The sequence below is a fragment of the Crinia signifera genome, chromosome 2 (assembly GCF_055691185.1).
Source record: "Crinia signifera chromosome 2, ASM5569118v1, whole genome shotgun sequence".
In the NCBI taxonomy this organism is placed as follows: domain Eukaryota; kingdom Metazoa; phylum Chordata; class Amphibia; order Anura; family Myobatrachidae; genus Crinia; species Crinia signifera.
In genome coordinates, this window is record NC_139218.1 from 365,105,496 (window position 1) to 365,177,584 (window position 72,089).

At 45.0% G+C, this 72,089-nt stretch overlaps 1 protein-coding gene across 3 annotated transcripts; it reads right to left on the reverse strand.

The window, feature by feature from the left end:
* Positions 1-14,492: 14,492 nt before the first annotated feature.
* Positions 14,493-58,806, reverse strand: LATS2 (large tumor suppressor kinase 2). 3 transcript variants are annotated; one of them, XM_083169948.1, is made up of 8 exons: positions 58,428-58,806; positions 52,670-53,132; positions 28,643-28,775; positions 26,077-27,599; positions 23,313-23,895; positions 19,984-20,166; positions 19,047-19,153; positions 14,493-18,823 (listed from the first exon to the last, which is right to left on the reverse strand). In XM_083169948.1, exons 2-8 carry the CDS (start codon positions 53,003-53,005, stop codon positions 18,329-18,331), a joined length of 3,360 nt encoding a protein of 1,119 aa, XP_083026074.1. In that variant the 5' UTR covers positions 53,006-53,132; positions 58,428-58,806; the 3' UTR covers positions 14,493-18,328. The 3 variants fall into 3 exon arrangements, with proteins under 3 accessions (XP_083026074.1, XP_083026075.1, XP_083026076.1); XM_083169949.1 differs by lacking the exon at positions 58,428-58,806 and adding an exon at positions 56,444-56,598; XM_083169950.1 differs by lacking the exons at positions 52,670-53,132; positions 58,428-58,806 and adding an exon at positions 34,411-34,576.
* Positions 58,807-72,089: the final 13,283 nt, after the last annotated feature.

Below are 72,089 nucleotides of genomic sequence, written 5' to 3' on the forward strand. Positions count from 1 at the left end.
GTGGTAGGAGGTTTGCCATTAGACATAGGGTCACATGTACTACCAAATACATCGTTTATATGATCACTTGTCCGTGCTCATTGAGCTATATTGGGAAGACTGATCGTACGCTGCGCGAGCGCATGGCTGGACACAGACATGCAATCAAGCAGGCATACGAGAAAGGCAGTAGTGACCAGCCGGTCGCTAGGCACTTCCTTGAAGCACACCATTCCATACCCGCGCTCCGTTATATGATCATTGATCATGTGCCAGCAACGCTGAGGGGTGGTAATAGGTCTCTCAAGTTATTGCAATGTGAAGCCCGGTGGATCCAGCGTCTTAATACGCTGGCACCGCACGGTCTTAACGAATTTCGTGGGCTACATTGTTTCCTATAGGATATTTCTTGATCCATTTAGGATATTTTTTGATCCACATGGTACGCATTTACACCTATTTCCTTATATATTGGAGACTTTATGTAATTTTGACCGTGTACAGCACTGACCATAGTGCGAAATATGTGCCGATACTTACATGTTCATGCCGTCTTTTATTGGTGTTTGTTTATAGGTGTTTTTACTAATGGGTATTTTTTCGTATATTTTTTTGTATTTCTTTGCATGTTTTTCATTGTAGCTCTTCTAATGTAGCTTGGATGGATTCTCCCCCTTGTTTTATTTTTGCAAACTTTTGTGTTTGTATTTATTGTGTGTCTTATTATACTTTGGTGATGTGTTGTAGCGTTGTCATGACAACCAGTTTTCCACTCGGCGCCGGGAGTTGGACGTCCTTGTCAGCGTGATGACGCGCACTTTGTGCGCGACCCACGTGGGCGTCAGGACGCCAGCGGGAGGCGGCCGGGATGGACGCTGGAGGCGGGTGTCAATTATCTGTGGTATGTATAAATATGTGTATTGTGTCTATGATGTTTTATGTATCCTGAAGAAGAACTGTCTATTAAAAGTTCGAAACGTTGATCAGTATTACTGCCTGAAGATTCGTTTATTGGGAGGAGTGCCGCCGTATGGTCTGTTCTATAGGAAACCTTGCCCGGGTTCTTTGGAAGGCACCCCATCTTTCCTGCTGTTGTGGTTGTGCTGCTCCTATACGGATTGTGTTTATCCCTCCTCGGTTGGCAGACTGTTGGATGGGTTTGGAGCTGAAGCACCCCGCTTACCTGTGAGCATATTTGGGACTACAGGACTTTCTCACGTGTCTGTCATTTTGCCCACATTATGGCTGAAGGTGGAGGTGACGGTAATGATGCCATGGACAGTATCAATTTGGCACTACTTATGCAGGGTAAAGTTTTGTCATTTTCTGAATCCGAGGCTGAAACAATCCTGTCTAGGAAATTTGTGGATGATGATGCCATTGACGAGACCAGACCATTGGAATTCCTCTACAAAGACTGGCTTAGAATTAAGCAGAAAGAGGTCGACTACCTATATCATGGGATTACGCTTAGTGAGTATTATAAAACTAAACGTATCCCTAGGGGGTTCAGATTCAGAAATGCCCCAACAATTGGACGCTTTAATGTATCGTTTTGTAAAAGGTGGATAGCTGTCCTCAATAAATGCAGCCTCGATCTAATGTTATTAGTAATTGAGGAGTCAGGGCGTGAACTTGAACTGGCTAAAGAGCGCATTAAAATCTTTGAGGATAAGCATAAACCTTCATTCACTGCCGACACCACTGTCGACTGGCTCGAGAGACTAAACAAACAGGTTGCCAGCTATAAAAGGGACCTGGTCCAGTTTAAAAAACAAAAATTGGATAAAGTCAATTCTGACTACGAGCACAACCAGGTGTATTCTTGGGTTCAAGGTGGTCGCCAGCAGGTCCATCAGCGCCCATTCGGCAGATTCCCAAAGAAACAGGGACGCCAAGCCTATGATGGTTCTGATTCCTATGAGGTACCCACCACCAGTGATTCAGATGGAGCCTCAAAATCAAGACGCAGAGCCAAACAGCCGATTCCCCCTTTAGGGGTGCGCACCAGGCAACTCCTAAACGCCGAAGGTATCGGACGCGGCGAGGTGGCCAGTGCCAAAGGCAAAGGAAGGCGCGGCAGACCCCCCCTGAGAACATAGTCTTTAATCTGTCTACTCACGTGTTGACACCAGCTGAACACAGTGTTTTATGTAAAGGACTATCGTTTGTTCCCACTGCAAAGTTCGATGAGATGCAATGGGAAATTGAAAAATATAAACTCAACAGGACATTAAAATTGAAAGAATATTTCAACAAACATGATGCTAATAAACCTGTTGTTGTGTCGACCCCTGTTCTCGAAATTCCGCAACAGCTGTTAAAATTACAACCAAGATCAGCTTTTGAACCACTGTCTATGAATGCTAATATTAAAACGTTTATGAGTGCACTTGACCACAATGTATCCAGAGATGTTGTTTTGAATGCTAAACCGGCCAGTGGTGGATCAAACTTAACCAGGGATGAGTTAACTGCTCTTCATGATCTCAGCTCATATACTGATGTCATCATACGGCCCGCCGATAAAGGCGGTGCCGTAGTATTACAGGATCTGGATGACTACAAGAGGGAGATCATGAGACAGTTGTCTGATCCATCAGTGTATAGACCTCTGAGTAAAGATCCTACTAATGAATTTACTGTGGCATTGAATAATATTCTTGATAGGGCTGTTGACGATGGTACTATTACGCAAGAATTGTCAGCAGCGCTTAAGGTTCCTAACCCTGTTGTGCCATTATTGTACACATTGCCCAAAATTCACAAAAAGTTAATTGATCCGCCTGGCAGGCCTATTATAGCAGCGCGTGGTTCGCTCTTCCAAAATGTCTCGACATACATCGATGCCCTGTTGCAACCTTGTATTAGGGCAGCACCAGGGCATCTTCTTGACACTACTTCATTTCTTGTTAAGCTTAAAGCTCTTGATGCGATTCCCACTGACAGTTTGCTATGCAGTATTGATGTATCGAGCTTATACACGATTATTCCTAATGATGCCGGCCTTGGCTCCATCCGTAGACTTTTAGTCAATAATAGCAACTATCGAGGTCCTGATGTTGATTTTGTACTTGAGATTTTGGAATTGGTGCTCACGCACAATTACTTTTTATTTGACAAGACATTCTATCTACAATGCGTTGGCTGTGCGATGGGGAGTAATTTCGCCCCATCGTACGCCAACGCATACATGATGGATGTCGAACAGGACATTTTTTTCTCCTCTATCGATGTATCGCGTAATATTTTTTTTTATACGCGGTACATCGATGATTTATTCATGATTTGGACGGGTCCACATGAGGAATTTTTTGAACTCATTGACAAGCATAATAGGTCCCTGAGTCCTGTCAAGTTGACACATACTGTCGACATCAAGTCAGTTAGCTTTTTGGATGTAGTGTTGACGGTCAGTAACGGCATGGTGGAGACTTCGGTTTTCACCAAGCCGACTGACCGCAACACTATTCTTCATGCTAATAGTTGTCACCCTAGGGCAGTTAAATATAGTCTACCTTACTCCCAATTTCTGCGTGCCAGGCGCATCTGCAGTTCTGATGTCCTGGCAAATTTTTGAATAGAGGATACAGTCCAGCATTGTTGCAAGAGGCTAAAGTTAAAGCTATGTCTAAAAATCGTGAATCTTTATTGGTCTACCAAAATAAACCTAAGAAAAAATTGGATAGGATGCCATGGGTTAACCATTATAATACTGCTAGCATGGAAGTTAATAGGAATGTGAAGAAACTGTGGCCATTAGTCCAAATGGACAATGCACTACAATTGTCGGGCACCACGATCATGTCCTGTTACACTCGTGGCAGGAGTGTGCGGGACATGGTCATGAAAACTGACATTGCTAAATTGCAGCAAAGTAGCAGTGAACAATTTTTGGGAGCGCGAGTTGGTTGCTTTAAATGTCTCAACTGTACTACATGTAGAGCCATGACTAGTGGCACCTCCTTTTGCCACCCTTCTAGTGGTAGGAGGTTTGCCATTAGACATAGGGTCACATGTACTACCAAATACATCGTTTATATGATCACTTGTCCGTGCTCATTGAGCTATATTGGGAAGACTGATCGTACGCTGCGCGAGCGCATGGCTGGACACAGACATGCAATCAAGCAGGCATACGAGAAAGGCAGTAGTGACCAGCCGGTCGCTAGGCACTTCCTTGAAGCACACCATTCCATACCCGCGCTCCGTTATATGATCATTGATCATGTGCCAGCAACGCTGAGGGGTGGTAATAGGTCTCTCAAGTTATTGCAATGTGAAGCCCGGTGGATCCAGCGTCTTAATACGCTGGCACCGCACGGTCTTAACGAATTTCGTGGGCTACATTGTTTCCTATAGGATATTTCTTGATCCATTTAGGATATTTTTTGATCCACATGGTACGCATTTACACCTATTTCCTTATATATTGGAGACTTTATGTAATTTTGACCGTGTACAGCACTGACCATAGTGCGAAATATGTGCCGATACTTACATGTTCATGCCGTCTTTTATTGGTGTTTGTTTATAGGTGTTTTTACTAATGGGTATTTTTTCGTATATTTTTTTGTATTTCTTTGCATGTTTTTCATTGTAGCTCTTCTAATGTAGCTTGGATGGATTCTCCCCCTTGTTTTATTTTTGCAAACTTTTGTGTTTGTATTTATTGTGTGTCTTATTATACTTTGGTGATGTGTTGTAGCGTTGTCATGACAACCAGTTTTCCACTCGGCGCCGGGAGTTGGACGTCCTTGTCAGCGTGATGACGCGCACTTTGTGCGCGACCCACGTGGGCGTCAGGACGCCAGCGGGAGGCGGCCGGGATGGACGCTGGAGGCGGGTGTCAATTATCTGTGGTATGTATAAATATGTGTATTGTGTCTATGATGTTTTATGTATCCTGAAGAAGAACTGTCTATTAAAAGTTCGAAACGTTGATCAGTATTACTGCCTGAAGATTCGTTTATTGGGAGGAGTGCCGCCGTATGGTCTGTTATATATATATATATATATATATATATATCTCCTATATATTTGGCTACATCTGTCACTCAAAGTGGGTGTCTGTGTCTATAACGCTTAATGTGTGATTGCCTTCATCTGTGCTGAACACCTTTCTGAGAAATTAACCTGTTTAAAACAGGTGATGGCAATCATACATTAAGGGGAAGTCTAGAAACAGAGCATTGTGTTCCTCCTGGAGAGGGTCATGTTGGGAGGTATGTGACAGAGAACCAGCCCAGTGAGCCCACAGACAGTGCCAGACACCCACTGCCTTCCCATGTTGCCCAGCACTGCTACTCCACAGCCACCAGGTGAGCGCCCCCCTCCCGTGATTTGCGGCAAAACCTCCCCCCCCCACGCGCCCCCCCCTCCCGCGATTCGCGGCAAAAACACCCGCTCCCCCGCGACCCCCCCTACCGCGATTCGCAGCAAAAACACCACCGTGACCCCCCCTCCCGCGATTCGCTGCAAAAAGAACCCCCCCACGACCCCTCCCACAATTCGCGGCATAACCACCACCCCGCGACCGCCCCCCCTCCCTCGAATCGCGGCAAACCCTCCCCCGTGACCCCCCCCCCCGATTTGCGGAAACCCCCCCCCCCCGCGACCTCCCTCCCGTGATTCGCGGCAAAAAGAACCCCCCCGCGACCCCCCCTTGCACGATTGGCGGCAGCCCCCTTGCGACCCCCCTCCCGCGATTCGCACTGACATGGCTATGGTCGACAATGAAAAAGGTTGACATGAGTTTTTGAAGATTTATTTTTAATTTTTTTATTTTTTTCATATTCATTGTCATGTGTCGACATGGACACCAATGAAGTGGCACACTTATGTCAACATTTACATGTGTTGACCTTTCTGTGTTGATTTTTTCTTGTGGCGATTCGCATCACACCCCCCCCGCAACCCCCCCTCCCGCGATTCGCGGCACCCCCCGTGACCCCCCACCTCCCGCAATTCGCGGCAACCCCCCACCGGAACCCCGCCCTCCCGCGATTCGCGGCACCCACCCCCGCGACCCCCCCCTCCCGCAATTCGCGGCACCCCCCCCGTGATTCGCGGCAGCTCCAGAATTAAATTGCACATGGAAAACACTGACATGGCTATGGTCGACAATGAAAAAGGTTGACATGATTTTTTGAAGTTTTTTTGTCATTTTTTGAATATTTTCATATTCATTCTCATGTGTCGACATGGAAATTAATGAAGTGCCACACTTATGTCAACATTTACATGTGTTGACCTTTCTGTGTTGATTTTTTCTTGTGGCGATTCGCGTCACCCCCCCCCCACCCCCCCGCAACCCCCACTCCCGCGATTCACGGCACACACCCCACCCCGTGACCCCCCCCTCCCGTGATTCACGGCACACCCCCCGCGACCCCCCCTACCATGATTCACCGCAACCCCCGCCCCCGTAACCCCCCTCCCGCGATTTGCGGCAACCCACCCCGCGACCCCCCTCCCGCGATTCTCTGCAATCCCTCCCCTCCTGCAATTCGCGGCACCCCCCCGCGACCCCCCCTCCTGCAATTCGCGGCGACCCCCCCTCCCGCGATTCGCGGACACCTAAGTTGCAATACAGGGCATCTTTCATACAATTCTAACCATATTTCTCATATACAAACGTTCACAAATTAAGGGGGCGCAGCCCCTTACGACGGTGTGAAGAGCGCCCGTAGGGCGCGATGAATCACCTAGTATATATATATATATATATATATATACTTTCATTCTTTAAAAAAAAAAATGTTATCACTTGTATGTTGATGTTGGAAATTTTTATTGTATATATAAATTAATTAATCAATAAATATATTTTATTGTTATTTATCATCCAATACATGGGTGAACCTCTGTTCATATTTATCTATTTTAGTTCTAAACAGCGGCAGAGCTGCATTGGTTACAGCACCTTTCTCTGTGCACCTTTTTGCAAACTTATCTTGATTTCTATATTGCTCACAACTTAGCTTCACCAAGCTCCTTCAGGATGCTGTCCACAAAGAGAATGTTTTACCCCCAAATAATGTTCATCTATGCTTTGTGGGCAGTCCGTTTGCTTTAGATGTGCCACAGGTATTAGCCCTACTTCCAAAAGACCAAGAGCCTGATTCAGATTTCTAGACAATGCCAAAGGTCACGCAGCTGAGCATTTATCTGTAGACTGGACTGAACACTCACCAAGGTTCTCTAGCAATACAGACTGCAATTGGTAGCAAAGATCTAATGCTATGGATTGTTTGAAGAGGAGGGCCCCAAACTGGTATCATGCTTAGGGTCCCACGAGCTCTAAATCCACCTCCAATCATATGTAAACCATGCTAAATCAGGCCCTGACTATACAATGGAGTGGAGTCTGAAAAGCAGATCATTTGTGTCAGCCTAGATTCCTCACCCATCTGGGAATGGTCAATACAGTCCGGTAATCGCACAGACCACAGGTTCATTAACTCGGTCTACACAGGTAATTCTTTGCAATTCTCCACACAGAATCACAAGTGAAATAATGACTCCACCCGTGGACCTTTTAAAATGTGTCTGAGTAATGAATGCACCTGCTGGTTGCCCTAGAAAACGTTGACCGTTCAAAAAAAGTATCTTTGTATTTTCTGAGCCGTGGAGATGGGGTGGTGGGTCTGCCGGCAGACAGCGTCACTGTTCCTCCTCTTTATAGTGATGTTGTCTGCCGGCAGACCCACCTCCTCTCCATGGCTCAGAAAATATAAAGGAACTTTTTGAAGGGACATTTACATAGGGTGAGTTTAGCACCAGTTGTGTTCTCCCCCAAAACAGACTTACCAATTGGATTTATAAATAAACACTTTATCCAATACGGTAGGACATTTATATATATTATATGTTGTTCATCACATGTTGTATGTGCTATACCAGTATTAGCTACTAATTATATTGTACTTACAATAAATAAGATACATTTAAAAAAAGAGCCCAAATCCAATTATAATCAAAATATATAAAAATGTATTAACTAGATAACACTATCTGCTAGCATGCAGACTGTCAAACGGCGGTGGACACAGCTCCCGGCACTTGCCCTTCACCACCTACCAGCATTGCAGCCAACGTGTGGTCCGTCATACAGCGGCAGACACAACTCCCGACACCTGTGACCAGAGCCCTAATAGGCTCCCTCAGGACGGGAGGTGCAGTCACGAGCCAATCGTGCTGGGGACCGTTTGCCACAGTGGAATTTGCCTGGTCACAATTGAAGCAGGATCACTGATAGTAATTATCCTCACTGGGCTCCCCACTATATGCACTTATACATATCATCTTTATTATCTAGGGGAAAGAGTGAAATAAGGAACTTTCTTACCAGCTAGCAGAACATTTCCACCTAATAGGAGGTTGAGCATGGTGCTCCATAACTAATAATTAAGTGGATTGTGGTTATGATGCAATATATTGTATATGTTTTTATATGCATTTTGAATTTAATTATTATCTGGTTAATACATTTTTAGATATTTTGATTATAATTGGATTTGCGCTCTCTTTTTAAAGGTCTCTATCTAGTTTCATTAAGTAATTCTTCCAAGTTACTACCGGTAGCAGTACCTCCAATTAATTGGTGATCTAGTGTGTGTGTGTGTGTGTGTGTGTGTATTTAAAATTGCACATACAGAATATACAGAAATTGCGCCCATTTTTTCTTTTGCAATAACATAGTTTGAATTATAAAGATTGTTTATATGTCTTTGTCTTTTCCCTTGTCTTTTGTGTCAATCCCCCCTTTTATTACACGGTTGTGCCTTTTCTGTGAAATTCTCGATTGATTATTTACCACTATTATATGGCTACTCTTATGTAAATTCAATTGCACTCATTCTCTGTATGATCTATGGTTTGTACCGTGTTCATATTTGCATGTTGCTACCGCAGTATCACATTGAAAAATACTTAATAAAAGGTGGTTATTGGTTTATATGGTACTTGTGTATTTTCACAGCGCCACTGCCCGAGGATCGGATCGCATGCAAATCGCATGGAGAGGGGATGCGGTACGCACCTTCCCGACCTGTTCATACCCCCACTATCCATGTCAGTAAGCGTACGCGGAAAATGAGATCAAAGCGGGGCGAGCACCGAGAGGGGACACGGATTGATTGACGTGTATTCCACGTCCCCACACGTGGCACGCTGCGCTCGCCATGCTTCGGGCTTGTTTTCCGTGGGGGCTCGGTGGCTCGCCACACTTTATAAAATCTACTCCACGCCGACATGGATAGTGGGGGTATGAACAGGTCGGGACGCTGACGTGGATAGTGGGGGTGTGCTAAATCGCATGTGATTTTTATACGATGCGATCCGTGGGCAATGGCGCCGTGAAAATACACAAGTACGGATTATATTTATATTAGCAAATTACACTTAAGCCCTGTAAACATGGGATGACCCGGCTTTTTCTGCTGAGTGACGTTCTGCAGCACGATCGCTCAGCACATAGCGATCGTGATGCTTGGAGCAGAGAAGGGAAAGGGGGGACATGATAGAAATCTTCCAATATATCAAGGGTTTTAACATAGTACAGGAGGCAAATTTTCTTCAAAGGAAAAGAAGTAATAGAACACGGATCCGATACGTAATCCCGGCGGTCGGAATCCCGACCGCCGAAATCCCGACATGGGGGGGACGTGGATCGCCCCCCCTTGCGGGCTCGCTGCGCTCGCCACGCAGCGGGCCCGGTGCCTCGCTACGCTCGGCACACTATTTTATTCTCCCTCTATGGGTATCATGGACACCCACGGAGGGAGAAAGTTTCGGGATTTCGGCGGTCAGGATTCCAGTGTCGGGATTCTGAACGCCGGGATCCCGACCGCCGGCAAATTGACCGCATCCCTAGAACACAAGGACATGCACTGAAACTGGAGGTAGGTTCAGGGGAAATGTTAGAAAGAATTACTTCACAGAAAGGGTAGTGCATAAGTGCAATAGCCTCCCACCAGAGGTGGTAGAGGCTAAGACAGTAGAACAATTTAAACATGCTTGAGATAGGCATATGAATATCCTTACAAAGAAATAAGGATTAAAAAGGGTGGTACTTGTGTAGTATCACGGCGCCCATCGCATCGCAGACCATAAGGCATGCGATGGTATGCGATATCGCGTGATGTTCCCCAATGTCATACAATTTTAAAATTGTATGGCATACAATGCGATGGAATGCGATTATAACTTGTATAAGCACCCTAAATGCACCCCCACGCCATCCCCCAGTATAAACGTGAACCAGAAGCGTGGCGAGCGCAGCGGTAAGCGTCCTCCGACCTTTTTATACCCCCTCTATCCACGTCGGCGTGGAGTTGATTTTATAAAGTGTGGTGAGCGCAGCGAGCCACAGAGCCCCGCGAGGGGACGGGCATAACGTCACAGGTATACGCGCTCGCCACGCTTCGGGCTCGGTGGCTCGCCACACTTTATAAAATCAACTCCACGCCGACGTGGATAGTGGGGGTATGAAAAGGTCGGAGGACACTCGCCACGCTTCTGGTTCACGATTATACTGGGGGGTGGCGTGGGGGTGCATTTAATATTGTAAGCACCCATTAGGGTGCTTATACAATTTATCATCGCATAGGGGGCTAAAATGATAATACACAAGTAACAAAAGGGTTAAGATTACCTGAAGGATAAATAAGGGGCAGACTAGATGGGCCAAATGGTTCTTATCTATGTTTCTATGTCAACTTCTATGTTTCTATGCTGAGCGTTCGTGCTGACCAGGGCTTTGCCTATTTTCATAATGGGCAACGCCCTGCGCTCTGGGGAAAGCCAGTGCAAGCACTGGCTTACCCAGCCGGCGATACTGACGCACTTGATCATGCATCGGCATCACTGCAGGGCCTTATTCTAGTTCACTCCTAGAGGCAAATTCCTTCTCAGATGGACAAAACCATGTGTACTGCAGGGGGGCAGATGTAGCAGGTGCAGATAGAATTAGATTTGGGTGAGTTATTTTGTTTCGGTGCAGGGAAAATACTGACTGCTTTATTTCTACACTGCAATATAGATCTCACTTTGAAGAAAAACCCCACCCAAATCTAATTCTCTCTGCACAAGTAACATCTGCCCCACCTGCAGTGCACATGGTTTTGTCCATTTGAGAAGGAATTTGCCTCTAAGAGTGAACTAGAATAAGGCCCACAGAGCGTTCCCTGCTCCTTTTCTAATCAGATCGCTTAGAAAAGGGGCTGAAATCGCCCCTTGTGTATGTCCCTTCAGTGTTTTTGGATGTGCAGAGATATCAAATCTTTTCCCTGGCTACTATTTCTGGGTGACCATATTCTACAGCCCACCAAGAACCTTTTCCAACTGGTGGACCGTTATGCTATAGATTGTAAGCCTGCAAGCAGGGCCCTCCTATCTACCGTTTTGATGGTCTGTAACGACTAAATTTGTTTTATCACTGTTTTCAATTGTAAATTGCAACATAATTTAATTTAACCTACTATTAAATAATTTCGCCAACAGCAAATACTGTGATATCTTCCATATCTGCTCCATTATTGGCGGACATCCCCCCCAAAACATCACACAATTATTATTTGATAATTAGACTTCAGAATGAGGTGATCTCAGATTCAGGATTTTCTTTAATTAACGTCTATGCATTCCATTACACAACATGTGAGGAGCGGCTGTTTTTTTAGTGTTGCCAGGTGACAGTATAATATAAAAATGCAAAAGGTGCTTCCACAAAAACCCAACAACCCTTACCTGCATTTATACACAGTATGGTGCGTGTTTATATGTACTACTACTCTTAAGCCAGGCACACACACTGAACAATGTGTACCTGGCAACCTCATGGGTGATGAAACCTGTCAGGGTACAGGCATTGGCAAGTGGGTACACACTTGCCAATGCAGGCCGCGACAAGCGACCATGTGGTGGGGGGCACTATACTGTATTCTGCAGCATGGCTCTCGCTAGCGATATCCCTCTTCGTTTGCATGCACAAATGACAGAGAATCTCATAGTCAGCGACAATGTGCATACACAGTGGACGATATTTCGATTTTGTCGGTCCAACCCATAAGACTCGTCAAAATTGTTTAACTGTCGGCCTGCGTGTACCCAGCTTTAGCAGATGATGTTACATACCTCCCAACAGTCCCTATTACCGTGGGAATGTCCTGGTTTTCTGGGACATTCCCACATCCCGCGGCGAGGGGGGGGTCTGTTGGGAGTCCCCATCGGCTGCTGAGCAGCGGGGAATAAACGCGTCAAATCGGGGGGAGTGGCCTCACGGGAGAGCTGCGAGTATAGGCCACACCCCTTTAATTAGGCCACATCCCCCCCCAAAAAATTTCGGTGGGCATCCATTTATCTGTCCCTCCTCTGTCCCTTTGTAAGTTGGGAGGTATGATGTTATATATATGATAACATAGCTTAGCGCTACATATAACAGAGGCAGTCATGTGACTAGCAAGCCAACAAGGCTGAATTCCACACTGGCACTTACTGTAGAAACCGCCTTCAGAACATGGCTGGTTAACTCTTTTTGGGATGGTCACATTGAAACATCATTAAAACTTAAGGAGAACTGGGTACTTGTTTCCTAGCACAGCGCCCATCTCATCGCATACCATAATCCATACAATATTATGCGATGCAATGGGCACCCGATGGTATACAATTTAAAATTGTATACCACTGTATATGGCATACAATGCGATGCAATGCGATTTTAAATTGTATAAGCACCCTAATGGGTGCTTACAATGTTAAATGGCCCCCCTGTAAGATTATTAATTGTATTATGCGTCCTCCAACCTTTTCATACCCCCACCATCCACGTCGGCGTGGAGTTGATTTTAGATAGTGTGGCGAGCGCAGCGAGCCACCGAGCCCGAAGCGTGGCGAGCCCAGTGAGCTCCGCAAGGGGATGCGGAATACATGTAAAGTAATACGCGTGCACTCGCCACACTATATAAAATCAACTCCACGCCGACGTGGATAGCGGGGGTATGAAAAAGGTCGGAGGACGCGTACCGCCGCCCCTCGTGGGCTCGCCACGCTTCGAATTGACGTTCGAATGCCACGCGACCGAATATCGTGGGCACCGTGCTAGGAAACAAGTATCAGAAACTGCACATGCATGTACCAGAGTAGTGTATCTTCAATTGCCTGAACAAAATATACACCTTATGGAGTTCTTACCTTGATGTTTGGGGTACAAGTATCTAAGGCACTGTGTGAATCAGTGTGGGAACATAAATTAGGCACAAGCACTGGAGAATATTGTGTTTAACCGTCTATACCACAGGGGAAAAGAACTTAAGTGGAGATACAAATGCTCAGATTGGGTGCACACAGAAATGGAATGGCAGCGGACACATGGTGGGTGGAACACTAAGTTCTAAGAATGGATGCTCTGTGGCCAATGCAGAACAAATGAATCACGCAGTTTTATTTACATTTTTTATTTAATAAACTGTGCCAGTAAAAGCTTTTTAAAGGCGATGATATAACAATAAATAACAGTTAAATCGAGTTCCTGAGAAAGAAACTACCACAATACAGGTTGTCAGATAGGGTGTAAATGACAAAACAAAAGTTGGCATTATTATAAAAAGCAATAATACTGAATTGTAAGAAGAAGATCACAGCAAAAGCTCAACATACGCCAAAGCACAACTCTCATACCACTGTAAACAGATACACAAAATATAGGTGTCGTTGTTTAAATATCTAAGTGGCTGTTATATATCCAAGTACTAGAGCACTGTATATGAACTACAGAAGAAAAGAAAAAACACACTAAAAAAAAAAGAATAAAAGCCCTTTATACACGTTCATTACTTGATGGCATGGCTTTCACCAACCGGCAAACACGGTGCCTTACAGATTCAGGAACGGGACCAGATGTATAGAAAGGAAATATAATGGATATATAGCAATGTAGTATTCCCCTACAGACATGTATTAGTTTCTATATGCACATTTTCTCACTTTAATTTGGCGGCTATCAGAACTATTCCAATGGCGATCATACGCCCATTACTAGTGAAAACCCCTGACAAAGTGGCTAAATCAGTCTAAAGAGCTTGACTAGGGATCCAAAGCCGCCCAATTGCCAGGGGTGCCAAGAAGGGGTGGACTGGTGTCAAAGGGGGATGGAACCAGGTTTGCAGGGAGGTATACTCATACCTCCCACTGTGGCACTGCTGCCACACTTCCTGGCAACGCATTCTTTAAGAAGGAAGCTACCGACAGATCATAGCCACACCCACTTGGCCGTCTCCACCATCATTGGGGCCCACTGGAACGCAAAGGCTCTGTTGTAAATACTGGTACCCAATGACAGTGTGCCAAAGAAAGCATGGCTAAGGGTCTCCACTCTATGCCCCTTAAAGCACAATCTAATCATTTAAATTACAACTGGATGAATGCATGTGTGAGGATAATCCTTAAACCGTAGGCTTCAAAGAATGCACACTTCGCAAACACGACTCCTGGGACATCCTGGGGGGGGGTTATCAGTTAAAAAGACAGCAATTCCTATAATATACAAAGATAGTTATATTTTATTAAAAATTGGTCAGGGCCCCTTTACCACTTATTCAATGGCAAAGGGCAAGCTATGATGGTGAGCAGTGCCAATATAGCTCGCTGTCATTGCTCGCAGGCAGTATCCAACTAACACCCCGCTCGCCGTTTTCACCTTGCTGGTTCATTTCAGCAAGGTGGAAAGGGCGAGGCCACTATATGCAGTGGGCTTGCCGCATTTGGGCAAACCTCGCTGTACCGGGGAATCCTCGCCGTTCTCTGATGGCGAGGTTTTCCCTGGAACATAGAATACAGTGAGCAGGTTAGACGTCGAGGATGGCTTGTTTTTTTCTTTAATTAAAGTTTAAAAAAAAAGTATTTTAAATAAAATATTTTATTTTGAAAAAATGTATAAGGCGCGTTTTTGACCCCCCCCCCCCCCACCAAGGACACCCACTATTATTTTATTTACTTCCCATCACCCCCAATCGCAATAGACTCCCCAGGGGTCTTAAATTCTAATAGTACCCCCTACCTTCACACACTTATCCCCCAGAGCATGTGTCAGGGGATGATGACGACAACTGTTGATCAGTCCCAGAGATCAGCTAAATTGCACTGGGTGAGGAATCAAGTTTCCCTCCCTGCACTGTGCATCCCCAGAGCATGAGATTCCAGAAGTGATATTAGCAGAGACCACCCTGTCACTTAAATATCTGGGCCCACAGAGGGAGCAGCGGATACTGGGGGCTGTAGATAGCGGTGGGCAGAAGTTTGGATGGGAAGTGACCTAGCCTAGTAACGGACTCCTGGCTTCGATCACATCACATGCATCCAAGCCAGCCAAGTGGCTAAAAGGTAATTTCCAATTAAAAAAATCTAATCCCTTTATTTCTCTAGAAATTTGGTGAGGCTCCTCCTCCCAGATCACCTTACTTCCCCATTGGCTGGATTTAGCAGGGTCTAAGCACTGTAACTCAGACTGTGAAAGTAGCTTTTCTGACACATTGCCTACTGAGAAAATTTTTGCAAATGTTTTGTTGAATCTCATCTATATGTAAATACCCGCACACTGCTAAATTGGGTGGTATCCAGTTGATGGATTTCCAACACCTACTGTTATCTGGAAGGAAGGGAATTTACTTATCTAAAAATGATAAAGTGGAAAACTCTTTGGGGCAATTCAATTGAAAGTGATAGGGGCAAAGTGGCGAATCAAGTACCAACATGCACCCACCTTGTTGTTACTAACATTGCATGTGACCAAATGGGCTACAAAGTACTTAGTGTGTTACAGATATGGTACACATAATGTATAAAAGGTTAGAGTCATTGCGTATATCTGGTAAATAGACTGGACATGTGATAAGGTAGGGTCAGATATGTAATACAGGGATAGTAATGCTGCAAAAGCCACTACATGTAGATCAAATCTGCATTTTCACTTGCACCTAGTGACATCACTCACTAGAGGCACTCCGTGATGTCACTGATTCCTAGTAAAATTTAAATGCAACATTCCTTGGGTCCAGTCCCCAAATGTCTGCACGCTGATTATGTTACAGTAAGAAGCCACACTATAAGAAGCCACGTGAATATATACAAAACATTACAGAAAATATTATATATATCAACATTCTCTCCCGAAGCTCCACAGAGCGGCCACCTCCCTCTCGAAAAGCAGCCTACTTACGACCAGACACGCCACGCCACTATTACACACACAACTGCATTTCATGTTTGCTACTCCCACTTCCACACACAAACACAGACTCAGAGGACCGGCCTGTGAGTCTGGGGACGCCTTAACTACAGATCAAGAAAGCAGGTACTTTCTCACACGTTCTACTCAAACCTACCCAGGCACATAACGAGCAGCTTAGGAGTCCAGAAGGATTCATCACAACCCAAAATGCCGAAAAACAGTCTAAATAAATGGCACAAACAACCTTAGAAATAGTTTTTTTTTCTTTTTTAAACATTTAAACATTAGTTTTAAAAATAGCAAATAATTATTGTAAGAATATTGCACAAGAGTCATATCACATATGTTGGGGTTAAAGGCCTTTCCTACGTTATACAGCATTTTTTAATTTTTTTTTTTATTATTTACTTATTTTGGTGCAAACAAGATGTATTGTGTGTTTGTGTGTCTATTAACACATGTATATCTCTCGCTGTATGTGTGTGTGTTTATATATAATATATATTAATATAGACACACACACATATACATGTATTTTTTTTTATTATAAACTTTATATATAAAATTTAATATATTATTTTACACTTTACAGTTTTATTGTTTTACTATACACCTTTTTTTTTTTTACGTGAAATCTTGTGAAGGTTGGTGTTTTCAATATGTCCTTTTTGACTATCCCTAAAAAATACTCCTTCACAAGGAACCTTTGGCTTACTTAAATGGTGCTACGTGCGTGAAGGTGCAGTACGTAACTCAAAGCGAACTGGTGTTTTCTTACAAAAAAATCTATATTCTACTAGAAGAAGTGTATCTTCTTAATCTTTATCACTTGTGACCTATCTCTTGACAATAGACCATGTTATTACAAAAGCACCTTTGTGATAACCGCAGAAACGGATTGTGGAATACTGCAGCTTTATCCTCCAGATTCTGACTTACCTGCAGCAAACCTTTTGTTAGACCCCTACTACCCTAGGGTCCTCTAGCACTGAATTGGTCTCAGGCCAATTGCTCAGGGCAACCGCACCATTATCACTCAACCGTTGTCATCAACATCTATGTGAAAACATTAGCTGAAGCAACACCTCAAGAACACAGGCCTTTTGGTTTGCGAACAAAAGTTTGTTGTTAGGTCACGTTAAAAGACTACACAAAATGCATTAGAAAATATAAGTGCTCTTTCTATAAAATATATAGGTTATTGTCGAGGTGGTCATAACAGTTAGAAAAGATTTACAAGTATGATAAATCATAAAAGGTATGTTTTATATGGTAATCCCCCTCTGATATAAATAAAAGTCTGAATAAGCTCCTTCAGTGTCCGTAAATATATTTTCCAAACAAATGTAGCAGCGGATTTCATATTTACCGCACTTTAATCCTCCCCCGGGGTGGCTACGGCTGCCTGCCACGGTACGTCGGTGAAGCTCAGCGCAGCAATATTAAGAATATGTATGATACACTTCTTGAAAACACTGGACCCCTTACCGAAAGTTTCACAAACAAGCATGTTGCCATCGCTGGAGTAAATTAAAGGACAATCAATAAAACTGATAACATTAAGATATTCTCCAGGGCTGAAAGCTCTGAATGTGTGCTTGAAGGCCACATAGTAACATAGATTATTGGTGGTAAGGTTAAGGATGATTTGTGCAGCACCCAAATTCTACAATCAAGTGTGACCGACTCAAATCCCCCGAAAATGAGATCCTGTTACTTGGCAACAGTGATTGGAGCCAACAAGATTGTCATCTGGTTCAAGTTCGATCCTCTTTGGTTATTTTCAGACGAGTAACTACACAAGTTAAAAAAAAATGTTCCTGTGAGTATATATATTGTGTATTAAAAAAGGTAGAACGGTGAGATTCCAAAAATGAGGCAAAAATATCCAAAGCTCAACATCAGTCTGTAAAAATAAAGTCTACTCCGTACTGTAGCTCCGGGGGTTAGGCCATGATGGCGAAAATAACCTGCAGCAATCCAATTTCATAAGGACACTTTATAGCTCCCGTTTCAAACATTCTCCTACAAAGGCGAAGTTGAAAACTGGATAGTAGGCATCAACGGAGGCATACATTTGACCTATCTGAGGATTATTCGGGTATAAAATGTGCCATCTCACACGTATACAGGTTGGCAGCCTTCCGTCTCGCTTGATTGTGACCCTTGATTTTCTTCTTGAGACTCCTCACAAGGAGAAGCATCCAAACGAGATGGCTTTGGGTAGCGAAACGGGTAGCCATTATCATCGAAGAACCTTCGGAAAGTGAATTCATAGAAAGCATGCTCGGTGTGTTTGCTGCCAGAGTTCATGAGTGTGTCCCACGTCATGGTGCTGTCCCCGCTGTCATTCCAAGGGTTTTCCTCATCTACTGGGTCAAAATTGGAGGTATCCATTGGGTGGCTAATTTTTGGGACATAAGGAGCTGGCTGGTGTCGAATGTCTGTAGAGAAGTCAATGGAGCTGAAGAATGGGTGAGCCTTAATTTCATCTGCTCCAGCTCTCCCGAGCCTGTTCTCAGCCGCACAACATAGATTGGTGATCAGATCAGTTGCCTCAGGGCTTAGTTTGATTTGGGAGGGAATGTGAAGGGTGTTCTCCCAATTAATTACCTTCAAGACAAAAAAAAAAGTGATATATTAAAAAACAAAGGTTTTAGAGTATCCTATATGTAGCAAGAGCCATGTGATGGCCACTGGCTATCTAAAGGGGGGGAGGGGGGTTGGTTTGGGAGAAGCTGTGTTTGCAAAAATAAAGAGACAAGAAATTCTTTAAATTAAAAAAAATTATAAGCCAGTGCAAATTGGGGATGAAGCGCTAAATCCTAATGCCTACCTTTAGTTGCGTTTCTGTTGGGTTGGATGCAAGAAACGGAGGTTGGCCAACCAACATCTCAAAGAGAATGACACCCACGCTCCACCAATCACAGAGCTGTGTGTACCCTGTGCGACAACAGTAGTAAAATTAGCACAACATAAATTGCACTGCTAATATAAACAAACAATACTACTACTTCTACTAATCCATAACAGGGAACTTGTGAGAAGCTATGTGTACATTTGTTTTACTATATTGTAGTGCTTTTGCTGTAGCCCACAAATTCAGAACAGCATTATTTTTACACTCCATATTTATTTATTTATTTATTTATTTATAGTTTCTTATATAGCCATACCTCTCTTAAATTGTAACCAGTATGCACACTTATAATCCCCCCCCCATGTAATATGCAGCATGGTTAGTGTTCACGCTAGGCTGTTTTAGCGGGTCGCTGCGCCCTGCCCCTTTAGCAGCGCCCTGCTAGAACAGCCTGCTGCCTGTCTCCGCCAGTGCACACAGGGAAGCCCAGTACGCCGTAGATGCCCACTGCTTCCCTGGCAGTGACTTCGGCAAAGCCGGGGCCATGCCCACCCCTTTGGCGACGTCAGCAGGCCCAACTCGCCTCCTTTGGCGACGTCGGTGGCCTGGCCCACCCTCTTTGGTGATGGCGGTGGCCGGATCCGCCCCCTTTGGTAATGTCACCGGCATGGGCCCATCCACAACAGTGACATCGGCATCCAGGTCCGCCCCCTTTATGCTGCCCCTGTGCAGCACCGCCCTGCCCAGTTCCTAGAAGGAACACTAATGGTTATTCCAAGCTGCACAGATACTTGATCCTTTTTGCTTTACGCTCAACTCTCTTACACTGCCAAGTGTCCTTGTACTAATTATTTATTAATACCTTCCTTTATAGTGATTTTTATTGCATTAAAATAGACCTAGTCCAGCTCACCTTTACGCAGCAGAACCTCTGGGGCTATGTAGTTAGGGGTCCCCACTAGGGAATGCGCCAAGCATCGATGATGCTGTCTCTTAGCTCTCTGTTCCAATGTCTTCAATCTGTCTCCACATCTGCAGTTGGATACATCATCCCAATGCTCACTGGGCTCCATACTGTCCTGTCGAATGTGACTCCCTTAATTGGGGGGAAAAACAAAGTGGTGAGAGTTTATACTTTGTATAATTTGTTAACAGAAAAAAAAGTGCCATTGCTAATATGTTACACAAATTCATATTGATTTTAAAGGAAAGAAACTGGAGCTACAAATAGGCCTAAAGTACATTAACCCCTTCATGACAGAGCCAGTTTTTGCCTTCCTGACAGAGCCCTTTTTTTCAAATCTGGCATGTATCACTTAAGTGGGGATAACTTTTTTTTGCTTTTACTTATCCCAGTGATTTTGAGATTGTTTTCTCGTGACACATTGTACTTCAAGTTAGTGGTAAATTTTCGTCGATACAGTCTGTGTTTTTTTGTGAAAAATACCAAAATGTCGTAAAAAAATGGAAAATTTTGCGATTTGCAAAATGTTAAATTTTCTGCTTGTGAGACAAATAATCTTACCACTCAAAATAGTGAATAACTAACATAGACCATATGTCTACTTTATGTTGCCATCATTATTTCAACCTCATTTTCATTTTTTTGGACACTAGGAGGCTTCAAATATGAATAGCAAATTCTCAAATTTTCAAGAAAATTTCAAACTCTGATTTTTTTAGGGACCAGGTCAGTTATGATGTGACTTTGAGTGACTTGTATGTGAGACACCCCCATAAATGATGCCATTTCAAAAACTGCACCCCTCACAGTATTCAAAACAGCATTTTGGAAGTTTGTTAACCCTTTAGGTGTTTCACAGGAATTAAAAGAAAGTGTAGGTGAAATTTCCAAATTTCATTTTTTTTGCAGATTTGCAATTTTAATACATTTTTCTAAGGAACACAGTAGATTTTACTAGAGAAATGTGACTAAAAATTGATTCCCCCAATTCTTTGGTTTTCATAAATATCCTATATGTGGCCCTAGTGTGCACGGTGACCAAACCACAGGCTTCATAATAGAAGGAGCACCTACTTGATTTTGGAGCCTCCTTTTTATGAGATTATTTTTTAGGCACCATGTAGGTTTCTAGGCACCATAAGATGCTAAAAGTTAGGTACCCCCCCACAAGTGACCCCATTTTGCAAACTACACCCTTCAGGGAATTCATCTAGGGGTATAGTGTACATTTCAAACCCCCAGGGGTTTCACCAATTGTGGTACAACTGGGCAGTGAAAATGAAAAAAAAATAATTTTTCATTTTCACAGCTCAGTTGTATCAAAATTGGTGAAACCCCGGGGGGTTTGAAATGTACACTATACCCCTTGATGAATTCCCTGAAGGGTGTAGTTTGCAAAATGGGGTCACTTGTGGGGGGGTTCCACTGTATGGGTGCTTCGGGGGTCATTCAACCAGAATCTGTGCTGCAAAATCCAAAAATCACTCCTTCCCTTCTGAGTCCTGCCATGCACCCAACTGGTATTTTTTGGTCACACGTGAGGCATTGCCGTACTCGGGAGAAATTGGGGCACAGATTTTGGGGTGCTTTGTCTCCTTCATTCCTTGTGAAAATGAAAAATTTTGAGCCAGATCTGCATTTTTGTGTAAAGAAATGTAATTTTTTACAGAAAAATGCAGTTCTGGCTCAAAATTTTTTATTTTCACAAGGAATGAAGGAGACAAAGCACCCCAAAATCTGTGCCCCAATTTCTCCCGAGTACGGCAATGCCTCACGTGTGACCAAAAAATACCAGTTGGGTGCATGGCAGGACTCAGAAGGGAAGGAGTGATTTTTGGTGGTGGAATGAATGGTGGGTGCTATGTCGCATTAGCAAGACCCCCGAAGCACCAATACAGTGGAACCCCCCCACAAGTGACCCCATTTTAGTCACCAGCTTTGGGAGGGGGGCTGGCGCTGCGGCTGGCGGGGGGGTGGGAGGGGTGCTGGCGCTGCGGCAGCCGGGTGGGTGGGAGGGAGGGGGGCTGCCGGGTGGGAGGGGGGGGGGGGCTGGCGATCGGTGGTAATCGGTGCGGTATATATACACACACACACACATATATATATATATATATATATATGTGTGTATATATATATATATATATATATATATATATATATATATTTTTCAGTGCATATGTTTATTTTTTTACTTTTTCTGCAGCTTGATGCTGCTGCTGCTGCTGCTGCGGGGGGGAGGGGGGAGGAGGGCAGCGCTGCGTGCGCTCCAGACGCTCCGGGGGAGCCGCTGCTGCTGCCGGGTGAGTGCCCGGCGGGTTCGAGGGGGGGCTGCACATCGGTGGTGATCGGTGCTGTACTTGACAGCACCGATCACCAGTGAATCCCTGTGTTACCGAGCGGCTTAGCCGCCGGTAACACAGGAAACGCTGTGAATGGCTGTTCAGATTTGAACAGCCAATCACAGCGATCGCCGACCGGGGGGGCACCCCTGCCCCCCCTGGGCGGCGAGGGGGATGTCTGCTGTCAGGGACAGCAGACATCACCTAACTGTCACTGCGTCTCTAGACGCAGTGACAGTTAGAAGTCATGACGTACATGTACGTCAAATGTCGGGAAGTCCTTCCCGACCATGACGTACATGTACGTCAAATGTCGGGAAGGGGTTAATATACATTCAGTAGGCGCTTGGGGCGATCTGACCTCTCACTCCCCAATGTCCGTCCTGCGCCACCCGCAGGGACATGGAAGCCAGCAGTCACCAGAAAATCTCTGTCCCAACAGAGATGCCTGGCCTATTCTTTCCCCATGGCGGTGACATGCCTACCTTTTCACAAACGGAGGCCGTCCCCACTCCTGACTCGGTATCAGATTGTCAATGACCGACATTATGATGTTTGGTTGCTTGCTACTTCGCGCACATCTATAACGGGTTCTGTGCATGTGCAAATTACCGTTCATGAAAAAGGCATTTGAATAACCTGGTGGTGGAGCCAGGCATACGCAACTATGGGTGACAACAGCAGATTGTGACATCGCCACATCAAGTGCAACTGGGTGTCTGCACATGAGCTAAGAGTAGCCAGAGTGCGTAGGGGCAACTGTTGGTCTATTTCATAGATGGGGTGGCAAGAGTGGGCATTGAAATTGATGGAAGGGGTATTCGAGTGGGCAACCATCCAATTCTAGAACCATGCAATTTAATTTGTTACAGTTACCATGTTTCCAGAAAAAAGGAGGGTCATTTTAGGAAATAAAGGCTTCAAAAATAAATAATTTACCTTTCTGGTAGTATTTCGAGTTGTGTGTCCACCTAAAACCAGTACAAAGACCAAAGTCCGTCAACTTTATGTGGCCATCAAGGTCTATGAGAATGTTATCAGGTTTGATATCCCGGTGGATAAATCCCATCTTGTGGACACTCTCGATGGCCAGAGTCAGCTCTGCGATATAGAACCTGGCCAGGTGCTCGGGAAATACCTCCATACGTATAAGAAGGCTCATCATGTCTCCCCCAGGAATATAATCCATCACAAAGTACAAGTAGTCTTTGTCTTGAAAGGAGTAGTAGAGTTTCACCACCCACTCGTTATCCGCCTCGGCCAAGATGTCTCTCTCTGCTTTCACGTGGGCCACCTGGTTCCTGTTCAGGACATCTTTCTTCCTCAGGGTCTTCATGGCGTACAAAGCTTTTGTGTCCACTTTACTGGCGAGGCATACTTCCCCAAACGCTCCGATGCCCAATGTTTTGATCTTCACAAACAAAGACTTGTCCATTTTGGCTCTTTTAAGCCTGTTGTAGTTGGACTCCTTTTGGTAAAGGATTTTCCTCATTTGCTCCTGAACAACTTCACAGAGTCCAGCCTGCAAAAAAAATAAAATAAAAATACATGATCTAGATGTAAACCTGCGAGGGTCAGGTAACTTGCCGGATATAACCCATCAAACTAATAGAAAAAGTCAGTGATAGAAAACCTTGACACTCCAGCTGTTGTTGAACTACACATCCCAGCATCAGTTTTTGCATGGCCAAATAGTAAAACTGTAGCAGGGCATGCTGGGATGTGTAGTTCAACAACAGCTGGAGTGTCAAGGTTAGCCATCACTGGTATAGGTTGTGCATGTGTGAAAGAAAGAAAGAAATAAAGAAAGAAAAAGAAAGAAAGAAAAAGAAAGAAAGAAAAAGAAAGAAAGAAAAAGAAAGAAAGAAAAAGAAAGAAAGAAAAAGAAAGAAAAAGAAAGAAAGAAAGAAAAATGTATTTTTGCTCGCTGCCAACAGATGGCAGTGTTTCGGAGGCACACAACCAGACCTCTTAAAACTGCAGTCATCTTTATATGTTCTTCAATGTTTTATTCAACAATACAAACCAATTATGTTCTGTGCTCTAAGCCGCAGTAAAATTTAAAAACCAGTATAAAAAAGAAGTTTTTGCAAATGCAGTTTATCTATTTTTAAGATTTGCTAGCTTTTATCAACCTTGTGTAGATCTACTAAGGTTCAGGTTAACAAAAATGAAGCAGTTTCCTACGGTAGCTATGTTTTTTTTTTTTTTTATAATGCCAGATTGATCAATAACAGAGAGAAGCTGATTGGCTTATTTTTGGAAATGCTTCCACCTTTGTTAACCCACACTTCAATAACAACACTTACCCCCTCAGGCTGCATACAATGGTTGCCAAAACCTGGATTGGATTGTTGGGGGTGCCTCAATACAAGGTTTTAAGGATATCTGTGATTGTGCATAGATGGTATAATCAAAATGACGGAGTCACCTGTGCCAAAGCATGGATATCCTTGAAACGTTGTGTTGCTTTGAGGAACAACTTTGGGAACCACTATGCTACTAAATCGAATGGATAGACCTAAAACTGAGATATGTAAATATAAAAAGTTGAATTGAACAAAGGGACTCGTTCTTATACTTGTCAGGTTTCCTTCCCAAAATGTAACAGCTGTTTTCCTGCTATAATTATGATGGAGACAAACAATATTTGATGCCCTATTCTTAGGGTCGGCGCTCTGAATAGACCATTGGAAGACACTATGCATGCCATTCCTTAAGGTGCTATATTTACAAGGTATTGAGCAGAGTATTTAAGGAATGCCATGTCCACAAAGAAGGAAAGGACAGATTATTCTCTCTCCGCAGCTGCCCCAGATATAGTCACAATTACACAATCTGCACATATGTGAGGCTGGAAAATGCCCCTATATATAGCAAACAAAATGATGACTTCATCTAATTAAGACTATATTTCTGAGTTGTGCCTGTGACCAGTCTACTTGTCTGCCAGGGGGAATGTGGCTAATCTACGCCTATTACTAGAACTTCTTGGCTCATTATTGGCTCATTGCACAATAACGCAGCTTTAGGTTCATTTAGGGAAATAAAAAGATGTTAGTATTATTAGTATGACTACCTTTGCACAAATGCTCTAGAACAGTCCTGGTCAATCTGTGGCACTCTGGCTGTTGTACCTTTGCACAAATGCTCTAGAACAGTCCTGGTCAATCTGTGGCACTCTGGCTGTTGTGAAACTACAAGTCCCAGCAAGCCCGGCCAGTGTTTTGATTTTTAGAACTGCTTAAACCTAGCAAACCATGCTGGGGTGTGTAGTGTCCCAACAGCTGTAGAGCCACAGGTTAGCCATGGCTCCTCTAAAAGGACAGAAGTGCATGCATGATCTATCCTGCTTAGATCGCAGTGTTTTGCCTAGAATAGTCACCCTGTATGTACAGGTTTTTAAAATATATATCTTTTTTAAACTCTTGTTTTTGTTCATTTTATTACTATTTCAAATAAGATATTTTTGTTTTAATTTTGGTTTCAGTTGTGTGTGTGTGCGCGCACACGCACTTTTAAATACTTAAGAGCCAAGCTTGTAACATTCACGAGACTAAATATAGATTACTGCAACAATTTCTAATCACCACTTGCCAAGAACTCAAAATGGCCCTTTTACAGTTTATAAATATAAAGTGCCGAAGCTATAGACCCCGCGATTTCTAGGTCTTAAGAGCAGGTATGGTCAGTGGACTCTTACCTCGGCCATCTCTTGTTCCAGCTGTAACCTTCTATTGACTTTCTGCTGGTAGGTCTTGAGAACATTCTCCACATGCTGTTCCATGTAAAATTTAAAGGCAAATGGCGAGTAGCTTTTAATTCTGGATTCCCTCTTCTCCTCGTCTCTGCTGTTTTTCCGCACTGGCACAGGCGATGTTTGAATCTGCTTCTTGTCTTTCCCGGACTTGACAGCTTTGGAACTCTTGCTCGCTTTCTCGCGTTTTACATCTCCGTTGGCTTCCTCCGCGTGACTTCCTGTCACGTTGTCAACGACCCGCAGGTTCTGCTCTACTCCCTTGCATAAAGCGTTCAATTCATGCTGCTCTGAACTGTTCTGAAGCAAGAGATGCTTTGGGTAGGGTGGTGGAGGAAATCGCATGTCCTGGTTGCCATAATCCACGTCGATCCCATAAGGACCCGGGCCGCTGACCGATAACGGATGGGGCTCGATCATCTGAGGGCCTTCTGCCACTTGAGATTGTGACGCTAACCAACCAGGGTGGAATGGGCCTACGGCAGTCTGGGGCTCTGGTCTTAATACTCTCATACTATTTACTGGCTGGAGTATGTGGGCAGATGTCACAGCTGTAATGGTGTTTGGTGAGGGCATGGAAGGATCGGTTTTGCTTTGGGGAGCCTGCCTCAACTGTACCTGTTTTGGCTGCTGGTGGTTATTAAAGGAGTTGTTTCGACTGGGCACCTGGGACTCTGCTCGGAATGCGACGTGCTGCCGCGGAGAAGCATCCATTCCAGATCCCTGAAGGGAATCACGGCGTGACTGTGCGTTCTGCCACTGACACACACTGCCCATATCGTACATATCCATGTTTAAGCTAGTCTGCGTTGGGGTCAAGAGGTTCTGTGGCGTGTCGGGATACTCATTAGAAAATGGGGACCCTCTTGGCATGACAAGCATTTGGTGAGAACTAGGACTTGACTGTTTTTGGTGAGGGTGTGGCATATAGAGACCTGCCGGGCCTTGCGAATATGCATGGCCCGGGCTGGAATGAGGTACAGGGCCTTTGTTCTGCATAGTTACATACCCTCCATCTTGTTGTATTTTGTTTTGAAAAGACGGGGTTCTTTGAATTCCGTACCCCATAGGGTCCCCTTGGACTAGGAGATGCTGGCGCCCATAGTGTGGACTGTTGGCTGCATGAGAGGGCTGCATGGGTAGACCTTGTGCGGTGTGGTTTCCAATAGCGTAGTTCATTGCAGGGGGCTCTACGCTGGTGGCATAGGCCTTTTGTTGGTGCTGGTGCCCTCCAGGTGTGTTATGCCCCGTAGGTCTCTGTGCTGGTCCATTAATTGCCCCAGGCTGGGGTGCAGACAGCAAGTAATCCATATATTGACGTGGAACATCACTAAGAACATTGGATCCTTCAACTGGAAAGCTCGGCCCCTCATAGGCTGCATTGCTCATTGGATGATAAGGTGAAAAAGTCTCACTCGGCCCTTCAAAACTTGACCGATGGAGAACATTATTTGGAGCAGCGCCTTTTCCTTTAACAGAAGACAAAAAAAAAAAAAGAAAAAAAATTCATTCATTTGTTTAAAGAGTCCGTAGCACAACAAATAATTCAACATCAAGATGTCTAATTATGTCATACTGAATGTTTACTGGCTACATGACATCACATGACCGCATCGGATTGACAGAGCTGACGAGAACCATCCTATACCTGTTAAAAACAATAGTACTTCAATAGTGGATTAACGTCAAGAATACAGAATTTCAGACATTTAGCAATGGCTATTATGTATGGTGAGGATCCCCATATACTCACCCCTCTGCTTACAGGCATTATCTCATTGCTTTATAATACTCTTATTAATAGCATATTATATTGTGGAGTCAGACATGAGCAGGAGTGGGAGAGGTATATCAGCAGTGGCAGTTTTTACCTATGGGCTGCAGCCCCTCCCAGGTAAAATCTGCCCCTTTGCTCAATAAAGTGAAACCAGATGCAGTCTGTGAGGTGTTCCCTCCCTCCGGGATGCCTCTATGGGCTGCAGCCCATAGAATCTGGAGTATTCGCATGCGCTGGTCCCACGACTGCAGCGGGGACAAGCAGGGGTGGCGGCAGTGGGGACACAGCATCGCGGCTGAATATAAGCCCACCGGAGGAGGAGGAAGACTAATGGCAGGAGGTCAGATCTGGAGTTAAATTTAGCTCAATATCAATCCCGATTACTTTGCCCAGGTATGCGATCGTGCTGGCCATGCCCCCAAAATGTGCCATATTGTAGCTCCACCCACATCCCGCCCCTTTCTTATCCCTTCAGCGGCCACACCCTCCCTGCCTGAAGGAACTGGCTGCCCTCTTCCAGAGAGGGCAGCCATAAAGTAGGCAACCCTGGTATATATTTGAATTTGTTTTTTTGTTTGTTTCCCAATAAAATAAATGTAAATATATTTAATTAAATGTGTTTGATAAACTTTTAAAGACAAAAAATAAATCTAAAAATGCACCAGTTAAAAAGCATATAAAAGCAATCCCTACAATATAAAACAAATAGTACTGTAAATATACATTAATAGTTACCTGGTGATGTCTGCTTGATCACTTGGACGATTTGCTCATTCCTGGGGTCCAGGTACCCCATCTTACTGATGAATTCCAGTGCCGCCTCAATGCTTCTGCTTCCTGTCTGCTTCAAAGCTCTTATTGCCATTTCCTAATTGCAAGAATTAATAATATTAATATGTAGGTAGATGTAGAACAAATAGTCACATTAGTAAATAGGATTAGAAAAGCTGAGCAGCTGGGAAGGCCAATGTTACAATAGTCAAGATGCCAGTTTTGAGGAAAGGATGAATTACTGACCACTTTGCCAGCAGGGCAATGCTAGACAGTGCCATGTGGTAAATGTGGGAAGAAAAATTCTGCACATTTAGTTCACCCAGACCATGATACCCATCTGCTCATCTTTGTACACTTCATAGTATCCTTTAACCATAAACCCACATCAAATTATTATTTTTTGGCTGCGTAGTTTTTGAGATATAGGCGGTCAAACCTTATCACTTTGAAATAGTGTCCCTTTGTCATTCAAAGTATGGAGATTCCAGAAAGAAAAAAAAAAAAGTTTTGGCAACCTTGCCCGACTCTGGAAGTCATTATACATGACTTTACTTCATACTTAGGGCAGTATTCAATGAAAAAGTTCTCCGTGCATGGAGAGCGTTTTATTTCGCTCTCCATGCACTCTCCGTGTTCCGGAGGGCTCTCTGCCACTCCTGCTCCCTCTATTCAATGTGGCTGATGCTCTCCGCCACTCGCGGAGAGTCTTAACCCCTGCAGGGAGCAGGGAGCTTTCAGGGAGCCGGAAGCAGCCAGAGAGATTAAAGTCTCCCTGGCTGCTCCAGAGGACTGTGGAGGGGAGGGGGGCTCTCCAGGACCCAGGCTGCACCCCCCCTATAGCCAGCAGGGGACCCAGTATTCACTGCACCCGTTTGTGCATAGTTACATTCGGGTGCAGTGAATATATGAATATCTAATGAGCGGCTCGAGCGCTCTGGCCCCCTGCTGGCTGCACTGTGTAAAAAAAAAAAAAAAAAAAAAAAATTAAAAAAAAAAAATTAAAAAAAATTATTTTTTTTAAAATTAAATATATATTCATGTGCTATAAGCACATGAATAAAAATAACATGCCCCTTCACAGAAAAAAAAAACCTGATTTTTTTACACCAAAATTTCTTAAAAAAACCTTTTAGTTTAAAAGTTCACATTCAAGCTCTCCATCAAAAGATGGAGAATTGCTACACGGATAGACACGGAGAAAGTCACTTAGAAAGACGGAGAACATTTCACATTGAATAGGGTTGCTCGCTTTTGGAGAGCAAAATGCTCCGTCCAAGGCGAACAAAGCACAAGTTCTCCACAAAACACGGAGAACTTTTCTCATTGAATACTGCCCTTAATGGGCCATTTATCAATGAGTGATAAAACTCTATGTGGAGGATAAATGATGCTCAAGCCGATCAGCTCTCAACTGCCATTTTAAAACACATGACAGGAGCTGAATGGCTGGAACCCCCATGTATCATCCACAATGCGTTTTATTACTGTTAATAGACGAACCCCTTGATTATGCAACAAAAAGTGTGTTCAACACGCATGATCAAGGCAGAGGAGTTCTGTCCCTTTTTATGTCTCTATCGAACCTTAAAGTATACTCTGAAAGAAAAATAGTGGGATTTTGACTGCCTGCGTGAGTAGTTTAATGTTGAAGTCAAATTCTCTTTTTAAAAAATAAAATGAACACAAAGCAAACATGGTAGTTATGTAACACCCAAATACCAATAATAACAGGTACATATATATCTGCCAACTGTCCTGATCCAGCAGCACCTCAACTCACTCAGAGCACGGTGCTATGAAGCTCCGCCCCCTTAGCTCAGAACCCGCCCCCTCCCTGCTCCCTTAAATGTATGTGCCTATTATTATTTATTAGGTGATTGGGGCAGGCCTTATTTCATTGCCCAAATAGTATGATGGCACGGCAATGTAGGATACAATTCAAAAAAGCAATAGTGCATCAATCTGAGCACATAGCCACAAACAGATCATCAACAGTCAACATCAGTCAAGCTAGAACAAAACAGATGATCTAAACCTGCTGTACGGTTCTTAAGAAGGAGCCAGCGAGCTGGAAGATGACCAGTTACGCTAAATACATGTATGTAATGAGATCAGACTTCCGCGCAAGTCAGAGGGCATTTGAATTATTTTGGTAGTACCACAAAAGATTGGGTGCTAAAATAAGAGCCATTATTACTAGCTGGTGTACCTGCCGGATGTCATTACAGGATGAGTTTTACCTAAACCCTTAATTATATCCCATCCAAACACATTTCTGCTTCCACCTGTGGTTTTCCTGTCATCTGCATTTATTTTTGTCCAGATCTATTAAAAAAATAAATAAATGACCTAACGGGAGTTTTAAAAGGGATTTTTTTTTTATATTATTCTGAACGGTCTACTTAGACTAACTGCCCGTGTATAGACGAAAAGCTTGCTCCTTAAAACCCTCATAAAACCCATATATCAAATATAATGTTCTTTTAAATCAACCTTGTAATTAGGGCCCATACAGCCAAGTCAAAGGTGTCTCATCTCTATAGGGAACAACTGGTAAAGAAGGGCACATCTTGGAGAAAGTAAAAAGGTCTTGTTACCACTGAGAAGCTTGAAACGGAAACAAAAACAAGTGACCCTGCGATGTTTAGGACAGTGTTCTAGGTGCAGAACAACATTCTAAAAGGAGGGCAGAAATTCCCCGGACCTAAGTATGTATCTTATTAGAAAGTAAAACTACAAATAACAAACATAATAGTGAAGGAAAGGGAACTTTGTAGACAGAGTATAAAGGAGAAAGTTGACAGACTGTTATACCCTAAACCAGGGGTGGGCAATTAATTTCTATCGGGGGCCGCATGAAAAATTTGAAGTGTGTCGGAGGGCCGAACCAATGACCATGAACCGTGGTTTATCAACTGGAACGCACAGAGTTAAACAGACTTTGGTGCATAAACAATGTAAACTGTAATAACTGTATTGGCATTGTAATACAGGCATGTACAACATACACATATAGCAGGTATTGAGCAGGTGTATAGGTGCAGTTTGTTTTAATTATCTGCTACTGCAGAGATGACTTATGGGGGTCTCCACTTGGGTGATAAAGGTGCAGCGTTTTCTGTTGGGGGGGACGCTCCCAATGGGGAGTCATACACACACACACACACACCAGCTCTTTCTTATAAACAGTGGGGGCACTTCTATAGCAGCGGCTTCCTCCTGCTCTCCTCTCTGAGCTGGTGTGATTTGGGGGTGACAGGGGAGAGACAGTGGGTGACAGTGAAAAGACTGAGAGGAGGGGGAAAGGTAGAGGTTGAAGTGGACAGGGCAAAGGGTGTCAAGGGAGGAAGAGCGTGACAGGTAGATGAAAATAAAGTGGCAGTGAGAGGCAGATGGTAACGTTGAGTGAATAGGAAGAGGCAGTGGGTGTTTAATGTGTGTTCCCCCTCCACAGACAAGTCCCATACTGACCACTGTCTGTGGTTAGTGCTCCCCATACTCAGGGGCGGATTGGGAATTAATACCAGCCCGGGAAATATCTTGAAGCAGCCCCAACAGGGGGGGGGGGGGGTTGTTGTTGCGCGCCGGAGGCGCGCCCAATTTTTTAGGGGGTGTGGCTTATCAATATGGGGGTGTGGCCTATTTCAACGAGGTCACGCCCAATTTTTGCCACTGTAAGGGCAAGGCTAGTGGCTCTCTGAGCTGCTGGCTATGTCCCCAGCCCCTCAGGCTGCAAAATAGGCGCATGCGTACAGCGTTTATTCTGCAGCCTGTGGGGCTGGGGAGATAGAGACAGTGGGGGGGGTGGGGGGGTCTCCCAACACAGTAGAGTGGCAGGGTGGAAGAGGATGCAGGGAAGGAGGGGGGGACGTAGAATGCTAGGAGGGGAGATGCAGAGTGGCTGAGAACGAAGGGAGTGAGGACTTACACAGGGTGGCACAGGACGCAGAGTGTGAGGGGGGCATGGTGGCACAGGATGCAGGGTAGGAGGGGGAATGCAGAGTGGCAGAGGTTGCAGGGAGGGGAGTCACAAAGTGGTGGAGGATGCAGGGAGGGGAGACAGTGATGCCTATTATACATATGCCACACACCATGATGCCCATTATACATATGCCACACACCATGATGCCCATTATACATATGCCACACACCGTGATGCCCATTATACATATGCCATACACCGTGATGCCCATTATACATATGCCACACACCGTGATGCCATTATACATATACCGCACACTGCGATGCCCAATATACATATGCCAAACACCGTGATGCTCATTATACATATGCCAAACACCGTGATGCTCATTATACATATGCCACACACCGTGATGCTGCATTATACATATGCCACACACCGTGATGCTGCATTATACATATGCCAAACACTGTGATGCTCATTATACACATACCACACACACCGTGATGCCCATTATACATATGCCGCACACCGTAATGCCATTATACACATGCTGCACACCGTGATGCCCATTATACACATGACGCACACCATGATGCCCATTATACATATGCCACACACCGTGATGTCCATTATACATATGCCACACACCGTGATGCCCATTATACATATGCCACACACCGTGATGCTGCATTATACATATGCCACACACCGTGATGCTGCATTATACATATGCCACACACTGTGATGCTGCATTATACATATGCCAAACACTGTGATGCTCATTATACATATGCCACACACACCGTGATGCCCATTATACATATGCCACACACCGTGATGCTCATTATACACATACCACACACACCGTGATGCCCATTATACATATGCCGCACACCGTAATGCCATTATACACATGCCGCACACCGTGATGCCCATTATACACATGCCGCACACCGTGATGCCCATTATACACATGCCGCACACCGTGATGCCCATTATACATATGCCACACACCGTGATGACCATTATACATATGACGCACACCGTGATGACCATTATACATATGCCACACACCGTGATGCTCCATTATACATATGCCACACACCGTGATGCCCATTATACATATGCCACACACTGTGATGCCCATTATACATATGCCACACACCGTCAAGCCCATTATACATATGCCACACACCGTGATGTCCATTATACATATGCCACACACTGTGATGCTCCATTATACATATGCCACAGACCGTCATGCCCATTATACATACGTCGCACACCGTGATGCCCATTATACATGTGATGCCATTATACATATGCTATCCACTGTGATGCTCCATTATACATATGCCGCACACCATAATGCTCATTATACATATGCCGCACACCATGATTCCATCCGGCAAGTCTTTTGAAAATCTGCTTACCGCCGGGCAAATACTAGCGTAGCTCACTATAGTACAAGAAATAAAGCCGCCACGGTGCTGCCCGTCCCCGGACCGTGCTGCCTGGAGTACAAGCCACGTTGCCGGACCCCGCTGCCCGTCCCCGGACCCCCGCTGACAGCGCCCCCCACATGCAGCGCCTGGTGCACATGCCCCCCCAGCACCCCCTAGTTACGGCCCTGTCCAACATATATAAAAAAATTTAGTTTTTGTGGTGTTTTTGGTGGTGGGAGGGGGGGGAGGGCAGTATGAAATTACTGATGTGCCCCTCTCCCTAATGTCCATGCTGTATGTCCCACTCCCCACACAGATATACAGTATCACAGTGTGGTCCGTCCATTCACACACATTACCTGTCTCCTGGACGAGGACCACAGGAGCCATATACTACAGTTCAGGGCCAGGTAAAGTTGGGGGCGTGGCCTAATCGCGGGACCCCCGTGGCCACGCCCCCTTTCCGAAGATGCCCTGCTGCTGCCGGAGCCCATAGCAGGTACCGATCAGCTCCCCCCTAGGCCGGCTCTGCTGCTGGGGATCAGGGTTCACACACACCAAAGCACCGCGGGAGGAGCTGCTTGCAGCCGAGCATGTGCAACAGCCCTCCCGCGGCCATCTTTGATATGGGCAAAACGCTGTGATCGCAGTTGTGCGGTCCGCGGCCCGGAAAAAGGGGTGAGCGGCCGGTTCTGGGGACATATGGAGCGGCCGACCGGGAAATGGCCCGGTTTCCCGGCAGGCCAATCCGCCCCTGCCCATACTGCTGCTTCATCTCCAACTTTAAACACCCCACAGCATGGGTCCCACACAGCATGGCTAGCTGGTGAAAGGAGTACAGAGGCCCCCATCATGTCCCCTCACCTGCAGCAATGGATCAGGGCCGGCACAGACAGAAAGCTTAGCATCTGCAGCAGGACACTATCCGGCAGCCTGAGCTACAACAAGTTCAGTGTCACAGGGTGGCGCTACCCAGACCTGAGATCCCGAGTTCTTCCTGCAGCTAAGGACAAGGCAATCACTTGAGAACCACTGCGGACTAGTCTAACTGCGGGCGGGAGGAAGCTGTGATGGGCAGTGAGGAAGGCGTGCTGCTGCGCTTTAGGCTGAGCGCGCTGTCAGTCTGCCGATGGCGTGTGCAGTCCAGGGGCTGCTGCCGGGGGCTGGCTGTTGCTAGGAGATGGATGCCGAGCACTCCGCTCCTAACACAGCGCACAGTAAGGAGAGGGGTGGAGGGCAGTGGGCCGGTCTGGATGGCGTCGCGGGCCGCATCCGGCCCGCGGGCCGGCATTTGCCCACCCCTGCCCTAAACTATAGTCCTTTTAAGATAATGAGACAATAAAGATGTATACAGTACACACAGATCCCTTTAGAACCCATAATCACATATTCATGCCAAGAAGAATGCTAACTGAACACAACATTCTAGAAAAGGTTACAACAATGCTTGGGGCTATATAGAAGTTACACTTGCACATTTATCAGTATCCATAATGCATTTGTCATATTATATAAGTATATATTATACACACATGCGGTGACCATATGGATTCAATAATCAGCATTTTTGTGAAAATTGCTCAATGATAGGTTATATCATCACCAAAATTGCCAACTGCAGTGTGACCAGGAGATGGTAGACCTCAACGAAGTGCTTTGGAGCAATACTGCACATTTGCCTGCAAAGTTTCCTTTGCCCAATATGAATGTAATACCACCGAGATTTACAAAAATTACATTTATTTTCCTTATGTGTCTTCTAGTTGATCTGTCTGATCGGTTTCTCCCTCTACTCTTCTGTTTATATGAGCACGTCTGTAAAGCCCAGAGCACTCCTCCTATGACCAACAGGAGAATTTTTAGAGCTGCGGTGACATGTAGTGGTTTGAATACCATGGTAACCACAGACACATTACTGTAGTACATGATGTAGTGAACAGAGAGGCTTTGGAATGCTCCTCTGAGCTTTGTCCACTGTAAAATCCACTCTCTCCTCGCCACTCGGTCTTCACTTTACATGCATATAGCTGCAAGAATGTGTATGACATACAGACATGCTTTGCTCCATACAGGGAGACTAAAAAGCAGCTTATACGCATGTTAATATAGTAACTTCTCATTTAAAGCTACAAAAAAAAAAACAATAGCATATGCAGGACTGATACTTTACATTTTGTAAATGTTTCAGGTCTGATTGCTGTTAATACTGCGTGCAATGTGCTTTGTTGGACCTGCCCAGCGATAAAGGTCTGTGGAAAGTATTTGTTAAATATGTATAATATCCTAAACATAAACTGCTCCAAATTCCGTTGTGCACTAATTATCGTAGAAATAAAAGGTTTGAAGAAACAAAAGGTAATACTAAAATTTTAATCTGGTTGCATAATATAAATCTCATCAATGGGGCTCTAATTAGTAATATAGGAGAGGTGTTCCAGTAAGTAAAATGACATTGCTAACATCATAGAATTTTCCATTCGATGGATATAGTGAAGGGGCCCACATGACATACCAACAGAGTTTTGCATACTTCTAGAAATTAATGGGGCCGGAGGATCCACCTATCTAACAGGGTATCTCATGCAACAGATTACTGCAAAAAATGCCTGGAAGAGAAGCGCAGCTAATGTGATTTCCAGGAATTTGGAAAAAGTATTTTAGGTTAAAGGCTTAGATTATAGGCAATCCCCCAGCTGTGAAGGAGCATCACGAGAGAAGTTCACCTACAGCTGGAATGTAGAAAGATGCCTATCATGGCTATAACAATTACATTATATACCGTATTTGCCAGCGTATAAGACGACTTTTTCCCCTTGAAAAACAGGCCTCCAAGTGGGGGGGTCGTCTTATACGCGGAGTGTACTTCGTTGGGATACACATAGCTGCCCCAGGGGTACACTTTTATACATTTTGCACTCTCTCCTTGGCACCCCCCCCCCCCCCACCTTCTTATGCATACCTTGATACTCCAAATCTCTTATCAGGTCATATAAGAGACCTGGCAGTGCTGCTGTTGTCCCCCCTGCCTAAGCCGCCTGTCACATTCAGCAGTGACGTCGGCGGCAGGCTCGGGTATGGTCAGCGCGGCTCGGGTGGACTCGGGAACGCTCAGGCACCCGGGTCCTCCCATGCCGCCGCAAACATCCCCCAGCCTGCCGCCGACATCACTGCTGAATGTGACAGGCGACTTAGGCGGGGGGGGGGGCAGCGGCAGCACTGCCAGGTCTCTTATATTACCTGATAAGAGATTTGGAGTATCAAGCTATGCATAAGAAGGGGTCCCCCCAGTCGGCTTAGGCAGGGGGGACAGCGGCAGCACTGCAGGGAAGCTCCGGCGTACTAACGCCGGGGCGGAGGTGAGGGGAGCTTACAACTTTATGTGGTGGGTTTTGTTGGGGCAGGACAAACCTGCCCGGATAGGTTTGTCCTGCCCCAGCAAAACCCACCACTCAAGGGGTTAATACTGGTACTATCCATAATATGGATTCAAGGGCGGACCAGACTGCTGCTAGTGACATGGAGACAGGGAGGGCAGACAGGGAGCAGGGACCAATCCAATCAGGCTTTGTATACAGCCAACAGCCAACCACAGTACTGCACCATTGTACAGTACAGTAAAGCATAGAAAATGTCCAGCAGTCAAAACCCTACGTTTTATTTGGTGTGTGGAAGGTGTGTGGAAGAGGGGGGTAGTCTTATACGGCCAGCATATAAGTGTACAAGGCAAAAAACTGGTAACATTAGATCCAGGGCTAATTTGCATCCCGCAGGAAGGCAGGGAAGAAAGATGCAGATTAGAAGCATATGTAACAGGCTTAGGGATGTAATTCATGTGTATGGAACGTGCTCTCAGGAACTCACCATTCCTGCCATATTTTAGTGACATTGTAAACATTTCATACCTGCTTATTAAAAGCAGATTTCTGAGAAATGCTGCCGGTGAAATTGTTCAACTGCTTTACTGCCTAGGGATAGAAAACCCATCCTTTGGGGGATATCCAATGAACAGCGGTAATTTACTACTGCTAATGGATTGGTCAGGGGGCTATTCTATAAGCCCCGATGCCAGTGCTTATCCCCCAATTTGATTGCGTCTGCCTTCGGAACGTTTAACCTAAGCCTTGATGTGCCCTTTTTTTATGTGAAAAGTCCAGCAAAAATACGTAGGTCCGCAGAAATTCCCAGATCTCGGGATTTTTGGTCAGCATGGACAGTGTAATGGTTAGTATTACTGCCTCACAGCACTGAGGTCATGGGTTTGATTCCCACCATGGCCCTAACTGTGCAGAGTTTGAATATTAGGTACTTGTGTATTTGCAGGGCGCCCAATTAACATATGTACGCAGACGTAGTGAAATCGCATGGCATGGCACTTTTTCCGTGCTGTGCGATGTGATCTCACTAGTTAATATGGTACTTGTATATTAGCACGGCGCCCCTTAAGCAGTAAGCGTAGCGTCGCTGTCAGAACCAGCGTAGTCAGTCAGAGTAGCGTAGTGTTCCCGCTCCCTGTCATTCAGTCAGAGGTGAAGGAGAAGTGACTGCGTAATGGCTGCAGAACCTGTCACAATGTTCACCTTGCCGCAGTGGTTTTCTTCCAGCAGCACCATTTGCTGCCAGTGATGCAAACTTGTGTTAATGGCAACCCTATGTGCTTAAGTATTAAGGAGTGCAAGTGGCGCCGCTATATTAAAACGTGTTGGAAGAAGGAGAGCCTCCGTGCGGCACATAGGTTCCCGGGTTGCCGTTTACCGTTCCTAACACTGATACGGTTTATTTATTCATGGGCGGAGGAGCTCACAAGTGTCAGTTTCTGTGAGCAAGAACTCAATTTGTCAAATAAAACAACGGTGCTATACAACAACCTGATGCGGGAGGCCTGCTCCGTGGACCTAATGGCATAGCCCCAACACCGTATTGGCGGTCCAGGGAAAATCCTCTTTGTACAGAGAAAAAGTCACGTGGGACGGATGCTGCCTCAACAGTGGCTATTCTGAGGCATTTCCAGAGACACCAGTGAGTGCTTTGTGACACCTGTACAAAGACGTGACGCCAGTACCCTGATGGCCGCCATCAATCAATTCATTGAACCGGGGACGACTATCTACTCCGATTGCCTATAACACCGAGCAGCTGGAGCAGGCAGGGTACCACCATGCTCGGGTGAACCACAGGTTTAACTTCGTTGATCCAGAGACACACAGAACATTGATCGTCTTTGGGGATCCTGTAAATGGCGCAACAAGCATCAAAGAGGCACCGCACACCAGAATCTGGACTTCTACTTACAGGAATTTATCTGGCGAACGACTGTGGGCGCCGAAAATGCTTTTGAACGTATTATTTCTGCACTTTCGCTTCGTCCAAAGGCCGATGCAGAATCAGAAGAATGACTTATTATTTTCTTTGTTCTTGATAATTTGTTATTATTGTAATTTGTTAATTTGATATTTTCTTCTTAATTATTAAGTAAAATCCAGTTACCAGTTAACACATGTCTTCATTACTGTCTCAGATGTATGTTATGACAGGTGTGAATGTGTTCCTAAAACACCCCCACTATCCACGCCAGCCCGAAGCGTGGTGAGCACAGCGAGCCCCGTGAGGGGACACCTTACGAGTCCTCCCGGCCTTTTCATACCCCCACTATCCACATCGGTGTGGAGTTGATTTTATAAAGTGTGGCGAGTGCAGCGAGCCCCGGGAGGGGACGTGGATTACTTTACATATATTACGTGTCCGCTCGCCACGCTTCGGACTCGGTGACTCCATGCCGACGTGGATAGTGGGGTATGAAAAGGTTGGGAGGACGCGTTCTGCGTCTGCTTGCCACGCTTCGGGGTGAAGTGGATAGTGGGGGTGTGCTAAATCCCATTGCATCACATAGACATGTACACTGGGGGTGTTGTGCTAAATCGCATTGCATGCAAAATCACTTGCGATTTTACATGCGATGCGATCGGCGGTCAGGGTGCAGTGAGTAAATTAACTAGTGAGATCGCATCACATCGCACGGCACGAAAATGTGCCATGCAATGCGATTTCACTATGCAGAATAGCCCACTAAGCAAATAGCTTAGTGGGCACCCTGCAAATACACAAGTACCGAATATTCTCCCCATGCTGGCGTGGGTTTCCTCCGGGTACTCCGGTTTCCCTCTACAATCCAAAAATATACTGGTATGTTAATTGGCTCCCAACAAAATTTACCCTAGAATGAGTGTGTGTGCGTGTACATGTGGTAGGAAATATAGATCGTAAGCTCCACTGGGGCAGGAATTATCTGTAAAGCGCTCCACAGCGCATGCTATATAAATATATATGCATTATATCTGCATGCTATATAAATAGATAATAATAAGAAATCGTATGTATTTTCAAAAGATAAGTGAAAAATAATTCAGCCGCAAAAGAAAAAAAAAAAAATTCCTGGAAAATTGGATTTTGCCCATTTCATTTTCAATGAAGGGTTCAGAAAAAAACAACAACATACCCAGCAATGAACATTTATATGGGGGATAATGTGGAATGTCTAAACAGGATTATTCTAAGACGAAAACAAATTGTAGAACGGTCAATATAATTTACAAATATAAACTACACACAAGCAAGGTTCCCAAAAATAAGTCCCAACCACTGTATACACCTGTGGCCGGACGCCTGGCCCACTGAGGGGGTTAATAGCTTGTACTGCAGCACCAGATTCACAAGAACGATCAGGGGGAGAAACATTTCCGCTTGCAGCCTTGTGTTACAACTGGTGGAGCTGGCAGTAACGTATTCAGTTCGGGACTCTTCTGTATACCTAAACAATATGTAGAACATCCTGAATGGGGCTCTATAGAATTATCTTCCATGGGTTCTGGTCCATACGTGTCTGTGGCATTTCATGTTATTTTGCGGTCGTGTTCTCTCCAGAAATCCACCTGTTTCTTATGTTGTTCCTATAAAAGTCCACCAATTATGTCAGGAATCTCTTCTCTGTAGTCTGGCTTCACAAATTTGCCTGCTTCGGCTTTCCAGCTATGCAGAGTATGTGTCAAACCAGCAATGTTTATAACTAATTCTGCAAAAGCATCCAGGCTCCAAAAATAATGCGTCTGCCCTGCTTGACTTACGGGCATCCCAAGATGGACATTCAGCTTAGACGTGCCAACCCGAGCTCCAGAAATAAGGGAACACACTACAGATGACATGTGGGGAAATGTGTCCAGTACAAACAATATTCAGAAATCTTACTGCATCACAAGGTTGTATGATGAGCAATTGCTGTATGCCCTCATTAGGTTTACAGGATCCTTTTACAGTGCACCATGCATATCCATTCACGTGTCTAGGTAAGTAACGCTTTGAGTTACCATTTAATATGTCATACTGAAGAAAGTGTACAACAAATTGTGCGGTACTTGTGTAGTTTCACGGCGCCACTAGATCGCATGCGATTTGACATCCGATATTGCATACGATATCACATGCGATTTACTATCCATTTCATTACCCCACTTTCCAAGTGGGCATAGAGTTGATATAATATAGCGTGGCAAGCGCACGCGGAATGTATTTGATGGAATTGCATGCAAATGGCATGCGATATTGTCAGTTGCTTTGAAACAACATCCGTGTCCGCTCGCCACGCTTCGGGCTCGGTGGCTCACTGCGCTCGCCACGCTATATAAAATCAACTCTATGCCCACTTGGATAGTGGGGTAATGAAATGGATAGTAAATCGCATGCGATATCGGATGTCAAATCGCATGCGCTCTAGTGGCGCCGTGAAACGACACCAGTACCAATTATTCTTAGGGTCGCTGACATGCAAGACCCCACAGTGAAGAGTGAGAACTGCTGGTTATGAGAAGCACCTGTGTGAGTAGTATAGATGGGTCTACGGTAGGTGTGTGGGTGGTATGCGTTTAGCATGCTGGCGATCGGGATGCCTGCAGTTGAAATCCCAACTGGCGGCCACAACACTGGCGTTGAAATCCCAACATCACTGGGAGGCCGATGACAGCATCCCAATCAGAAGTATGCCTGTGTCTCTTAGCATTAGGCAGCATATGGGGGGGGGGGGGGGGGGGTTGGCCCAAAAAGGAGGGGGGAGTATACTTCCCCGGACCCTGTCGGGGTTGTGATCATCAGGATATCGCTGTGATTCCATGGCAGTTTTAGCATGAGTAACACATTTGGGAAAAGGGTAACTGTGTATTAGTGTGCGTAGTGTAGGCTCTATATTAATTAATATTTTTTAGGGGAAGCAGACATGACAATGAGGAAATGTGTAGAGCAGGCATGGCCAAACTATGGCCCTCCAACTGTTGTGAAACTACAAGTCCCATCATGCCATGCCACAGTTTTGCTACTAGGGAATGCTAAAACTGTGGCAAGGCATTTGTTTATTTACAGTTTCTTATATAGCGCAGCAGATTCCGTTGCGCTTTACAATAGTAGACAGTGATAAAACAAACTGGGTAACAACAGACAGACTTGGGGGTTAGAGGGCCCTGCTGCAAGCATGCTGGGATGTGTAGTTTCACAACAGCTAGAGAGTGGACTAGAGGGCTGCCCGACACTGGATCTGCAGTAGCCACATGTTTCACTAGGGGCTAGATAATGCAGCAATGTATCAGGAGGTGAGGATCCGCAACAGCCCAAATTCCCAACTTGCCATCAATACCCAGGATCTGCTGGAGGAAACAAGAAAGTCCACCTAGTGTGCTGTGCTTCATTTTCTGTAGCCATCAGCTTAACCTCATTCAAGGTTCATTGCGTAATAGTTTCTTGCACCAGTGTTGTCACAGCGTCACTAACAGACCTGAAACATTTACTCAAAGAAACATTTTTATACATGTTACACAGTTTAGGAATGTAACATTAAAGAGAAAAAAAAAATATTCATGTCTGGTCAGAGCCACAATCTGATTTACCTGCAGACAGGAATGCATACTGTTACTGTTACATATATAACTGCTCATACTTGTACAGGAAGTATACCGTAACGCATGTAATGCTCCTATGAAGGGTTTCCGAAATCGCATTTTTTCATATCGCATTTTTTTGCCAAAATAAGACTATTTAATGAGATGCAAATTTGCGGCAAGAAAATGCCATAGGGTGCGATTTTTAGTATTGAAAATGTGCAATTTTGCGGATATGTGCGATTTGGAAGACGTGGTAAGGTGCAAACTTGTGTAAAAAATAATAAAATCACGGGACAAAACAAATAGGGTCCCCCAGACAAAGTTTTCACCCCCTGACTGGTCAGCGGGGGGGGGGGAGGGGGGGGGATCCTGGGGAAGTGGGGACCTCCCCAATGAAGGGGTCCCCTCCCTTCATAATTTACCTGAACTGAACCTGGAACCACTGCAATAAACTCAACATCTTCTATAGGATACGGTATACAGTTTTACCCATTGTGCATGTAGTCTGCTTGGAGTCACATGACTACTGAGGCATAGAGCTATGATTTGTGTTCCCATTTTATCATTGTAATAAAGACTTCCATTTGTTGTAATAGGGCTATTGTCACCTGCCCAGCTTAGAGAAACACTGTACTATGCAAAACGTCTTTGTTCCTCATTCCTGAAACAAAGCCCAATGCAGACAAGAAAAAAAAAAAAAAGCCACATAAAATGTAGACACACAACACAGGAATCCACATACAATTCCCAAGATGTTTTATCATTTAGGCCACGCCTACTTGCTAAGCCAATTAGCATTCAGATTCTGTTTGACAATTGGTTGTAACTTTTATAAAAAGGCATTAGAAATCCTTAAATATATAGCAACACTGAGTGCAATTGTAATAACATTAAAAATACATATATAGCCCATGTTTAATGTTCACATACACTAGAAATCATATAAGTGAACAAAGCAGAAAACCCCAGATTATTTTAGGTGTGGGGATTCCATGACTAGTCCCAATGTATCTGGAGAGACTCAGTCACCCTGCCTTGATCTTCATTAACAGGATGTACTGTAATTGCCTGAAATATCTACATAAGTATAATTGAACGATGTTTGTGTGTGTGAGTAGGTGTGTGTGTGTGTTTATGGATGTTCCACGATAACTCTCGAACGATTTAATTAATCGTCTTTAAACTTTGCACACTACCTTATCATCTTAAGGGACGATCCAAGTCCGAAGATTGGTTTAATTGGACGAGCCCTTAAGGGTCCATGCTATTTCTGTTGCTTTCCTGCATTGTGATATGTTGTAGGAAAGCTTATAACTTTCTGAATACAACACAGAAAACAGACTATCTTTAGTGGACCATAAAGGCCTATAATGGTCCATTAAATGAAAAACATTTTCACTTTACAAAACCTTTGACAGACACTGTAGATATTGTTGTGAAATCCACGTGAGATTGATCCCCAATCAGTTATTTTTTCTCTTGATTGTTTGCTTATTCAATGAGGGTTTTTGGGATCTTCGGTATCTGCTGTGGTTGGAAAAGAAAAGTGGATAATTGGAGATTTGCTCTGGCTGCTGCAGCAGCAGCTTCCGCCCTGCTGTGGTTGGGAAGGGAAGGTGAATAGGTGGAGACCTGCTGTGCCTACTGCAGCAGCTTCTGGTGGATAGTAGTAGTAGTACGTTTATTTATAAGGCGCCGCAAAGTCTCCGCAGCGCCGTACATAGCAAACAAAAAACAAATTACAAGGTAACGTACAGGGTGTGTTGGAAAATACAGTATGAATAGGGGTATAGCTGGTAGAACTAAAATCAGCATCAGTTCAGAAGTAGGTGTCAAAATTGTCGAGGAGACTGAAGATGAAGTAGAGGAAGGGAAGAACAGGACAGGAGCACAGGTGAGGTAAAGAGGTAGGGTGAGTACGTGAGGCAGGAGGACCCTACTCAGAGTTAACATACTAAAAATAGGTGGGTGGACAAACTAGTTGATAGTTGGAAAACTACACTGGCTGCTGCTGCTGAAGCAGCAGCAGCTTTTACCCTGCTGTGGTTGGGAAGGGAAGGTGGACAGTTGGAGACTTGCTGTGCCTACTGCAGCAGCTTATGCTATGGTTGTGTAGGGTAGGTGGATAGTTGGAGAACTGCACTGGCTGCTGCAGCAGCTTTTGCCCTGCTGTGGTTGGGAATGGTAGGTGGAAAGCTGGAGAGTTACTGTGCCTACTGCAGCAGCTTATGCTATGGTTGTGTAGGGTAGGTGGATAGTTGGAGAACTGCACTGGCTGCTGCAGCAGCTTTTGCCCTGCTGTGGTTGGGAATGGTAGGTGAAAAGCTGGAGAGTTACTGTGCTTGCTGCAGCAGCTTCTGCTCTACAAAATAGAACAATAATTTTTGCGTTGTCGACGTCTCGGCTGATTTCATGGGGGATTTTTGGCACAGCATTAGCGACGCTATAATCGTAACAAGAATAGCATAAGCATAAACTTTCGCCCATCCATCGGACCTTAAGACTAGTGATATATAATTTGTGCATTAGGTGAAAAGTGAGCGAGTCATGTCATGAGTGGATAAGGAGCAGGAAAGGAAGGCACACTCCCTCCTGCCCAGTGGTTTAAAACCACCGACCCCGGGAAAGATAAAGGAAAAAGGTGCTTCACACACTATAAAATGCCATACTCCTGCATTTCCTATGAACAGGAAGCAGATAACATCTTATAAGCAAGGCAGTTCATTAATATCATTCAGACAGAACAGCCCCTAAATCCCGGCTTGTACTCGGCATTTGAGTGCTGGGTTGTTTCTGCAAGTCCCAGTCTGACCCTCCTTTCACACAGAAAAGTAAATGACCAGATTAAACATTTCTACACAGTAATTTGCTGATTAACTCTGTTATTTCTTCTGTGTGGAAGGGTCAACCTGGGTCGAAATTCCAGGGTCTTCGACCTGAGTTGACCCTTTTACACAAGAAAAGGATCCGAGTTAAATGGCAAAATTACCAGGTTTAACCCGGTAATTAGATTTTCTGTGTGAAAGGCGTATGAGTAAAGGTGCCCATACACGTTGTGATAAACAGCATGCAATGTGACGAGATGCGTGCTCCCACAGGCATCGCATCGCACAGTACAAAAACGATGTCCTGCACATACTTTTTGTACTGCACGTGCATCGCATGCAAAATGCACGTGTGCGATCTGATGCGATCCGCCCGAAAATGCGTTGCATTGTACGCTGTTTATCACAACGTGTATGGGCACCTTTATAACACACATGCATGCAAAAATAATTTATTGAATGGCCCTGCAACACTTTTTTTGTGCCATTTTTACATGGGATATATTGCATGCGATTTATCCAATGTAATTTCCGGGGAGCAGAAGGTCCGGGCTGTGGGTGCAGCGTTGCGTGGGGCAGACACTGGACAGCAGCGGCAGAACATGAAAAAAATATCCCCAAAATAGGCCTGCTGCTGCGGACTGCCCGCTGGCACACACCTCCGGATCAGACCAGAATAACCCCCCATGTGACAACCCTTAAGCTCTCTACCAGTTCCTGCAATGTAAAATAAACGCTCACTTGATTTGTGTGTCTTTCGGCTAAGCATTTTATAAAATGCCATTTTCCCCCCTAAACAACGAATTCATTTTATCATGTTCCAGGCTCCGGCGTATGCAGCCGAAAGCCCCCAAAGACTGCATTTTATGTTTTAACGGTGTTTGCAGACAGTTGTGATTCTGTTTGCAAGCTTTGTTCTGATTAAGCAATTCAATGGTAAGGAAGAGACAACGCCCCCCTGGAAAAACCCTGGAATGCTGGTAATTTGCCTGACACATTTCCTCTCTCAGTCTCTAGCTGGAGAGAATTCAGGCCGCCCCCCACCCAAGACCACACTTCACCACCAGCGCTTCCATGCTGGAATTAGGCTCCATTTAACCAGTTTGTTTCTAGATTAGTTTATGCAGCCAACCATTAAACATAACAAGGAATATATTTGGTGCACAGAAGAACATAACTGCTGTGACCACCTACATTCTGTCATTTGTTATCTTCTGGATTTTGAAGATACAAGATCATGTGACTGGCTGCTATCAGTGATATGCCGATACCCACAAATCACCCGGCATTACCACAAATATCAGGAAGCTCTTCTAGCTACCGGATCTGAACCTCTTACCCAAAAAACAAGGCAGCCCGGGAGTTAGTAACATCATTCATCGCTCCATGTACAATGACAGCATTTATATATAGGTATAATTACCCAACATCTCATCCTAACCTTCTGTTTATACTGACTTCTACCCCTTCTGTTTCACTCCAGTTTGTCTGCCCCTCCTTTTTAGAATGTAAGCTCTCACGAGCAGGACCCTCTCTCCTCTTGTGCTTTTCACCCTTGTGGCACCATATAACAGATAATAATTATTGCGTATGGCACAGCATGGGTAAAAGCGCAAAGGAGTGCATGCACATGAAACATAAGCCCTGAGTTGCAGTGGGGAATAGTAGAAGCCTGGTGCACAGTGCGAAATGTATGTAATAAATACATCACATAAAGCACTGAATGTTAGATACTGGGCTGCATTGCAGAATTGGATACAGACAGGAGCAATGCAGTGACATGCAGAAAATGTTAAAAATAAAATGTATTTATATAGAATGTGTGCGCATCTGTATCCCTGTTGGTATAGGGGTTTTCTGTTGCTAGTGGACCAGTCAAGTCCACCCCATGTCCCTGGTAGCTCAGTGTGGGTAATGGATTGGTAAATGGTGGCCAAAGCCAGCACAGAGTAGCAGCTGTCCTGAGTTTAAGCTCACAGTATCTGAACCCACACTCTGCTCACTATCAAAGCAAAACTGGTGCGTACCAAGTACTGTAGGAAGGGGGTATTCCCTGTCACCATCCAGGGGATGCTACAGTAGCGTACACACACATACATACACAGAAGTAACCTGTTTCGGGTGTTGGTGCAGATGCCTGGTGTTGGCGGTGAAGCAACCAGTTAGGATGCAGAAGGAGGAGTCAGCAACGGGCAGGAAAGAGGAATCACTAGACCTACAAAAGAAGTCCATCCTGGGGCAATGAATCCATCCAGTCAAACAGAAAATTAAAACTGTGGGGCAGATTTATTAAGCTCGGTGAAGTGATAAAGGGGGAAATTTACTAAAGGAAATTTGTAAAAAAAATAGTTGTATTTGTATCCAGAAATATACTTATGTTTGACATTTACTATCCCGAAAATACGGCAATTCGTATTTGTATTGATGTGTTATCAATACAAATACGAATTGCCATATTTTCGGGATAGTAAATGTCAAACATAAGTGTATTTATGGATACAAATACAACTATTTTTTACAAATTTCCTTTAGTAAATTTCCCCCAAAGTGTCTGGTTTTTATCACCGGCCAATCAGCTCCTAACTGTGAAGTTACAGGCTTGGTTTGAAAAATGGCAGGTAGAAGCTGATTGGCCGGTGATAAAAACCAGACACTATCACTTCACTGAGCTTAATAAATCTGCCTTTGTCTTTGGTAATGTCTTTTAAAACTACAAACCGTGCAACTGGCTAAGAACATTCGGTACTTGTGTAGTAGCATGGCGCCGTGCTACTTCCGGGTGTACGCTCGCCACGAAATATGTCCAAAAAAGTAACTTAACTCCATGCCAACATGGATAGTTCATACCTCCACTATCCATGTTGGCATGGAGTTGATTTTAAATAGCGTAGCGAGCCCGCAGCGTGGGCGAGCGAAGCGAGCCCCGCAAGGGGACTCAGACGCACGGCGCCATGCTGGCGCCGTGAAAACTACACAAGTACCGAACATTCTTCCCATCAGGCTTGGTTCCGGTTTATTTCACTAATCAAGTGTGCCAATGATAAGAAATGGTGTGGATATGGCCTAGAAGTAATCGTTATACCAGCTTCCTATCTATAAAGTTCTTTGAGTGGGTTGAGGTTATTGAAATTAGGAGAGTTCCCATTGAAGAAAAGCTTACAGAGGAACTGATCCACCCATGTACTATTGTTGAGTGAGCTTCCTGTAACACAGCAAGCATTGCTGACACTTTCATATGCCACCAGGGGCTCTCATAGGATCTGTACCGCAAAGCCTTCTAAAAAGTTTAAACTCTAAAGTACAGGTTCTCAAACTCGGTCCTCAGGACTCCGCACAGTTTTGCAGGTCTCCTCACAGAATCACAATGAAATAATTAGCTCCACCTGTTGATCTATCAAAATGTGTCAATGAGTAATGTGCATCTTCTAGGTGACCTGGAAAACGTAAACTGTGTGAGGTCCTGTGGACCGAGTTTGAAAACACCTGCTCTAAAGGATAACAGCCACGATGCAAAAGGTACAATCTACAAAGTAATTATGTGGCCACTGTAACAAACCATGAATAGTAAGCGTGAATCAGCTGCATTCTGGGAAATAAGATTGTGGCCAGCAGGATCTGTGGCTGTAATAATATACCTGACGGGACACACGTCAATCTGAAAAGGAAACAACAGCTACTAGTCCTGGTTTTGCCACTGATCTGGTCCTGGATCACCAAACAAAGGCACACCTGCAAGTCCCTTATGGCACCCCAGGGTGCCTAGGCATACAGTTTGGGCAGCACTGGCATAGGCTGATGTAAAGGCCCACATACACTAGTCCCACAAGTCCTGAGGACAAGTCGGACCCATTTTACCCTGAGCTCCCTCGGCAGCTCCCCGGGAGAGCTCACCAACAATTTGGCACTTGATGTGCCATTTTTTTTTACATGGGATAAAACACCTGTGATTTATCCCATGTAAACTCCCAGGGAGCTGAGGGGCAGGACAGAAACAAAACCTTGTGAGCGATAGAGGCGGGGTGCCGGGCTGCGCTGAGCGCCCAGGAGTGACCGTGCAGCGGCAGGCGGGCGGTGTCTGCCTGTCCGGGAAGTGCTGAGCTGCAGATGCCGTTTGGCTAGCGGCGGCAGTATTAAAAAATATTTTTTTAAAGACAGGACGGCCTTTGATTGGCTGAGACAGCACTTTCAGCCAATCAAAGGCTTGCCTGTCTTTTGAATATTTATTTTTAAACATTCTGCAGATGCTGGCCGCACGTCACCTGCAGCTCAGCGCTGGGCGTTCAGCACAGCCCGGACCTCGCCGCTGCCCGCACCTGCACATAGATGTGTGCCTGATCTGGTAGATAGAACCTGCAGCAGGTTCAATCTGTAGGGTCCAACCTGATGCGCACGGGACCGCACATCGGGTCGGATGGGATGTCAAACAAATCGGATCAGTGTATGGGCACCTTTCAGCTCTGCATCAGGATCACAATCAATGATAACATGACCAGTTTCATCGTAGGGTACCGGCCACGCTATCCGATAATGCGGAATGACAAGTGACAAACCCGTGAGACACTGAATTTGCATACCACATCTGCAGTGAACACAGAGCAACCAAGTCTGCCAATGAAATCTAGTGTCCAAACAGTTGTGATGATCAAGAACAAGTTTGCACCTAGAGATGTTAGATTAGTAGGGTTAGCAGCAAGCCACCCTAAGCGGATACCAGTGTTGTGTGGTTATTAGATGTTCACTAGTGCCAGCGAGCTTACCCTGCTGTCTCTAAATGCAATTAAGTCTAAAAAAAAAAAGTTAGTAAATGAGCAACAGAGATTAAGAATTTGGTGCAAAAGTACATTCCAATGTAATCTCCCTGATGCTGGCCTCACATCCATCAAAACCACCAACAGAGGACAGCAAAACTAGACAGAGATTGATGCAAGTAATGTAACAAGGCATGCACGATTTCCAAGAAGGATCTGATCTGTGTCTGATCAACTGCCCAAACCGATTCACAAGTAGTGCAAACACTTAAGGTTCAGGATCTGCCCAAAGTGGTCAAACTAGAAACACATCCTTTAGGCAACTGACTAGACGCATTGGACTAAACGTGGTGGTCCGTAACATGTTCCATCTAGACACCGTTGATCAGCAGAGCGGATACAATCAACAACTATAGGTAAATTTACTAAAGCGTCTAAAAATGGAAAGAGGTGACATGGTCATCACAACCAATCAGATTCCATAATTTTTCTGTTGAAACAACTCAAACAAACTACCCATTGGGTGACACCAACTAAAGACCGCCACATTCTTTATTATCCAGTCACTCAGTCTGACCAATGACCTACCGGATCACCGTGCACATCTGGTCACTGGGCGGCTGTGCTAAAATTACTTCATCCCCATTAGTGTACGCGGTTAAACACCACACCAATAGAATAGTCAGGCTCATTGGCCACGCTCACTGTGGATTTAGTTAAAATTGGTCAAGGAAATGGTCATGTGACACGGTCACCTTAACTTCTAAACAATCATAAAAGTTCATGCAAAACAATCTCCTTAATATGTCACCATTTTGATTGCACAATAAGGCTAAGCGAAGAGATTCAAGGAAACTTACTTCAGACCGAGTCTGTGTTTACTAATTAACTCATATGGATTTAGAGAATGTGAATAATCAAACTTCTAAAACAAATATTGCAACCCACAATGAGAGGATCAAAGGGACAGCGGAATGCAATCCATACAGATAACCCAATGCTTGAATTCCGAGAGCAATATGTAATACACATGACAAGATCAACTAGGTGAAGACCTTGCATGATTACATCCTCTCCATTCTGGATCCTGCTTGAAGACTGTGTCAAGACCTCAGACTTTAAATACACTGCAGTCTGGAATGCAGAGGGATTAGCCTGGCTAGAAGGGAGACTGCTTTATCTTTGGAAGAGAATTCCTACAATCTGGTCAATATATATTTATATACCCTCAAGTAGCCATCAGACAAGTGAATTTAGCAGACCCACAAGAGGCATTTTCCATTGGATGCTATTGCCCTGGATTTACCAAGTATTTCTGGTCTACGGGTTGCAGCAGGCTGTACCCGGTTTTGCACACGTGCAGCAGGTGAAACGCACAGTTCCTTCTTCAGTAGCAATGTTAATGACTGCTATAGTGTAGTGTTCATTCTAGCATCCGCCATATTTCAAAGCCCATGCAGTTCCTCTTCCCTGCCTGGGGTGTCACTGTCTGCTGTAGTGCTTGTAGCACAGTGTGGTCTGTATATCAGCACTGATATGCAAACTAGACCTGTGCTAGAAACACCACAGCAGACAGCGACACCCCAGGCAGGGAAGAGGAACTGCATGGGCTTTCAAATATGGCGGGTGCTAGAATGAACACTAATAGTGTTAGTACATCGAAATGGCCAGTCTAGCTTAATATGGTCAGCCAGGTTCTCCACTTATCTTGCATCTAGTGCTGTATGGACATCCTCCGCTGGAAGGTGTCCAGGTCTGCACCAAATGGTCGACACAGACAAGAGGTTGACTTTGAAAAGGTCAGCAAATGAAAAGGTTGATATGAGTTTTCAATTAGTTTTTTGTATGTCGATTACATCACGTGGACTCCAATTAGTGTACCGCTTTACTCGCCTTGCTTCGGGCCATACTATACTGTTCCCAACTGGATGCCAAGTCTGAAACCCCCCCCCCAAAAATAAAAATGTGTGTCAAACTTGTCTGCTGACCTACTGACTCTAGAAGTAGATACTGCAAACCGGATACCAAGCGGTCAGTTGGTAACAGATGAAATGCTGGGGATTGCCTAAATCACACTAAAGCAGGTGCCACACTCTTTCTTCATTGAATAATTTGCCACCAACATACCTGATCACAGCCCACTTTCACCAGATCCTGCAGCATCTGCCGGTTCACCTCCACAGCAGCCATATTTCCAGATTCATTGGCAAAAGGGAGGAGAGAATAGCGAATTTCCCGCAGGGCCTTCTGATACGGTGCAAACTTAGCAGGCTGCCGCAGCTGCTGCTGCTGCTGCTGTTGTCTTCCTGCATCTTTGACATGGAGGACCCCATCACCAGCAGGTCCAACTGATAAACCCTGAGCATGAGGTTTTGATGGCTGTTTTAGTCCTTCACGGATTTCCTGCAGTCTTTGCCTGCTATTCCCAGAATAAGTGGTTGCAGGGAAAGTTTTTGGCCTCATAGTTAATCCAGTTTATTATGCTCAGCATACAGTTGTTATATAGTTCTGTGTAACCATAGGATTATGAGCAATTATGGGGTAACCAAGCAAACATATTCCAAACAATGGGGAGATCCGCATCCTCAATCTGAAAAGACAAGAAAGGCAATGTAATAAAACATTATAAACAATGTATTTTTTTTTTTTTTTTAATACTCTAATGCGCAAAAAGTGAAAACAGGTATGGGAAAACCGCATTTGGAACACAAAATCACATAGCCCCAGAGGAGGAAGCCATTTTGTGAGCTAAAGTACTGATCACCCGAAATGCTCCCTGGATACTAGTGGCATCACCGAACATGAAATGAAATCACTAGTAGCTTGCAAGCCATTCATTATCATGTTTATAACTATTGCTTCCATTCACAAATTATCTATCCTCACTGTGACTCAACATTGTGCAGTTAATACAGAGCAATAGTTCTTATTACAGGTGAAAACCTCATACATAGATGTGTTTATACCAGTGATGGCTAACCTTGACACTACAGCTCTTGTTGAACTACACATCCCAACATGCCCTGCTACAGTTTTATTATTTGGCCATGATAAAACTGATGCAGGGCATGCTGGGATGTGTAGTTCAAAAAAAAAAAAAAACATACAGTGGGGTTGTAGTTTTTGAGTTTTCAAAAGAGGTTGGCAAATTAAATAGCTCATTAGCTTTTATTATCCCAGGCTCTTACGTCAAGGGAATTATCAAGTAAAATGTATTTTACAAAACAATGGTGAACCTGCTTGTCCACGTACATGACAACTACATTTTCTGATATTATGTTGAGTATAAAGGAGAGAATAATTCTACAAAATAAATATGCCTAGTTAAGTTTGATATTACATCCATTTCAGTAATGTCCTCTTGTTAAGTTTTAGCAAAAATTGATATGTTAAAACTTGCACAAATGTCCCAGTACGTGACAGAGGAACGGCCCATATGCTAATTCTAACAGTGTTTAAACCACATGGATAATTATATGTTGTGGATACATCAGAGAAGGATTGCAAAGTGCCAGTTTCGGTGAGAAAGTTATATTTTAAAAGTAAATAGCAAACTTAATAGCAACTTTAAGAAGGGTGAACTTCTAGAACATGTTGTATGCTGTTGACTTATGGCACTTTCACAGCGCAAACCCAGGTCGGACCCCCTGGATTTTGAACCAGGGAGCGACCCCGGGTGACACCTTTTACACTAAACCTGGGTTGTCCATTACACACACGGCAACCCAGGTTTGACCCTTCTTTTAACCCAAGTCAAATTTCTGGGTTGGTCGACCCGGGTAATTCACTTCAGTGCTTTCACACCGCACTATTGAGCAATTAAAGTCTAGTTGAATCTATACACCTGCATCAGCACCTGCGACTGCCAAAGTAGTGCCCAACGTTACTCTTTTGGCTAGTGATTTAGCCTAGTGGCCAGCCAGCTACCCAGGAGGTACTACAGCATGTCCACACATACCCAGTAGGGGGCGCATTACAGGTGCCGGATGTAGGAGTCTGTGAGTAATGAGCACTGTGTAGTCTGGCAGCAGCATTGAGATATGCACCCACTATGTAGTCAAGGGAGTCAGTAAGAAGCAGTTACTGACGGTGAGATGGAATCCCTAGGAGTGGTGGAATGAGTTACTCGGGGACAAGTAACCAACCGCTATCAGGGTCCCAGATCTGTGATTGCCTGGCAGAGTGAGGGGATCCAGTCACAGCAGCCATCAATGCTCTATTGCAGGTCAACTTCCTTTAAAAATGGCTTGTTTTCTTCCCACTAAAATCCAGGTTCCGTCCTCCATTTTGGAACAGGAGTCAAACCCGGTTCACACAGTACTGATGGGTTATTCCCAGGAGATCACCGCTATCACTGTATCTGGCTCTTCCTATGCTTTCAAATATGACCCATAGCCCTTGTCCAGGGTCCAATTCACAAGCCACTGTACCTGCTTGATATTTTTGGAACCCTTTTCCAATGAGCCACAAAAATATATAGATAATGACATATGAATGAGTTCCACCTGCCTGTCAATGCACCTGAAATAAAGGTTTCTATAAGTAATAAGCATTCAGTCACAAAGCAGTTACTAGAAGCGTGAATACAGAATATCAGAATGGGGTTACAAGACACTGAAGAGAAGTCTCTGACACATCTTCTTTCAATTACATGCATGCAAGGCATTTCACAGGCTCGTTAAAGGGTCAGTTAGACAGGTTAGAAGCACATATGGGCAGGAATATGATGTACACTGGATTACACTCCTCCACACGGACAACGCAGTTTACATAAAGAGAAAAGGGCAGTGTACACGGCTTTTGTTCTCTCCTTCATAGTGTCAAATACCCATCAGAATCCAAGGATTAAAAGGCTAATCAGCGCTGCAGTATCCAGCAGGGTCAGAAACATTCCACATATCTGTGGTCACAGCGAGATGGCCACACTCCTAAGAGATGTGATTAACATCTTATTTCCCTGACTCATTGGCCTTTTTGGGCAAAAACAAAAACCCCAAACACTTCGAAATACCTCCAACAAAGATCATTGTCATTCCAAAGCTGTATACACACACGAGCGACCATATTGCCTGTGTTTTTATGTGCTATGGGTGATATATTGCAGGGAGCGCACTCCCACGGATAGTTTTTAATGGTCGCTGGAGCATGCTCCTGAGATTTTGGCTACAAATTGCTGGTTACTGTTGCACCAGCGATTTCTAGCCACCAGCGCTTGCCCTGGACCCGCCCTCTTGCAGCTCTCCCTGGACCCGCCCACTCCTCCCCCCCCCCCCCACTTCCTCCCTGGCCACCGCGCACTGCCTGGAGTCGCACCCCACCAGTGAGTTCCCTGGCCTTAAGTAGAGGGCATTGGTGTCGGGCAGCATGATTATGTTCATGCTGCCCATCGGTGGCAATTTGCACCATCAATAGGCAGCATGAGCATTACCATGCTGCATGACACCAATGCCCTCTATTTAAGGCCAGGGAACTCTGATGTCAACAGTACACTGAGCAATATATTGCTGAGAGATATTAAGCCAAAATTGCTGAGCAATCAAATTGCCCCGTGTGTACATACCAGAACACAGATGTAAAAAATATGCAAAGCTGCTGCCATTGTGGAAGCACCAATCCCAGCAAGGTGGGTCTGCTCACCCTACAACTGGGCGCCCACATAGCCTCCTGAAACGAACAGTGACCAGAGGGAAAAACCTCGGTTAAATGGCCACATGAAATTCCACACCTGGACATACATTACAAGCCTTCCACCAGCCTTTACACAAAAGTGGCCCCACGACATCGCTCTGCTAGAAGGAGCCAGGAGGTCAGAAGACGCGTCCAGCGTGTTGACAAATTGGGTTTTAAACACTAGATCCAAACATTCCTTGGTGCAACAGGGTAAACGGCTTTGTACATTACCTTGGCCCGTCTCCCAGTCACGGCCGTACCACATTCTACTTAATCGCATGGTATTTTCATAGAAGAACCGTGTTTAGAGACTTCTTTGTAATAGAGAAAGAAAAAAATTCCAAGGAATAGAACGTCTCCTCGCTCCTTGGGAAGTTACTTCGAGTTCCTCCTTCACCTCCTCCTCTTTCCTCTTGGCGTCAGCTCTACAGTCACAGAGGCACATTCCAAGCTGGGGAGAATTTACAGTCCGATCAGAGCTTCTTAGAAGAGGGGGGAAAAAATTCCCCATGTGCCTCTCATGCAGCAGGAATGATCTGGGCCCAACCAAACACACTGGCTTATTATGAATTTTTTTTTTTTTAACCGAACTGCAAGCCGTAGATAGAAGATTACAGACATATCCGACACGAGATTTTTTTTAAATAAAGAAAAGCAAAATACACATTATATACAATCATTTCCTAAGCTTGTTGCCTTTGTTCTGAATTGATAGTATAGGTAAACCATTGTGTGACAATGACAGCAGCCACGTGGGTTACAAGACAGAGACTCGTTACGGACTTAGAAACTATTACGGTTATCCACTGACAAAACTAAGCTGTCACATTGTCACTGTCACTTACAGAGGAATCATAAGACAGGTATCTGACCCGCACCATTATTGCCTGCCCGAAGGCACCCACATGCTGGAAGAATAACCACCATACCTGGAATGTCTGTCACCTGAGACTTAAGGGCCTCAGAATAGAAGATGCTTGCAATATTTTCATTTCCACGTGGACAAAACCTAATGATCTTTAAACCACATACCTGCTCCTACCATTCCGAGTTGCTGGTTTCTGTGTTCACAAGCACAATACTAATAGAATTCACTGATACATGATATACATGCCCAAGCAAATCATAAGGAAATGCATATTTAAACACAAAAGGTATTGTAAAAAAATAGATACCTTTTCTTTAAAATATAGATACTTCACTTTATTATTGATAGGATATCACTACTGTAGGTTTTCACTACTGTAGGTTTTAATGATACTGGTTACAAAGACAGAGCTTCCCCTAGTGATACACTCTCATGAACATACAGTAAGTAATAATCAGACCAAACATTTCTCAATTGTTTAATAGGGCGCCTTCCCCAAAATAAATTGACCCATTTGGGCACCCAAACATCAATTTTTAGCATCAAGAACTTTAGCCAGGTTTAGCCATTTTATGCTGCTAAACCCGGCACCAAAAAGTGCTTCCTGTGCATTAAAAATTAGTAAATGCATAGAGGCGCCTGATCTGCGGTCACTGGAGATTGTGCGTACATAAACAATTGAATTGCCCCCAAGGGTAACTTGCAGCCCGCAGATTCTAAAGAAGCGTAATGCTTCTTTAAGTACAGTATACAGGTAGACAATGTCCACTGTTCACCAATAAATACATCACACTAGTCCAAACTTAATCCAAAATCCCTTCATTCATTCATTTATACTTTTACTATAGTATTCTAAAATATTATTTATCTTCATGTACATATGAAATGAATCATGAGCTCCCTGCAGGGGTAGCGAAAGGTGGAGGGACCAGGTACAGATACACAAATTTGTCTGGAGGGACCAAGAGGGGGTCAGAGGTCAGTTATTATATATTATTGTATCAAGCCTACTAATGAGGACAGGTAGAGAGGTTTCCCATATCAACCAATCAGTTTATAGCTGTCATTGTATAAACTATATCGCAAAATGATAGCTAGAATCTGATTGGCTGCTGTTGGCATCTGTATCTCTCAATAACAACTCGCGACAAAAATCTCATTCACGTTTCTCAGAGCTAAAACTGACGCAAACTACACTTACCAAGTAACTGTGGGCATTGTGCTATCCCTGGTAACAGGCGCACTTGCGCCACATCCTCACACTGCTGTTAGTGTACACACACACCGACACTGACAGGACACTACCACAGCAGAGGGAGAGCAACACCCCCCTACAAAGTAACTTACTGATAACACAGGCGCCTTATGGGGGTCCTCAGCTCCTGGAGGCCGTCACAGTGCTGGTCCCGTGCCCGGTCCGGTGCTGAACGCCCCCGGCTGGCCGGGCATTAGCGCAGACTGGCGGAGGAGTGCGCCCGGCAGCCGGCGGCATTACGTGTCATGCTGATGTTACACATGTGGGGTGTGGCAGGGTGTTATGCCGGGGATGGGAATTCTGTGGCCGTGGCCGGGTTCCACGGGGTTTCTCCCGCTGCTCTCCCCCCCTTCTCTCTCTCTCACTCACTCAGGCGATGCACGAAGTAGCAGCGCGGCCGCGGGACGCACTTGGACGCCCGCCCGCCGCATTGTTTGCATTCCATTGCGGTCACGTGCTCCGGCTCCCCTGCGTCATCCGCCGGCCGGCCGGCCCAGGGAAACAGGGGGCGGGGAAGGGGCGTGGTCACGGTCACATGTTCCCGCCCAGCCTGTACCTCTTTAACGCAATCTCCTCAAACAATAATATATCTTGAGTTCCACACACCAGACCGCAGTTGTTGAACTACAACTCCCAGCGGGCATGTAGTAGTTCCACACTGCAGCCATTGCTGTGGAAATGCAAGTTCACGCGACGCAAATACTCACAGGCATACCGCTGGGAGTTGTAGTTCCACAGCATCCTGAAGAGCTTAAATAGTGCACAGAGTGCAGGGATGAATAATTAATGGAAGTTCATTGAAAGTTATATATTTTTTTGGACGTCCAATTCTCACCCATTCCATTCACCCGTTCCCACCCTGGTGGCTGAAGGATCAGTACACATCCTCCTTATTTAAAGCATCTTTATCCTTCTACTCATACCCCGTTCTCACTGCAAGGCAAATTCCCGGGATTAGCATGTCGACCCGGTAATTTGCGTTATAACATTGTTTTTTTGCAGTGTGAACGGGTCAACCCATGTCAAAATTCCTGGGTCTCCAGGGCGGGTGGCTATTGTATACCCCTTTCACACCAGCCACCCGGCAATTACCCGGCATTTTTAAGTGCCGGGTAATTTTGCCAGGTGCAGCTGGACCCCATTCACACCACCTGCAAATTACCGGGTTAAAGCTTTTCAACCCGGTACTTTGACGCTAAACCCGGGTTTTTTGGTGGTGTGAAAGCGTTAACACGGGTCTTAAATCCCGGCACTCCAACCCTGGTCAAGAGCAGGGTCGGAGTGCAGGGATTTAAGACCCGTGTTGACCCTTTCACACCACCAAAAAAACAGTGTTTCCTGGCAAATTACCAGGTTGAAAAGCTTTAACCCGGTAATTTGTTTTGTGGTGTGAATGGGGTAGTAATATGACACGGGGGTAGGATATCTTGTTTTATCACTAATTTTTCAATCTCTTCATTTTGCAGTATAAACTATAAAAATCAAGAAAAAGTTATGCCGTGTTCACACTGCGAGTGTGAACCACACGGCTTTTACCCAGTCTCACTGCTAGGCAAATTCCCGTTTGAAGCAGTTCTACCCTGTAATTTGCCTTGTAACATAGGTTTTTTGCAGTGTGAACGGGTCAACCCATGTCTGCATACCCGGATCTCAAACACAAGGTAAAAAGAAGGGTTGGAGAGCCGGGAATTTTGACACGGGTTGACCCGTTCACACTGCAAACAACAATGTTAAAACACAAATTAGGGATGCGAAGTGCTTCTGCCAGATGTTGATCGGCCAGCTTTCCCCCATGGAAACCTACATTTTGGTAAAATATTTAAATCCCCCCCTCCCCCCCCCCCCCCCCAAAATGTAATACAATTGTGTGTTGACCAATTAACCTTTTGTACCTGTTGACCTTTGAGGCTCTGACCACATTTTGTATTTGCCAATTATATGGTGACAACTAGTTGCATATGCACTCAATGGGGGATTGTGAGTACCTAGAACACCCCTTGCCCACCGATCCATCTGCCCTGCTGCCCGATTTTTTTTTTTTAAATTTCATTTCTTTATTAAGTTTCATTTAATATAGTACAAACATCCACATAAAAACAATTACAAACATTTAAATTACATTTTACAAACCTACATCACATACATACATTGCGTGGTGTTTCAACTATTCCATATTCATATATTTATTACTGTGGAAGCTTAAGAGTTCTTTTTCTCTATAAAGGCTCGGTTGATATCTTAATTTCTGAGGTATAACAAACTTTTATCATCTTTTCGGAAAAAAAAATAGATAAATAAATAAATTCTCTTTCTTTTCCCCTTCCATCCCTCCTTCCCTCCCTTTCCTTCCTTTAACTATCTTTCCGTTAATTTTTTAACACGGTTTGATTTTGTTTTGGCAATTTTATACTCCCCTTCCTCAAGCATTTTTTTTTATCAATTTTAATCGGCACTTGGGGGCAACTATGGGGAAAAAAAAAAAAAAAAAGGGGGGGAAAAAGAGGGGGGGGGGGTGAAACCAACCTACCTATTGCCGTGATTATTTTGTGAACTGTGTCATATAACAAATAACTTAACTCAATTCTAAAATTCTATGTTGTCTTACATTTCATAATAATGTGATTGTGTCCAGTGATTCCACACTGCATTAAATTTACTTAGCGTATTTCGTTCTTGTGCGATGTGATTCTCTTGCTTTATTACATAATTTACCCGTGCCTTCCATACTTCAATATTTGGTGCTATTTTAGACATCCATTGTCTACCCACAATGACCTTCGCAATTGATACAAGATTTATTATATATGCTTTACCATTCCTATCAATGTTGCCCCCTACTATTCCTAGTAGACAACATTTAGTGGTCAGGGTCTCTTTTGGTATACCTGTCTCTACTATAATTGCTATGACTTTTTCCCAAAACTGAAAAACATAGTTACACTCCCATATTAAATGAAAAAGGGTGCCAGAGATATTTAAACATTTCGGACAGGTGGAGGTAGTTCTCCCCGTGAACTTCATCATCCTTAGTGGAGTCATATATGACCTATAAAGGATAAATAACTGCGTCTGCTGTATCCGAATGGAGTTTGTCGCTTTTATAATCCCCGCTTTGGCGGCTAACCATTCTACCTCAGTTATTTCCCCAACTTCATTTTCCCATTTTTCTCTCACCTTGTCCAGATTGTCTTTAAACTTATTTTCCATTAAGGTACCATATAGTTTAGATACTAATTTCTTAATATTGGGAGTGTTTATCATTTTTTTAATTTCGGATTCGTCAAAACCTGCATCTGATATTATTACTCGTGTTTCCAATATACTTCTAAGTTGTAAATATCTGAATAGATATGTATTTGGAAGATTATACTCTTCTTTTAATTGTTGGAATGACTTTAACCCATATGGTCCATAGACCTGGGAGAGAAGCGTTATGGAATAGGGATGCCAAACTTCATTTAATTGTAAAAACTTAGTGTCCTTAGGGGTCAATATATCCGTAATTCTAAAGTCTTTATCGATCAATTTATTATCCAATGTCCGATTGGCCTCTTTCCAGATCATTACCGCCTGATCTATTAATGGAGGGTCTCCTTGATGTTTCTTCCCCTGAATTAGTCTAAACTTGGGAGGGATGTTAGGGGTGGAGGTCTCTACTAATCTTTTTACCAGATGACTATTTTCTTCCTCTTCCCTTACCCAGGCTTTAAGATGTGCCAGCTGTCCTGCTATATAATAGCTTCTAAAGTCAGGGAGCGCCATCCCACCCTTAGTTCTAGATCTCATCAAGTCATTAAGTTTAATCTTGGGGCGAGCCCCGTTCCATATAAAGGAACTTATTATACTATTTAGCTTCCTAAATAGCGGTTTAGGGAGATAAATAGGCGATTGCTGTAGTATATATAATACCTTCGGAAGCACAATCAGTTTTACCAAATTAACCCTTCCGATAGGTATCAGGGGCAACTTACTCCACATCTTTATTTTACTTTTTAACCATTCCATCAAGGGTTGCACGTTTAGTTCTATAAATTCTTTCGGGTCGGCGGATATCTGTATCCCAAGATATTTAAAGTTTAGTACCCTCTTAAGTCGTGATGGTACTGTCTGTGAGCCGCTGTCCGAGTTACCCACCGCAAGAATATTGGATTTAGTCCAATTTATTCTGAAGCCTGTATAGTCTCCAAAATCTTCAATAAGATTTAATATTATTGGGAGAGTAGTACTATAGTTTTTCAAAAATATTAGAAGATCGTCCGCATATAATGCAATTCTCTCTGTCTGATCTTTAACTACATAGCCCAAGTCCACCGGATGTTGCCTAATCAGGCAGGCTAGGGGTTCTATCGCCAGGGCGAACAAGACAGGAGACAGCGGACATCCCTGCCTTGTCCCCCTGGCGAGACCAAATGGCAGAGAGGTCCATCCGTTCGCTGATATACGTGCAGTTGGGTTATGGTATAGTGTTTCATAATAGTCTGGTTAACCAATTCAATGGCCTTCATCCAGTTATCTTTAGCCTCCTGCCACTCAGTGTATGCAAGCTCAGAATTATTTATACAATATACTTTTTCTTTTTCAATATACTTTTTTTCCAGTTGAGCTATGCTCTCTCTACTTTTCCTTTTTTCCTCAGCTATTCTTTTCCGTAACGTGCCTCTGATATAGGCCTTCAGGGCGTCCCATACCACAGTGATCTCCACCGAACCCACATTGATATCCCAGAAGTCTCGCCATTGGGCCGCAAGATCATTATTTTGGTCAATATTGTGCAACCAATTGGGGTTAAACCTCCAAAAGCTCTGTCCCAACTCACTGCCGGTGTCAAATTCCATATATATCGGAGAATGGTCCGATATACCCCGGGCCTTGTACTCTATCTTGCGGACCTTTGGGACAAACTCCCTGGATACCAATATCAAATCTATCCTTGATAGGGTTATATGTGATGCTGAAAAACATGAAAATTGTTTATTGTCTGGATTACGCAGACGCCACAGATCTATCCACCCAATGTTTTCGATATACCTGTCGAAACCCTGATTACTTCTACCTCCTCCCGTTCCCTTATGGTTCTGCCTGTCTATCTGCTGCCCGATTTTTAGTTAACTATTTCTGAATGTAGGCTCAGTCAGGCTGTGCTGTTGTCAGCAGCTGCCTCCTATTACACAGGATAACCGCTGGCTGCGCTGGCTCATCTGCAGTTAGGGTGAGCTACGTGCAGCTCCTCCCAGGCAGCTCCTTTGTGTGGCCCTGAGGAAGTACATTAGAGGTTACTGGTGCAGGGACATTAATCCAATCACTGAGGCACCCACAGCACACATGTGACACCCCACCCCCAGGAAAAAAAATCGGATGCCATCTGTTGATGGCTGAAAACGACTTGACTATCCACTATCGATGGCCAAAACATTGGGCACTAGGTCCCAACCATAAATGTTTTGGGAACATCGATTGTCAATGGCCATCCCTAGCTGAAACAGAGCTGTCCGTGTGAAGCAGTGACTTCTGCATCTAGGCAATGGAATATGTCAAATGCTGGGGTTTAGTTAGTTAGTTTAGGTTAGGCACTCACTGTCCTTGTTTGTGTTTGTATATATGCTATGTGTGTCTGTGTATGTCTTTGTGTATGTATGATATGTCTGCGTTTATATATAATGTTCTACCTACACCTTGACAAAGGGGCTAGTCCCCGAAACGTTGGTTTTTGGTCACGTTTAATACAAGTTTTTGAAAAATCCTGTGAATGCCGCTGTTTGTTCTTACATTACTATATATATATATATATATATATATATATATATATATATATATATATATATACTGTATATGCTGTGCGTATGTTTTGTATATATGCTATGTATGTGTGTGTGCTAAAAAAACATATTCGTGTCATTTTAGCCACAGGAACAGTTAAAACAGTACATACATACATACAAACATACATACATACATACATACATACATACATGTATGGAACCCCCATAAAATCCTGCTGAGTTGACTGTCTACCTCAGGGTTGTCCAAACTTTTTGCGACGAGGGCCAGATTTGGTGAAGTGTAAATGTGTGGGGGCCGACCATTCAGCCTGACATTCTTTGAATCATTAATCACATCAGAATGGTCCCCCACTCTGCCCCCATTCACTCTATGTCCCCCAGCCTGCCCCTTCACTGTATTTCCCCCAGCCTGCCCCCATTCCAGGGCCGTAACTAGGGGGGGGGCTAGGGGGTCACGCGCACCGGACGCTGGAGGGGGGGGGCACAATACTGTCACTGTGTGTCTCCTTCACTACAGCCCGTACCCCAAGTCATCTGTCCGCCTTCCCCCCTCATCAGCGGCGAGCCGCGGGTCATCCACAGCCCACCGCACAGCCCAGCATTGTGACCTCCCCCCCTCATCAGCGGCGAGCCTCGGGTCATCCGCAGCCCACCGCACAGCCCAGCCCAGTGACCTTAACAATATCAGTGCCTGCCCGCTGGGATGTTTAACTGGCAGTGCAGTGGGCAGCACGAACACCGGGAGCCCCCACAGCAGGACCTCATTGCACTTGTGACTTAATGATGTCACACCTAGGGTGCCAGAGGAAGGGGGCTGAGGAGCAAGCGCCGCCATCCTGAGCATGTACAGGTAAGACTAAAGGAATTGTAATACATCATAGAGAGGGGAAGGGGAGCCCGGGAGTCTATCTGAGCAGGCTGTAGCCTGTGAAACAATGACAGGCTGCTGCTGAGATCGTGCTGAGTGTGTGTGCAGATTGACGCAGCAAGGCTACAGTGTTTCACCTTTTTACAGTGTTTCAACATGCCAGCTTCTCCAACCCCTGGGCAACGAGCACAAAATGCTTCCCTTCCCCCGGGAACGGCCATAAAATGCCCCCGCCCCTTGTGGCGATCCCCCTGCACCAACCAGCATGTGACCCCTAGCATCAAGCATGTGACCCCTGGCATCAAGCATGTAACCCCTGGCATCAAGCATGTAACCCCTGGCATCAAGCATGTAACCCCTGGCATCATGCATGTAGGTAAGCAGCACTTATGTGCTATAATATATACTGGGCATTACGGTGTGTGTTATAATGTGTACTGGGCATTATGGTTTGTGTTGTAATGTGCTCTGGGCATTACGGTGTGTTTTGGAATGTGTACTGGGCATAACATTGTGTGCTGTAATGTGTACTGGGCATTATGGTGTGTGCTATAATGTGAATTGATACTACTATGTGACCACACCACCACCACCCCCAACCCCCCCCCGACCCCCCACCACCCCCCCCCCCCCCCCCCCCCCAAAAAAAAAAAAACAACATGCCCTAAATTTTTACTGTCCCTGTTTTTAGGTTCTTATAGTTTCTAGTATATATGTATCTTGATGCGAGTGGACCAATTGAGGGATAATTTATAAATATATATATAATTTCCGAATACAGTATATATATAAACCAAATGCCAAATGTGTGCCTGCTTCTGAAAAAAAAATTATATATATATATATATATATATATATATAAAACACCGCTGTGTGTTGTCATTATTGGATACACCCGAGTGCCACTGGTGTTGGTATTGTATATATATATATATATATATATATATATATATATATTTATTTATTTTCCCCTTTGGGGGGGGGGGGGGCACTAAATGAATGTCTTGCCCCGGGCACCAGAAACCCTAGTTTTGGCCCTGCCCATTCACTGTATGTCCCCCAGCCTGCCCCATCTTCATTGTATGTGCCCCATTCACTGTTTGTTCCCCACTCTGCACCCATTCACTCTGCCCCCCAGCCTGCATCCCTTCTCTTAATGTCCATCAGTGATTCCATTTATTGTATGTCCAAGCCTGACCCTCCTTCACTGTATGACTCCCATTCACTGTATGACCCCATTCACTATGTACCTCACTCTGCCCCCATTCACTGTATGTCCCTAAGCCTGCCCCTGCTCCCCCTTCTCTGAATGGCCATCACTGCCTCCATTCACTGTATGTCCCCCAGCCTGACCCTCCTTCACTGTATGTCCCCCACTCTGCCCCCTCCCTTCTCTGTATGTTTCCCAGCCCATTATGTGTCCTTGCAGAGATCCCGCTGCTGCCCTCCTCCGCTCTGCATGTTACGTGAGCAAGCTTCCCCCTTGCTGCCCCCCTCCCCAAACACTGCTGTCACTGTGATTGTGGATTAGGGTGATATACGATTGCTGCAGCAGGAGTAGGAGGCCAACACATCTGACTGTGGCGGCTGGCACCTCCTCACTGCAGCAGACAGCAAGGTAAAGGCGCGCTCGCCGGGGCCCCACCTTTAGTGTCCTGTGCTGTGCTTTCCACATCTGATGCTCTGCCCGCTTCCAGCTGGAGGCTGCGGGCCGCTTGAAATGACAGCACGGCCGCAATTGGCCCCCGGGCCCTACTTTGGACATGTCTGGTCTACCTAGAACAGAGGTTCCCAAACACCCTCATTAAGACACACCAATGATCCATGTTTTAAGCATACCCATGGCTCAGCACAGACAGTTTTACTGTTGGGGTGCCTTGAGGACTGCGTTTGAGATAATTTGACTTAGATACAGTGGCGGATTACCCAAAGGATGACAGGGGCGGTCGCCCCGGGGCCCCCACACATTCCGCGTGGCAGGCAGCGGGGTCAGGCAGCGCTGGGTGGGCAGTGGGTCCTGGTGGTGTGAAGTCAGCAGCAGAATGGAATTAGTAGTTCCCATCAGCCACAGGGACCCTGCCACTGACTTTCCATCTGCCGCACCGACCACACTGCCTCCCCAGCACTGCACGGACCACTTGTAGTATAGATTTATCACTCTGATATCACTGCTATGGGGTCCACAAATTTCTGAACCCATACTGCCCTGTGATGTCTGAGGATTGAGGCTGACCCTGGGAAGCCTCAGTTGTAAGGATAGGTGATAGTCATTACTCTGATGTCGGAATCTTGACTGCTCCCTCGTGGGGGTCCATGACCCCCATAGAGGGAGAATAAAATAGTTGGCGAGCTCAGCTCACCACCGTGCCCGCAGCGTGGCGAGCGCAGAGTGGCGAGTGCAGCGAGCCCGCAACGGGCTTCATTGCGCTCCCCACGCTGTGCAGTCGGGATTCTGACATCTAACCATAGGCGAGGGATGGGGCTTTCCAACGAGCCCGGCCCCGTGCCTCTAGCCCCCTGGGAACCGGAGATACTGCCAGGCAAAACTGGAACGTTTTCCCTATAGGATAACATGGGACCTGCTAATTCCGACCCCCTCCCAGTTCAACGGCTGCCAGTTCCCCTTTCGGCATCACTGAAGCTCGAGGTTGATCTCAGTCGAACCCAAATCGCTGGGCCTTCAATCTGATACCAGGCTGGATCCATATGGGTTAATTGTTTCCAGGGATATTGAGGTTAAACCGTTTTTTTTTTGTTTTTTTTTCTTAAATGTAATTTCATGACTGTTTATGTTCTTTGAGGGCAGATTTCTCTGGAACCAAACAGCCCAGTTTCTTGGGACCAAAATCATTCAAAGCCAACTCAAAAGTTCTTCAATATGATACTGGTCTCATGTAAATGGGTCAGTTGGTTCCGAAGATATAGCTGGTTGGTTAAAGGGGTAGGGAGAGTTGAGTGGTTTTCTCTCCCCCTCACACCAGAAAATGCAGGGACAAGGCTGGTGTATAAGGGGTCATCCTGGGAATGTCCCTGCACGATCCTGAGACCATATTCCCGGGTAAATCCCTGCATTTTCTGTTGTGAAAGGGGTATTATTTCAAACAGCTGTGACCTGCAGTGCTCTGAATACAGCCGGGCAGCCTCCTGCTCTCTGCCCAGCTGTCAATTACTGTCTCCCCTGCAGTTTCCACTCCAATTCTTCTCCCCGCTTTCACCTCAGCCCGCCCCCCCCCCCCCTTTAATCATGTGGTGCTGGCGCCCGGCGTGCTCCCCCGACGTCACGCACAACAACAGCGCGCACAATATTTCAAATGTCCACTCTGCTAGAGGGGACACCGGGAGGGTAGTGGGAGCGTGCTCTGCGCAGCTCTGCTCCTCTCCCCATAGAAGCAGCTGCACCGCTCTCCATCTCTCCCTGCAGCAGCAGCGAAGGCTCATATAAAAATTTACAGTAAGTGGCACTTTTGGGGGCATTGCTTAAGGGACGCTACAAGTGGCGGTATGTGGGGGCATTACGCATAATGTGTGGCTTAATGTGTAAGGGGCATTACGGTGTGCAGCATCATGTGGAAGGAGCATTATGTGTGCAGCATCATGTCTAAGGGGCATTATGTGTGCAGCATCATGTGTAATGGGTACTATGGTGCGTGGCAACATGTGTAATGGGTACTATGGTGTGCGGCATCATGAGTAATGGGTACTATGGTGTGCGGCATCATGTGTAATGGGTACTATGGTGTGCGGCATCATGTGTAATGGGTACTATGGTGTGCGGCATCATGTGTAATGGGTACTATGGTGCCATCAAGCAAGAACCCTCTAGCAATGAGCACGTAGGTAAGCAGCACTTATGTGGCAAATATGTAATGGGTATTATGGTTTGTTATATAGTAAGTAATGGGCATCATGATGTGTGGCACAATGTGTAATGGGCATTATGGTGTGTGGCCTTATGTGTAAATGGCATTACGGCAGGTGGCTTTATGTGTAATGGGTATTACGGAGTTTGCTAAAATGCGTAATGGGCATTACTGAGTATGGTCTAATGTGTAATACCACACCCCTTTTTGTGATGCCACGCCCCCTTTTTAGCGCGCTGCTCCGCCGCGCAAAGGTCCCCCTGCTATTATGTCTAGATCTGGGACCACCCATTACCATAATTCTAGATTCACCTATGCATCTAACTAATGACTGTCAGAATCCCGACCGTCAGATATTTATACCACACCCCCTAGTAGACCTCAGAGGATTTCTAGACATACATGATGACTTGAAGAAATGCCCGAAGACAGGACCAGGACAACGGAGTAAATGAAATTAAGTATTTTATTTAAGCACGCAAGATGATAACAGCGGCAGATAACTGTAAATAGTATTTCCACACTGGCATTGATATGAATAGTCCTGAACAGTGTTCTGGAAGGGAACACTGACACAATAATGTGGAGCACTGAGGAATATTACTTGAAGACACTGTGGGCCGATGTTGAACGAACTATCGGTATTGTGGTACCAAAGAATAGATGATGAAGAACTGTGAATCGATGTTGAGCAAACAATCGAAGGTATCATTGTAGAACAGAATAATATATGCTGAAGTACTGTGAGTCGATGTTGAACAAACAACTGATGATGTAGCTGAAGAATATGTGATGTAGAACTATGAATCGATTTTGGACGAGCAATCGATGATGAAGCTGAAGATTCGATGTCAGGTGGACAGGCACGCTGTGCGGCAAACGTCACGCAGGTAGTGCTCATGGAATCTAGGCCTATGAAATGAGTATCTACAAAATATAAGCTTTTGTTTGCTGGTATATTTTGGATCTTTTTGGTGAAGGCTTTCTTGTGTCATCCTGGGCAGAATTATTTTTTGCACTGTGCAATGAGTATTGTTTACTGTAGAAATGAGTATCTAGTTACCTGGATCATGACATTCCCAACTTTGCCGGAGCCGGGAGTGCAGTGAAAAGAGGGCGGGCCATGACAAAAGGGGTGGAGACTGCAAAATGGGGCGATGGCTGAGCAAAGTGACCCGGCGTGCACATCATTTCAGGGTCATGCCCAGTGCTCCACGAGCAGCTGTGCAGCACCTACAGTAGCTCCATCCCTGCACTAAATAGAGGGTGTGCATCTGTTGAGATAGCATGCCCATCTGCTCAGCAGTTTTCATCGGCTCCCCCAACTGTATGCTGAACCAGGGCCGCCGACGGGGGGTGCCATGGGTACAGCTGTCCCGGGCCCCGGCCTCTGGAAGGATCCAGGCAGCTCATTTTGCCCAACGCATCACCACCACCCCCCCCCCCCCACACACACACCTCTCGCAGCCAGGCAGGCAAGCACTCACACCACACAGGGCAGAGCGCCGAGCCCAGAACACAGAGGGGGAGCACCGATCAGCATTATCCGGGCGCTCCCCTCTGTGTCCCAGGCTGGGCGCTCTGCAGGACTATGCACGGCCGAGGAGACGCCGAGGGGATGAAGGAGGGTGACACCACGCTGCTGCCACCACCACCACCGGGTGAGTAATTGAGGAGGGAGAAGGCAGGGGGGAAACGGGGTGTTGGCGGCGGGGGCGAAAATCAGTCCCGTGCCCCAAAATTCCTGGCGGCGGCCATGTGCTGAACCATGTAATGTTTATAGCCCTATTATTATTATTAAGGATTTTGGTTAGAATTAAGGGGACAATATTGGAAAAAACTAAGGCACACAAGAATGTTATATATAAACACATTTTCAGGAAAAAAAGATTCTCGTAGGCGTTTCACCATACATTCCTGATTTCCTCTATAAAGATAGGATAAATGCTATATTTACGACATGCCTGCCCATGTTACCCAGCTTTGTATATGAACTGAAGAACAGACTCAGTACATATACAGTATAAACACTGTTGTTATTCTCCAGCCCACACTTGCCTTATATTGAGGAATTAATTGCTTACTATTTTTTGCTTTTACAAGCTATAATAGCTGATGGACAATTACTAATTCCACATAGCAGTGCTCTAAAGTTGTGTAATAGTTTTACTCCATCGTTACAATGCCAGGGAGAAGAGCCAGGGAAACATTCCTTGCCAAGCTATTGCTCAATTCATGTGTGGAAATCTATTTGGAATCATAGATAAGATCTGCATAAGTGTAATCACTGCATAAATGACACATGGAACACAGCAGAATAGGAGCCAATTAAGATCCCACACTGGGAAAGTTTAACACTATTATTTCCCAGTTTTCCATACATTAGAGGCATACTCTCCCAGAAGTTGCGGGAGACTTATGATTCTTCATGGAGTCCCCCCACACCTCTGGAACAGAAGGCAGATGCCCCACATCCTAGTGATGTGGGAAGAATACAGACAAATACTGGCAATTGCAATGCTTCTGGGAGGGGGAGGAGATGAAATGATGCAGGTTGCATCATATCGGGTTATTTTAGCCCCGCCCCATCTTCGTTGACCTGCCATTCACAGCATTTGCCTGGAATAGGGCAGGGCTTGATGCCAAAGGGCATTCCCGCCCCCAGAAGTTCACATCAGCGTCTCTTCTCTGGGCTTGTCCTGGACAGGAGTTGAAAAAAAAAGCAGTATAAGTAGTAGGATGAGAGACGCAACTCTAGGGGGCAAATGCACCCAGTGAGCTCTGAAACTGCTTGTCGGAGCAGTCGTACCCGATAAACCACTTTATCATTCATATGAATACTTAATTAGGTATTGCGTATGCTTGTTTCATTATACTCTCTATCAATAGAGTTTATCACTTCTGTTGAATATTTATAATGACGGCATTGGGAAATGTGGGGGGTTTCAGTTGCCCAGAAAAAAACCTCCCCCACAGCCTGGCCAGCATCCACTACATGCAGGCCCTTATTGTGGTTGACTCGCAAGGCTGCGAATTTCCAACCTTGCAAGTCCGTCACCCGCACGGCCGCCCATCCCCCCTGAACCCTCGCAGACATGCGAATGGTTGATTTGCATAATCATCCATTCACACCATTGGGTGCAGAAGAGATATCATTCGATGGTTGGTGACCATTGAATGATTTGTTCAGCGCTCGCAGATCTGAGACACCTCTCAGACCTGCGGGTGCCCTGTGCGAGGACAGGG

What these genes read in the sequence shown, in the direction of transcription:
- LATS2 (XM_083169948.1), bottom strand. Translation starts at nt 53,005, where the DNA reads ATGAGGCCAAAAACTTTCCCTGCAACCACTTATTCTGGGAATAGCAGG. An exon ending in TGAAAGTGGGCTGTGATCAG is followed by an intron (nt 28,776 to 52,669) that starts GTATGTTGGTGG and finishes TCTTGCAATTAG; the next exon opens with GAAATGGCAATAAGAGCTTT. An exon ending in AGAGGTTCTGCTGCGTAAAG is followed by an intron (nt 19,154 to 19,983) that starts GTGAGCTGGACT and finishes GTTGTCGCACAG; the next exon opens with GGTACACACAGCTCTGTGAT.